The 66,770-nt window shown below is 34.0% G+C and overlaps 2 protein-coding genes across 12 annotated transcripts; both read right to left on the bottom strand.

The window, feature by feature from the left end:
- Positions 1 to 10,369: 10,369 nt before the first annotated feature.
- Positions 10,370 to 13,946, bottom strand: Pex19 (peroxin 19). Its single transcript, XM_070297701.1, has 5 exons — positions 13,486 to 13,946; positions 12,996 to 13,193; positions 12,777 to 12,925; positions 12,133 to 12,363; positions 10,370 to 12,065 (listed from the first exon to the last, which is right to left on the bottom strand). Exons 1-5 carry the CDS (start codon positions 13,550 to 13,552, stop codon positions 11,841 to 11,843), a joined length of 870 nt encoding a protein of 289 aa, XP_070153802.1. The 5' UTR covers positions 13,553 to 13,946; the 3' UTR covers positions 10,370 to 11,840.
- A 9,192-nt stretch (positions 13,947 to 23,138) lies between these two features.
- On the bottom strand, positions 23,139 to 54,276 carry Syt20 (synaptotagmin 20). 11 transcript variants are annotated; one of them, XR_011447054.1, is made up of 13 exons: positions 53,211 to 54,070; positions 52,425 to 52,670; positions 51,973 to 52,127; positions 49,118 to 49,225; positions 38,302 to 38,390; positions 38,098 to 38,223; positions 36,334 to 36,531; positions 29,080 to 29,232; positions 28,404 to 28,524; positions 26,098 to 26,270; positions 25,140 to 25,325; positions 24,064 to 24,274; positions 23,139 to 23,980 (listed from the first exon to the last, which is right to left on the bottom strand). XR_011447054.1 is itself a non-coding variant. In XM_070297028.1 (12 exons), the coding sequence occupies exons 3-12, from the start codon at positions 52,112 to 52,114 to the stop codon at positions 24,254 to 24,256; spliced, it is 1,317 nt and encodes a 438-aa protein (XP_070153129.1). In that variant the 5' UTR covers positions 52,115 to 52,127; positions 52,425 to 52,670; positions 53,211 to 54,070; the 3' UTR covers positions 23,987 to 24,253. The 11 variants fall into 11 exon arrangements, 9 of the variants coding, with proteins under 9 accessions (XP_070153129.1, XP_070153133.1, XP_070153134.1 ...); XR_011447053.1 differs by having other exon boundaries at positions 23,140 to 23,968; XM_070297028.1 differs by lacking the exon at positions 23,139 to 23,980 and having other exon boundaries at positions 23,987 to 24,274.
- Between the last annotated feature and the right edge of the window lie 12,494 nt (positions 54,277 to 66,770).

Below are 66,770 nucleotides of genomic sequence, written 5' to 3'. Positions count from 1 at the left end.
TTTTGCTTATTTGTTCACAAAAATTATTCCATTGCACTTTTGCTTGCAGTTTTCAGTATACGATTTTTATCATAGTTTACTAAAAAATATTATTGTAAATTTTAACTTGTGCAGTGATCCAAATAATGTACAATTTCTACGAAAATGTAGATTTTTCGAACAAATCACGAGGTTCATGGAAATTTGCGGAAATTACGTGCTTTCTCGGCATTTTCGTCCGCAACAGACAGTTTGGTTTCGGTTGTTGCTGGTGTTTTTCTTGAATAAAAATAAATAACGATAATGTAAAGAACATTACGATATTTAACAAATGTGCATATAGAAACTGTAATAATGTCAAATCAGAAAACTAAATTGTTTCATCTTTCATAGAAGACTGGTAAAATATGTGGCATTTGAGAAACTTCGATAAATAAAAATACAAAAATCTTGAAAATGTCAAAACTATTTTATAAATAAATAAATTAAATTTTGTGAAAAATAAAGAAATGGTTAAGTTATAAAAATCTTAAATAATTTTTTTTAATAAAATTTAGTTAAAATTTTTTGAAGTACGTGTTAAGTAATAAAATAAAAAATATGTAATGTGCAAAATATTTAAAAAGATTTATTTCACGTTTAAAATTTATGATTTTATTTTATGTTTAAAAAATGTAATTTTTAATGTAATATTTTAAATGTAATAATTTAATATATGTAACATTTTATATCTCTCTCACACACGTATGAGCGGATGCGTGCAGGCGTACTGTGTGATAAAATCTTATATGTATGAAATTATTATATATTAAAAATATATTTTTTAATATAAAACATGTCTTTTTATTTAAAAAAACATGAGTTTTAAATGTAAAATAAATTTTTTAAAGATAAAAAATAATTATTTGTATAATGCATTTATATATATCTAAAAAACATTTTTTAAATGTTAAAATTTACGTCTTTTTCCAATAAATAAAAAGTGATTCAACTCACTATTTTAATGTTTTTAAAAATGTTTTCCAAACTTTTTCAAAAACATTTTTAAAAGTATTTGTTTACTCTTTGCCGTTATTGGAAAGCATGTAGTTTTTTCGGTAGACTGTAGATTAATGTATAAACAAATAATGAAAATTTACTTTATTAAGTAGTTTCCGGTTACTTCAGAAGACAGGATTATGTGCATGCTATATTTAAAAAAAGAGAAGATTTACAAAGTTGCATATTAGAAGAAACTCTCATACCACACATCCTAATAGAATTTCTTACCTTGTCGAAGATAATGTCGAAAATATTGCAAAAAAGTAAAAAAAAGTTAGTAAAAAAATTGTGCAAAAAATGTTAAATCACTCAGATAATCAAGATAGTCCAATAAAAGTCGATATTCATATATATCAATTTTCAAATATATACATTGCAGATGTCACCAAGACAATAAATAAAAAAGTATAAAATTTATAGTGAGTCAAAAGCCACTATAATTGTAATTTTACACAACTTTTTTATTATATATATACATATACATATACACATATATAATGCGCGCGCGCGCGCGCGCGTGTGTGTGTGTGTAGGATTTTTTGTTGTTACCGACAAATACTAATTTATTGATAGAACCAATCGAGACACTCGGGTTAAACTTATACTGATTTTAATATATATATATAAATAAATGACTTTATTGTATAAGATTAAGATGTACTATACAACTATACAATAGTTTCACGAGACATGTCGTCCGCCAAATCGATATCGACTCACTGTCGCTCGCTTTGATTTCGTACATTTCGCACGCTCTTCCACGCACTCTCACATCCTTGCACATGCACATATTTTCGCGTATCACGCACTCACCTTGCACACGCACGCATACAGTCCGTAGAGACGTGTCTGTTATTTTTCGCATCCTATACACAGTATACATGCACGGACGCACGCACGGACGCACGCACGCACATGTGTGTGTGGGAGGCGGGGGGTGTATTTGATATGGCATATTATTAAAGAAGTGTCGCATTTTTCTAGCGCCATTCGATAGAAAATGAAAATCTAAGGAATAATATCTAATACTATTTTTCGATGCGATGAATAATTTCGTGACAATTTATTATTGTAATTAGTCAATCAGCGCGGAGATATATGATGCAATCAGCGACAAATAATTATAAGCATTCAAACCATTTCCTAGTTTTTAATAATGGAGAGCCATACTCTTCATCGTTTCTTTTCATCGATTTTTTTTTTTTTTTTGTAACCGTGCACTGATTGACCGATTATAATAATAAATAGAGGCGAAACTATTTATCGCATTAAAAAATATAGTGTTAAACACTTTTTCTTAGATTATCGTTTTCTATCGAATGGTGCTGAGTAAATGCGACACTTTTTTAATAACATCTTGTATATATGTATATATGTATTAATTTTTTACTTTAAGAATTTTTTTTCTGATGGCACGATTGGCAAATGGTGACCGGTATTTATCATTTTTCACATATAAATCGTATTCAATTGGGTCTAATCGAGACATGTTCAAACAATACTCAATCATTATTTCTTTATTTATTGCAGGATAATATATGTATTTAACAGTTTAATCTAAAATGAATCTAAATATCAATCTTTATTTTAAGGAAATCATGTTTTTATTACGAAGTCATGTCCTAAAAAAGATCGATGGATAACATGAAAAAATTAAAAAAGTATAAATTAAATAAAAAAGTTCTTAAATAAAATTTTTTGTAAGCTTGATTTATAGCAAAGAGGAAAAGTTTTTTAAACATTTTTAAATATTCTTTTAGTGAAACTAATATCTGATTTTGAGAAAAAAAAAGTTTATTTTATATATATATATATTTCATATTTTGCTTTTATTTTTATATCTATATTATAAACAAATCATTGATGTTTTATTAGCAAAGCCGGATATTAGTATTATTTTTTTCGAAATCTACATATATATACGTATATAAATTAAAAATAAAAATATAATATATGTTAAAAATATCTCAGAGATATTCAAAATGGTTTTTTTTTAGGAAATAACATTACAAATATACTTTTTTCTCACATACGATACACCGGTTGCGATTAGTTTGCACGTAGGATTCACTACGTGCAAACTAACCGCCAACGGGAGCGTTCCGTTTGAGCACGTTGATATCAACCATGGTCTCAATCACGGACCACGTTGAGATTGACCACGTTGCGATTGACCATATTGATGTTGACCACGTTTATATTAACCACGGTCCCGATTGACCACAATCTCGATTGATCACGTTGAGATTGACCACGTTGATGTTGACTATGATCCCGATTGACCACGATCCCGATTGACTACGGTCCCGATTGACCACGGTCCCGATTGACCACGTTGAGATTGACCACGCGTCGTTTTTGACCATATTGCGATGGACCATATTGATGTTGACTACGGTCCCGATTGACCATGTTGAGATTGATCACGCGTCGTTTTTGACCATATTGTGATTGCCCATATTGATGTTGACCACGTTTATATTAACCACGGTCCCGATTGACCACAGTCCCGATTGAACACGTTGAGATTGACCACGTTGATATTGACTATGGTCCCGATTGATCACGATCCCGATTGACTACGGTCCCGATTGACCACGGTCCCGATTGACCACGTTGAGATTGACCACGCGTCGCTTTTAACCATGTTGCGATTGACCACGTTGATATTGACCACGTTAATATTGACCACGTTAATATTGACCACGTTAATATTGACCACGTTAATATTGACCACGTTAATATTGACCACGTTAATATTGACCACGTTAATATTGACCACGGTCCCGATTGATCACATTCATACTGATGACGGTCCCGATTGATCACGGATCAATTTATATCGTTATTGGGGCATGTACTTTGCAAGTTGTAAAGCGAGGTCCATCGTACCTGATTGGCGGAGGAGGTGCGGGAGAGGGGCCAAAGGCCTTTGTACCCCCCCGCATGTGTGTGTGTTACATGGTTTTTCAATCAGAACTGTTGTCAATATAAACATGATTAATCGGGATCGTAATCAATATTAACGTGGTCAATAATAACGTGATCAATATCAACGTGGTCAATCTCAACGTGGTCAATCGGGCCCGTGGTCAATATCAACGTGGTTAACCGGGACCGTGGTCAATCAGAACCGTGGTCAATCGGGATTGTGGTCAATGTCAACGTGGTCAATATCAACGTGGTTAATTGCAACGTGGTAAATATTATCGTGGTTAATCGGGACCGTGATCAATATCAACGTGATCAATTAGGTCCATGATTAATTTGAACCGTGGTCAATCGGGACCGTGGTCAATCGGAACCGTGGTAAATATCAACGTAGTCAATCGTAACTGTGGTCAATCAGAACAGTGGTCAATCGGGATTGTAGTCAATATCAACGTGATCAATATCAACGAGGTCAATCGCAACGTGGTCAATCTCAACGTGGTCAATTAGGACCGTAGTCAATATTAACGTGGTCAAACGGGTGCCACTCACCGCCAACATAGGACGCGTTCACTTAACGACCGCAATGCTCGCGAGCATTATCTGTCTTTGTTTAACTTTCGATGAACAACAAAGATGAAATGATACGTGAGCGTTGCCGTCGTGGAACGGGAACGTAGCGGTCAGCCAAACAACAAGCGGAACGCCATTGTCGCTTTTCTGATTATATAGGTCCTTTATTACGAGATAGACAAACGCGTGCCCTCTGTAGAAAAAGAGGTACTATATGGAAGGCCTATATTTGCTCTTTTTCTATCATTTCACTGGTAATTTTTTATATGGATAGAATCACCAATGAGATGGTAGGGAAAGAGACAAAATAGGCCTCCTATGTAGTACCTCTCTACCTACAGCGAGCGTGTTTGTCTATCGCAACGCTCAGTCCATTCTATATGTCTATGCTCGAAAACTATAAAGGCTATTGCACTTTAAAAAGTTTTAGTTGTAATCGTAAGGCAGTAAGCAAATCGATCAATCATAATCAACTATTCTAAAACGTAATAAGAATGTTTGAACTGTGATTGATCGATTTGCTTACGGCCTTATGCTCGTATCAGACTACGTATTGAAAATTGAAGATTGAAGATTAAAGATTGGAATTTGATTAATCAGAATAAAAGGGATTAAAATTTCTTTATCCTAATTGGTCAAATTTTAAATATGAATCTTCAATCTCAATCTTCAATGGTCTGATATAGGCTGTACGATTACAACTAAAATTTTTTTACGTGCTATGGTTTTTATGCCCGTATCAGATTACGCATTGAAGATTGAGATTCAAGATTCAAGATTGAAATTTGACCAATCAGAATAAAGAAATTTTAGTCCTGATTTTTGTTCTGATTAGTTCCAATCTTTAATCTTCAATCTTCCATTTTCAATGCGTAGTTTGATATGGGCTTTAATATTGCTACTTATAAGTATGTATGAACGTATATGAGCATAGCATATAAAAGTGATATTATTACATACAAATAATTAGCAATATAATTTCTGTTTCTTTATTTTCCAAATCAATTGGATTAAACAAAGATATATACAATTTTGAGATACTTCATGACCCCATAGCTTTTAGAGCAGCTACTACCCAGACAGCACAAAACATCCTCAGGATCATCCTGAATATGTCCAGGACGGTTCAGGACATTTGTAGGATGTTTTAAGATATATTATTATAAATATATTTATAAAAATTTAATATGCATACATAATTATTTTTAGTTGTGTCGGCTATTTAATATAATTTAGAAATCTTAAGTATTATAATAAGTATTAATGTCCTATAAATGTCCACTGGATAACCCCTGAATGTCTGTAGGATATATCTGCCCTGTCTATTATATTGGATGTCTTTTGGATTTCCAGAGGACATATACATGTGCAATTAATTGTTAACATTAATTTCGTTTAATATTAATAATTGAATTTGATGCGCACATTTTCATATATCCAAAATTATTATTTATTTAATATTTTATGAGAAATGTTAATGTTCGTAACATTCCAAAAACTTTACAAACAATAGTATTCAATCGCTAGTTCGTTTGTTTACCGCTATGCGACACGCGAACTCGTATTTGAGATTTGGTCATGAGAATTACCCAGTAAGCAATTTGATAACAAATTGTTGCCAAATTGGCATCAAATTCGCTCAAAACTTGGTAACAAATCCAGTGCCATCTGTGTCCGCATTAAGCTTGTGTTTTGGTGACAAAGCTTGTTGACATAACCTGACAGCAAATTGATGGCAAAAACCGAGCAAAGCTTGACATGATTTGACGTCAAATTGATGGCAAAAATCGACCAAGATCTGCGCAAGACAATCTGATAGCAGATTGTCAGCAAAAACCGAACAAATTCTGCAGCTTTTGGCCATTCATATAAAAGTATATATTTAAATAGATTTAAAGCCTTAACCCTAAGTAACAAAATGATGATAAGTTTTGGTCATAAAATGACCATTAGATAATTAGACATTATATAAAATCATATATTAATATGTTAAAACATATAGGTAAATTCAAATAACTTAATTTATAAAATTAAAGATCTTTTTGGATAGAAATTGTTTGAATAAGTGAAAATCGAACAATTATCTGTCCGATTTACCAAAAATCAATTCAATATCTGAATTTCCTGTATAAGAATTATGTCAAAAATTGAATTGATAGAAATATATATATATTATAATATTATTAGCATTTTGTAGGCTTTATATACACTCATGACAAGAATTTGAATACGGGTATAGATAATGAATAACGCGCCGCATAGCGATAAGCTACTGAACTATTTTATAATACTTTGTAATAAGCTGCAGATTTTGTTCGGTTTTTGCTGCCAATTTGCCATCAGATTGCGCACTCCAGATCCTGCTCAGTTTTTGCCGACAATCTGATGTCAGTCATGTCAGCAAGCTTTGCTCGGTTTCTGCCGCCAATTTGCTGTGTAGTTATGTTAGCAAGCTTTGCTTGATTCTTGCCGGCAATCTGCCAGCTTAATCGGTAATAACAACTCTTGTACCAAATTTGTAGCCTTTTTGCTGACAATAATTTGTAGCAAGCACTTGGCAATATCTGTTAGAACAGATCTGGCTGACTGGGTATATAAAGCTTGCAAAGAGCAACTGACAGGAAATTACAAATGTAATTATTTTCTATCAGTTCAATTTCTGATGCAATCCCAATATAGGGAATTCAGATATTGGATTGTTTAGAAAATATTACACAACTCAAACCCGGGAGCCAAACCTAAAATATTCATGTATAGCACGAAAGCCTCAAATATTAAAGAACGGTGAACTATTTTTAATATTAGATTTTTAATATTGGCAGTAAATAACAAAACATAATTTTAATTTATATTAAAATTTTTAAATTTACTCCTTGAAACATACGAAAAATATCCCTAACATATCCTATAAAAATCCTTAGGATGTTCCACAGGATCTCCCTGGATTCTCCAGAGGTTAATATACGGCTATCATTTACTCTTCCTCAGGACATCCAGAGGAGATCTGAGGATTACAATGGGATGTCCTGAGGATATCCTATATGTATGTCCTGGATGCCCTTTGGACGTCCTAAGGACATCCTTGTGCTGTTTGGGAAATTTTAAAATTTGCTCCTTGAAACATACGAAAAATATCCCTAACATATCCTATAAAAATCCTTAGGATGTTCCACAGGATCTCCCTGGATTCTCCAGAGGTTAATATACGGCTATCATTTACTCTTCCTCAGGACATCTAGAGGAGATCTGAGTATTACAATGGGATATCCTGAGGATATCCTACATGTATGTCCTGGATGCTCTTTGGACGTCCTAAGGACATCCTTGTGCTGTCTGGGTTCGTTCCCATAAAGCTCGACGTTGCGAATCTCTGGGAAATATTTTCATGGTATAATCTTTTTTTGCAGAATTATTGCAAAAAGGTGCAGCACAACCACCTATTCTGCACAATTATTCTTCAAAAATGTTCAAAATTACTTCGGATCACAGTTCTGACACTTTTCATGAGCAACAGCGGCAGTACTGTCATGCGCATGCGTTCGTGTTTAAAGTAAGACAGCGTATATATCTATTTCTCTCGCAGAATTTTGCCAAAACTGTCAAGTTAGCCAGATTCTGTTAAGGCCCGTCTACATAGGACGCAATACGCAACACGCCAGATGCAGCTTGCAGGCCGGTATTCATAATCAGTTCTTATATTTAAGACCGCCTTAAGTAATATCTTAAGATGCTAATACGGCTCTGTGATTGGTTTAGGACATATTAAGATTGTGCTTAAGACGATCTTAAATATAAAAACTAACTATGAATACCGGCCTGCGAGCTACGTCTGGCGTGTTGCGTCTTATGTAGACGGGCCTTTACAGAGACTCTAGTAGTGACGAAGGCACGCGCAGGCGCAGAATCAGCGCATATGGTTTTATAATCGTAGTAGCCTAATAATTAACTATCAAACATTGTAATTAAACTACCAATCTCCACCAAGCGATTGTCTTTTAATTAAGACCAATTTGAACAAAATTGGTTGGTAAATAATATATTTATTCGGTTAACTTTACAGCTTCCAGTTAGCCATCCCCACTATCCAACCACACATGGTTTTTTTACTTTTTAGATAAATTATGGACCACAAAACGTTGTAAATAAAGAATTTGTGACCATCTAACGATTCTGCATCGAATAAGCCCTGATTTAATCGATTAGACTAAAAATTAAAAATATTCGGCTAATTTTACACCAATATTTTAATTATTTAATTTAAAAAAACCGATTGACCACCAAACGTTTTAATTAGGCTACCAATCATCACCAAACGACCACCAAACGATTAGATAATTTTAATTATTAAAAAGTTAAAGTGATCCGGCTAACTTTACGGAGCTAGTAACCGCAGTAGCAATATGGCTACCATTTATGACGTCATTGGTCTAGTTTTCACCGAAGTATTAATTCGCATCTAGTACGGCATAGAATCAAATTTAAGTCGATGCACGACTGACTGTGTTCATTTCACTCCCACTTCGATCAACGAAGCTTTATCGGAGTAGCACCAAATTGACATGAAATTTTGTCGTTGGAAACGGTTGAAAGTAGATGGTGCCAACTTTTACTTTTCATTATTTCGTAACCATCAATATATAATATATATATTGATATATAATCTATGTATCGATGTTCGTAACAGTTACCGTTTGTTTGTATTAATTATCAAAATAGAAAATTAACAAGAAAATTGTCAAGGGTTATGTTTATTTATATTCACAAGCAAAAGTTAAGTTGGCTCTACTGAAATATCAATCTTTCTCGCTTCTATTCTACTTTCAGTGGAAACAGTACGTTAAATTCGATGCGCACCGAAACAGAATCGGATTGACGACTTCGGTGGAAATTAGACCATTGATGGAACTAGATGCTGTCGCAGCACACTGCGTGCTAATAGCGGAACAATTTTTCAACACTACCAGTACTGGCAGTGTATATCGGAACACATCCTCGATTTCATGTTCCATGCTCCATCCAATCCATATGTTGATGAACAAGAGAGAGGCACCTATGATTTTCTTTCTCACTTTCTCCGGACATGTTTTTTTTCGAGAATAATAGTCATTCCTTTTCTATTTATATATGTTCTAAGCCAATCACAATTATTTCATCTTTCGGAGGATTTTTTTTAAAACTAGCCAGACTTTATTTTGAAAACGTCCTAAAGTCATCTGAATAAAATCCTTTTGTAACTTGTATAAGATTATATCCAAATAGCAAAATGACCAATTAGAGGTCCTATATCATTTCACAAGATCCAATAAACAGCAACAAATTTTTATTCTTTATATATTATATTGAACAATATTAAATTAATTACATAACTAAAAGTAAAATGAAACAATAAAGGTTCTTATAATATCATACGAAAATAAAAGAAGGAAAGGCAATCAAGAGCCAGCGCGGTAATTTGTGCGCAAATTTTATAATCAACATATTATATTAACATAAAAAGCGCTTTTTATTATTAAATCTATCGCTACTTTGTTATGTTAATATAATTCGATTATAATAAAATTTACGCACACAAATTACCGCGCTGGGTCTTAATTGTCTTCCCTCACTTTCGTATAATTATATAATATTAAATATACATAACAATTATAAATATTATTATATAATACATTAAAATATATTATTATATATTAATGTTATATTGGATTGAACAGAAAGATCATTTCGTTTTTTGCTAACAAATGAAGACCGATAAAACGACACGAACTTTCTGTTCAACATATTATTCAATATATTATTAATTTAATAATAATTAATTAATCATTATACTTCTCCTATACTTAGCAAATAACTTTTAATTAAAATTTTATTACATACATTATAAAGTATAATTAAAGTTCATTGCAAATTGCATATAATTAAACTTCTATTGTAAACGTCATCTTTAAATTATAAAAAAAATGATTCGATATTGCTCCAATCAAAAGCAGATTATGTAATATATCTTGTGTATATACAGGGTGTTTCATCTTAATCGCCCCAGGCAAATATCTCGAAAAATATGAAAGATATGGAAAACATTTCATACAAAAGTTGCATGGTTTTGAGGGGGCTACATGATAAAAATATGGACTTGACCTTGAATGACTTTTTTAAGGTGAGGTCAATGTAGTCAGTTTTTTTAAATGGAATCCCTTATTTTTTATTACATATTCTTGTAGCTTATCTCGAGAGTTTTTCAAAACACTATAATAAAGTTTTTTTTCATTAAGTACTTTTTGAGTTATTTTATATTTTAATCTGACATATTTTGATATAAAAAATAAAATATTTCGTAAAATATTCAGTTCTCGATAATCTTACCGTGATACTTTTATGTACAGAATAATGAAACAAATCAATTAGTATAAAAGAATAATTCTTTTTAAGAAAAAGTATGTACTTATTTACAATGTATTTTTTTAAACAATTATCTTTTTTTTTATCAATTGATTTGTCTCATTATTCTGTACATAAAAATATTACGGTAAGATTATCGAGAACTAAATATTTTACGAAATATTTTAATTTTTATATCAAAATATGTCAGATTAAAATACAAAATAACTCAGAAAGTACTTAATAAAAAAATATTTTATTATAGTGTTTTGAAAAGCTCTCGAGATAAGCTACAATATGAATAAAAAATGGGGGGTTCCATTTAAGAAAACATCGACTACATTGACCTCATCTTAAAAAGGTCTCTCAAGGTCAAGTTCATATTTTTATCATGTGGTCCCCTCCAAAACCATACAACTTTTGTTTTTCCATATCTTTCATATTTTTCGAGATATTTGCCTGGGGCGATTAAGATAAAACACCCTATATATATACAGTGTCCGGTAATTTTTGACACACCCGAAATGTGAAGGTAGAATGGGTCAAACTGAAAAAGAAAGTCCTATATCATTTTTTTAAAACGGTTAATAAAGGAGTTATTATTGAGTAAAGTCTGGCCAATCAGCACCGATCTTTAGCTGCACGTCGGTAGGCCGCGCGCCTGGTAGTATGCGGCGGCATATATTTCACGGCGCGTGACTCACCGACGTACGCCCGGCTAAATGTTGGCGCTGATTGGCCACACTTTACTCAATAATAGCTTCTTTATTAAGCATTATCAAAAAAATGGTTCAGGACTTTTCGACTCAGTTTGAACCAATTTACCTTCGGGTGTGTCAAAAATTACCGGACATCCTGTATATATATATCTGTCTATTAATAAACTTTACTGGATTATAAAATAAAAATCAGTGAAAAAATATTTGACACATTTAAAGAAATTACATAACACTACAGTCTTGTTGAGAATCTATTCCAGATGGTAATGGAAGAATGGGATTTCCTTCAGAATCAAATTGAAAGAGTGAACATTGTTCACCAACAAGATCTTCTGGTGCTTGACCATAATTTTGCATTTCTGTCATAAGTTTCAGTATAGATTCAAATCGAAGTTTTTTAATATCTTCTGTATCACCTTTGTTTTCCTTTTCCAATTCAATACATACCTTATATAAGACATAAATATGTTAATCATAAAAAGACTCAGAATGCATGGTTTTATTATTAACATACCTTTTGCATCAATTCTGATTGTTTTGTATATCTCTGTAAATCGGAAGAATTCATAGTTGTTTTGTGTTCTTCTAGCCATGCTGGATACTTATCTGATAATTCTTTCAATGATGGATAAAGAATTTCTTTTGACAAAAGATGTTCCATCATTCCTTGCATAAATGGTAACATGTCACCAGTGTCGCTATCAAGAGATGTTCGTCCTAGCATAGCTGCTAAGTCAGTATCATTCTAAAAAGTATTTTATATCTTCTTTAATTATAATTTAATTCTTTTAAAAAGATGAACTGAAAGTAATATCATAATATTACAAGTTGACATATATATTATTATTATTGCTATTTCTATTATCATGCAAAATAAAAATAATATAGGTAAATAACAGTTACAAATAATATATAAATACCATTGCTGAGATGTTATCATTCTTTAGAATTAACACAATCTGATTAATATACATTATTAATATATAGAGCATCACTATTGACTATATTCCATTTGGAATATTTATTCCAATCGCAATGCTTATAATCATTATCTATATTTAGTTAACTTTCAGCGAATAAAAAGGATCAAATAATTCCATGAGCATTCTCATTTGATCACCAAGTGGAACATAGCCTATATTATAAGAATCAAAATACCTGCAAATTTTCCGAATTTGTAGTCAGGTCCTTTAAAACTTGTGAAATAGCTGTTTGAAAATCTGCACTAATATTGTCTTTTTCATCTGTTGCATCATTGGTCGACGTTTCTCCAAGTTTTTGCAAAGCAGCTTCTAATTCATTATCACCTAATAATACATTCTAGTAGTAATATATATATATATTGTTTGTATATTTTTCTTTGTATATTAAATTTACCATTTTGTAATAAGTTTTGCAAATTTTTTTCAAATTGATCAGCCGTTTGTTTAAGAAAATCTTCTGTCCATTTTTCTGCACATGTTTCAGATGTTTCACATTTACCGATTTGATTTTGCAAATCCAATGTATTTGGACCTATCGCAGTGTCCTTTTCAATATTTGGCATAGCCTCCTTGCCAAAATCTTTTAAAGCACCTAAGAAACACCAAGATTTAAACTGTAAGATATGCAATTATAATATATTGTCAAATTTCAAAATTTGCTAGCTCATACGATACACAATGTAACTAAATATTTTATTTTTTTAATACGAAGGATATTAAAAAATCTAAATTTTATGTATATATATATATATATATATATATATATATATATATATATATATAACTTATATAACTATAAATTATAATTTTTTTTATTGATTATAAAATTAGTGTGTGCATAAAATGGTTTGATTTTTTCTGAATAAAATATAATAACTACTTACTATCCAACAAAACATTTAATTCTTTATCATCCGCCTCATTATTTGATTGTTTAATATTGTCAGTCATACTAGTATGAATATAAATGTAATATTTAGACCAACTTCACACAATTCTCTTGGATCGGCAGTCAGCAACAGTGACAGGCAAAGGCAAAACTCCAAATTAACATTGGAGACCTCGCGCGGTGACGATGCAAAACTCTGGCTTCATGGTTATTGGCAGAGAGAAGGCTGAGAGAGGCAATGCCGGCGATTTTCGTCGGATGCTTTTTCTAGGCCGTAGAGCAGCGCCGTGCATCCACTTTTAGGAATTGGAAACACTTACCCACATCCACTTTTCGGTACTGTCGGTCAAATCTCCATATAGTTCATGTCCGTGCTACATCCACTTTTCGATACTGTCGGTCATTTGGTTCATATCCGTGCTACATCCACTTTTCGATACTGTCGGTCATTTGGTTCATATCCGTGCTACATCCACTTTTCGATCTTTTCGATCTTTTCGATAGTGGTAGTACACTGATTGCTTGACAAAGAGAGATGTTGGCGCCACCTTTGTCTCTCTTTCATCGCGCATGTGTGTATAGTATTCGCGAAAGAACTACAACGATACGTCGAGCACACGGATACGATCATTGAGAGATAAATCTAAATAAGAAACGACAATCGTGTGCTGTCCTTGTTCCTCTAAAGGTGGGTATACACTTAGCGAACGAACACCGAACGAACAGCGAATGCAAACGTTCGTTATTATCATTTAGCAGATATATACGCCAAAGCAAATGCGAACAGAACGTTCGATTCGCATTCGGCTCGATTCCCTCATGAAGCAGTACATCAAAGACAATTGCGAGAAAAACGTTCAAAACGTTTCGCATTCGCTGTTCGTTCGGTGTTCGTTCGCTAAGTGTATACCCACCTTAACGTATTGCTTTACGGTCGAGATACAACCTGAAAATGCTTTCTGGCCTCTCGTAACAGAAAACAGTAATGCAATAAGACTAACGGACGCCTATTTTTTTGAGAATTTTATACTTGTATATAAACATATGTACATATATATATTTAAATTATAGTTAAAATTATACGTACAATTAAATATTGTATGTTGATTAATAATAATAGTAGAAAATAATAGGTAATAGAGTAAACAAATATACAAGATGTAAGACAAGGGTGTTTGTTAGACTTGGTAACTTGTTGCTTCGTTACTATAATATCGATGATACTTCGTATATCATATCAACGGGATAGAGAAATAGCACGATTGTCAATCCTTGTTTGACATTATTTTGTTAATGCAATTTACAAAAAAAAACAAATAAAAAGTTATTTATTTATTAATTATAATATAATAATAAATAATAAATAGCATTAAAAATATATTGATATTAATATATATTTTTGTACAATAATATAAAACCAGATATAACAAAATAAATTATTTTATAGAAATATAAAACATGATTAGTAATAGAAAAAGTAAACAATAACTTAACTTAACATAAACAATAACTTATTCTGAAATAAAATTGTATACAGGGTGATTCAAAACAACCTTCTGTCTTCCCAGTCAGCCAGGTCTGTTCTAACAGATATTGCCAAGTGCTTGCTACAAATTATTGTCAGCAAAAAGGCTACAAATTTGGTACAAGAGTTGTTATTACCGATTAAGCTGGCAGATTGCCGGCAAGAATCAAGCAAAGCTTGCTAACATAACTACACAGCAAATTGGCGGCAGAAACCGAGCAAAGCTTGCTGACATGACTGACATCAGATTGTCGGCAAAAACTGAGCAGGATCTAGAGTGCGCAATCTGATGGCAAATTGGCAGCAAAAACCGAACAAAATCTGCAGCTTATTACAAAGTATTATAAAATAGTTCAGTCGCTTATCGCTATGCGGCGCGTTATTCATTATCTATACCCGTATTCAAATTCTTGTCATGAGTGTATATAAAGCCTACAAAATGCTAATAATATTATAATATATATATTTCTATCAGTTCAATTTTTGACACAATTCTTATACAGGAAATTCAGATATTGAATTGACTTTTTGCAAATCGGACAGATAATTGTTCGATTTTCACTTATTCAAACAATTTCTGTCCAAAAAGATCTTTAATTTTATAAATTAAGTTATTTGAATTTACCTATATGTTTTAACATATTAATATATGATTTTATATAATGTCTAATTATCTAATGGTCATTTTATGACCAAAACTTATCATCATTTTATTACTTAGGGTTAAGGCTTTAAATCTATTTAAATATATATTTTTATATGAATGGCCAAAAGCTGCAGAATTTGTTCAGTTTTTGCTGACAATCTGCTATCAGATTGTCTTGCGCAGATCTTGCTCGATTTTTGCCATCAATTTGACGTCAAATCATGTCAAGCTCTGCTCGGTTTTTGCCGTCAATTTGCTGTCAGGTTATGTTAACAAGCTTTGTCACCAAAACACAAGCTTAATGCGGACACAGATGGCACTGGATTTGTTACCAAGTTTTGAGCGAATTTGATGCCAATTTGGCAACAATTTGTTATCAAATTGCTTACTGGGTTTACAATGTCATATACTTGACACTATTCTAAGACGATTTGTCCTTTGCCAAAATTTTTGCCGAGGCTTAGTTTTTAAATTATAAGCCAAAATAGTTAACGAATTACGGGCCGCGTACGCGAGGCAGGCAGGGACGGCGCAACTCACCGTCCGATGCTGGTGATTACGTGAGGCGCTCGCTGCGATCAACTGTTTGCTACATATGGTGGAGTGTATGTGTGAGAGAGAACGTATACGCGTACATACACATACACAGTTACATACACATTCTCTCTCTCTCTCTCTCTCTCTCTCTCCCTCTCTCTCTCCCTCTCCCTTTCTCTCTCTCTCTCTGTCTCTTTTACACCCATCGCATGTAGCAAACAGCTGATCGCACACACACACTCTCTTTCTCTCTCCTCTGTCTTTCTCTTTTACATCCATCGCGTATAGCAAACAGCTGATCGCACACACGAACTTTCTTTCTCTCTCTCTCTCTCTGTCTTTCTCTTTTACAGCCATCGCGTGTAGCAAACAGCTGATCGCACACACGCTCTCTCTCTCTCTCTCTCTCTCTCTCTCTCTCTCTCACTCACTCACTCTTACCTTGTATGTAGAGATTCGTTGCCCTCATACGGCTCAATAAGTAATATTTCCATGTGATACAACGAGTAACTAGCAAACTTTTTTTCACTCATAAATTGTATTACTTATCGAACTTTTACGAATTAATCCACGCACTTTATCGATAAACTGAATTTATTAAAAAAGATGTTATTATACGTCATTATATTTTCATATTTTATAAGTAGAATAATACCCTGTATAAGATTTTAATATAAACTGTAATATAAATTTATAATTAAATTCTTTATATGAATATATAAAATGTAATATTGTATATCATATATTATATTTTTATATATTTCTATATATTATATTTTTAATTTATATACGTATATATATGTAGATTTCGAAAAAAATAATACTAATATTCGGCTATTTGCTATTAAAATACCAACAACTTTTTTATGATACAGATATAAAAATAAAAGCGAAATATGATATATACATATATATACCATATATATATATATATATATGATATATACATATATATACCATATATATATATATATATATATATATATATATATATATATATATATATATGGTTGGTTGGTATACATACAGAGTGTTTCAAAACAACCTTCCATCCTTAAAATGACGTATTCCTGATACGATTCTATGACGATTTTTCCTTTACCAAAATTTGAATTGAAGCGCAATTTTTAGTTATAAGCAAAAATAGTTAGCAAATCACGCATCGAGTACAGAAGACAGGTAGAAGCGACGCAACGCGCCGTAGCTGACCGTCCAACGCGTGACTACCATCGCATGAGTCGCTAACCATTTTATCTTATAATATGAAATTATGCTTTATATAAAATTTTGGTAAAGAAGAAAATGTCTTAAAATTACGTCAGGAATACGTATTTCTTAAACTAACGTCACTTTAGCGCAAGTTGTTCCGGATCGCCGCTCGTCGGATGCTGCGATCAGCTGATTGCTACACGCGATGTGTGTATGGTGGAGTGTGTGCGTAAAAAGAAAGAAGAGAGAGAGAGAGAGAGAGAGAGAGAGAGAGAGAGAGAGAGAGAGAGAGAGAGAGAGAGAGAGAGAGAGAGAGAGAGAGAGAGGTTGAGGAAGGGAAGGAAGGAATGAGAGAGAAACGTTTATACACACGCACGCACGTACGCATACATTTTTTTTCTCGCTCTCTTTCTCTCTTTTACACAACACTTATACACTCTCTCATTCGGTCACTCATTCGGTCACTCATTCACGCACTCACTCACTCACCTGCTCACTCACAGGGTAGCGAATCTTCATACTACGTATTATCGTTAACTGCTGCATGATTATTATTTAGCGACGGACCGCGGAGACTGCGCGACCACATTGTTACGTTGCCTAGCGATGCGAGAAACGCGACATGTACCGTGCAGATTGCAACGTGCGTGTGGCACGTGGCGCGTGATTGACGCGAGATAAGACGAACGATCTTCTAAAACCTTCGCATTACGAATGCGGTAGAAAACATGAAACGTATAATGACGTACTTAAAAAAATTACTTATTTATCATAATTAATAATTATTTCTACATTATTATTATTTTAAAAAGCATGTATTATACGTTATTACGTTTTTGAAATTATTGCATTCACGATGCGAAAGTTTCAGTCAATCGCAAGATCGCAAGAATAATGTAATTAATAAATTATACTTGGGAAATTTATTTTTATTCTGCTCAAATCAGATGTTCCAACGTTAAAATATATTGGTCGTATGTATTGGTGTATTGTATGATTAAAACGTATGAGAGCTTGCATTAGGATCGATGGCGGGCAGTTCCAGCATCTTGTTGTGCCTCTAGCCGCTAAGGAAGAGGTCTTTCGGGATTTGTACGCCCAAAGGATTAGGATCCACGCTCGAAATAAGACACTCCCGGACGTTAGGTATAATTTAGTATATTTTGCAAGATTTAATATACTTTTACTTATTCGCGATTATAATAGTCGGACGCGATACGATACTTCGATACTATATTGAGTGAGCGAATAGTCTGCGAGTAGCCTCGCGAGGTGCATCTCGCGCTTATTATATATCTTAATTAATTAGGTCGTTGATTAGGGAGAAGTGTGGTGTCCCTGACCGAAGCATGTCTCGTGCTCCGCTTGTCAGTCTCGTCAACTGCTTATTCAGCTTCCGAGAACTTGACCGTGACTTCCTTCTCTTTAGTCACATATCTCATTTTATTTTATTAATATTTTTTTATTACTTTACTCTTTCTTAATTATTTTTCCTTGATCTCTTTTCTAATTTTAATGCTTTGCTTTACTCAGCTCTTTCTTACCCTTTTCTGTGTCACTTTATTGTTTTATCCTTTAATATATTAAGAAATTGGTCGGGTTACGACAATCTGCTCTAAAATTTTTTTTTACTTAATCCGCTCTTTTCAGAGGAACCAATACATTTTAATGTTGGAACATCTGATTTCAGCAGAATAAAAATAAATTTTCCCAAGTATAATTTATTAATTACATTATTCTTGCGATCTTGCGATTGACTGAAACTTTCGCATCGTGAATGCAATAATTTCGAAAACGTAATAACGTATAATACATGCGTTTTAAAATAATTATTTAGAAATAGTTATTAATTATGATAAATAAGTAATTTTTTTAAGTACGTCATTATACGTTTCATGTTTTCTACCGTATTCGTAATGCGAAAGTTTTAGAAGATCGTTCGTCTTATCACGCGTCACACGCACGTCGCAACTTGCACGGTACATGTCGCGTTTCTCGCATCGCTAGGCAACGTAACAATGTGATCGCGCAATCTCCGCGGTCGGTCGCTAAATAATAATCGTGCAGCAGTTAACGATAATACGTAGTATGAAGATTCGCTACGCTGTGAGTGAGCAGGTGAGTGAGTGAGTGCGTGAATGAGTGACCGAATGAGAGAGTGTATATATAAAGTTAGTCAGCAATCTTACTACCGAAGCCTTTTTGAACGTGTTCAAGTGATTCATTTTTAGAAGGGGTCGATCCAATGACATCTACTCAGATAATGGTCTGAATTTCATAAGTGCAGGTCGTCAACTCAGTGAAATATATGATATTCTAAATGATGACAAGTCGAGACGAAAAATCATGGATGTAACATCGCACGAAAGCATAAATCGGCATTTTATTCCACCACATGCTCCATATATGGGTGGGTTTTGGGAGGCAGCGTAAAGGCCGCCAAGTTTCATATTAAGCGTATTATTGGCGAAGCTTCTTTATGATACGATGAATTTGTAACTTTGCTTGCACAAATAGAAGCCATTCTTAATTCAAGACCAATCATACCATTGTTCTAGTGATCCTAATGATCTTTCTGCTCTCACTCCTGGACATTTTTTGATAGGGTCCTATTACGTTGTACCCAGAACAAAGGACCCCTCACAAACTTTATGGAAAACCGGTTTCGGTGGATTTGGCTGAAACTTTGGAAATTTGTAGTTTACGTGATCCTGATGAAAAGTTCTCATTGCACCAACTTGATTCATTGAGCCGTTTGAGCTCTAGGGACCGTCGAAATCACCACGGGGAGGTTGCGCGATCGGAATTGCACATCATGTGACTCTGAAAAGAGCCGTTTGTATGAATGTGTGTGTGTGTCAGAAAAGATAAGGATCCTAGGATTCGTCACTCTCGTAGTATTTAACGACTCCAAATCCTCTTTTCTGTGCGTGTGCGTATGCGTGTGCGTGTGTGTAGAACAATGAAGTAATGTTCAAACGTCAATAACATCTGGTACATTATCAAGATTTTCTTGCGGTGGTCTATTTGCTGCATCGCAGATAATATGAAGGAGCCTCGATGAAGGGTACCGAATGTGTTGTTCATGGCGTGCATATCCAATGAACCATAAAACACTCGCAATATGTGCACATGTACCCAAAATTCGAGCACCGGATTTGCAAGTGCAGTAACCTTGGATGGGTGGGTCGCTCTGAACATTCATCTCATCATCCATATCATGATTGTCTGTCGGGATCTTACTATTGGCATCTACCAAATCCATTTGGCACCATCGTATATACAGGACAAGCTACAAAGAGAGGAGTCGGAAGAATTCCAGCTTGAAATGTTAAGGGACGTACAGAGGATACCACTACCTGGTTTAATAAGAATTAGAGTGTACTCTCGATTTAGTAATGCAGCGAAATACCAATTATGGATATCATACCGACCGACAGACGATCATGATATGGATGATGAGATGAATGTTCAGAGCGACCCACCCATCGAAGGTTACTACTGCACTTGCAAATCCGGTGCTCGAATTTTGGGTACATGTGCACATATTGCGAGTGTTTTATGGTTCATTGGATATGCACACCATGAACAACACATTCGGTACCCTTCATCGAGGCTCTTTCATACTATCTGCAATGCAGCAAATAGGCCACCACAAGAAAATCCTGATAATGTACCAGATGTTATTGACGTTTGAACATTACTTCATTGTTCTACACGCACACGCACACGCATACGCACACGCACAGAAAAGAGGATTTGGAGTCGTTAAATACCACGAGAGTGACGAATCCTAGGATCCTTATCTTTTCTGACACACACACATTCATACAAACGGCTCTTTTCAGAGTCACATGATGTGCAATTCCGATTGCGCAACCTCCCCGTGGTGATTTCGACGGTCCCTAGAGCTCAAACGGCTCAATGAATCAAATTGGTGCAATGAGAACTTTTCATCAGGATCATGTAAACTACAAATTTCCAAAGTTTCAGCCAAATCCACCGAAACCGGTTTTCCATAAGGTTTGTGCGGGGTCCTTTAGAACAAGCAAACGCGAATGGATTATCGATGTGGCAGCGCATTGAACAATTACGTCAGCACTTTTGGCGGCGATGGACCAAAGAATATTTGCATAATTGTCAACAACGTAGTAAATGGAATACCATGGAATCTCCTATTAGCGTAGGACAATTTCTAATCGTAGAAGAGGATAATTTGCCACTATTAGTTTGGTCTTTGGGTCGTATAGAAGAAATCTATCCAAAAGACGACAATGTTACACGAACAGTTTAATGCGAACTACTAAAGGTAGTTACAAGCGTCCTGTTACAATTGTATTTTGCCTATAGATTAATCTTACTTTGTTTCATTCATATTCATATAATAGATAAGTTTGCGTTTAATGGATAAGTTTGCGTTCAAATCAGTATTAGGTTAAGATTAATTATAAGACTTATTTGTGATTTTTCGTTCGTCTTTTATTTTTAGTTTTGAAAGCATAAGCTTCCAAGGCGGGCTGGTATATGCACGTTTAATCGTATTGCGCACGGATTACTATAGCAGCGTACAGAAGATCTACCGATTTTCTGTTGTCAACGGCGCTGTTGTCAATTCGTGCGTTTCCGTGTATGTCCGCGTGAGCTTACTCTCGTCGCTTCGAGTCGTCGAACAGACGCGGTCGGACATACATAACGTGTTTCGTTACAAAGTCTTTTTTGTATTGAAACGGCTCTGTTCCTTTTTTTAATAAAATAGCATCAGCATACGCAAATAGTATGAAGCTTATTCAAACACCTACGCACTATATAACAATATCGTGCGCGCATGTATTGAATCGCGCGTTGATGGAAATTAGCGCAACAAATTATATTTTTTATATATTGCTAAATAATTCTTAAATTATTTAACTTAGGCATATATGTCTTAGGGGTTTTTTTATCGCCATTTATATATTGAAATTTTAAATAGCTTTGCTTTCAAATTTTTTTGTTAAAATTGAGAGAAGAGATGATTTTGTATTTATTAATTTTATTTTATTTTCTGATGAAGAGTAAAGCGGGTTTTATATTGTTATTCTGGTCTTAAAAATTTTGTTCCCGGTTGTTCTGGTTGAGAATACGATAGTTTTAAACCGGGAAGCATGGAACAAGGTTTTTACCTAAGAAAATCGAAAAGTAAAATTTTCCGATGAAGAATAAAGTGGGCCTTATATTGTTGTTCTGATCTTAAAAATTCTGTTTTGAATTGTTCTACGCAGTTATATATATGTTATAAATCGACAATTATGTAAGTTGTTTTGTTTATGAAAAAATGTCCAAAAATGTTTTTTTCTTAAATTTTTGTTTTTTCAATATCTCTTAAAGTTTTTGATCAATCAAACTAATACTTTGGAACAATGTTTAGAATAACTAGAACAACTTAGAGCAACCTTGAAAAGTTCTATTTTCGAAAAATGGGGTGCCAGGTCAAAAAATTGTTTTTTTTAATTTACCGCGAAAATTTTTATAATATAAATTTGATGTTCTGGAACAATTTAGAACAAGTCTAGAACAACCTCGAACAATCTGTAGAATTTTAAAATTTCAAAAATGGGGTGCTAACTTTACGCAAGTCTAACTTCCGCAATTTTTGAGATATCTAATCTAAAACTAAACTTATTTACACGGATAGAGTATCATTAAAAGATGATTGGTATTGAATTTGGTGAGAATCGATGAAAAGGTTCATTTTTTATAAAATTTTTAATTTTTTGAGAAATACTTGTACACGTTGTAACTTTCGCAAATTTTGAAATATTATGTTAAATTTTTTTACATGGATAGAGTATTATTAAAGGGTGGTTGAATTTGATGAGTATCGGTGAAAGGGTTCATTTTTTATAAAATTTTGAATTTTTTGAGAAATGTCTGTATACGCTGTAACTTTCGGAAAATTTGAGGGTAAATGTTTACATTAACTTATACCTTACGGATCGTTTTTATTTTCATATATGGTATATTATAGAGGGCACATTCCTAAGTAATACGCAGTTTGAATTTTTTAAATGCTTTTTTTGTTATAAAATAAGAAAAATAAAGTTTATTTAAGTTGTATTTGTGTAAAGCAGACGTGGGGTGTTCAAAGGTCAAGTGAAGCTCATCGATGTTTTCTTAAATGGACCCCCCCCCCCCACCTGGAAAGAGGCGGTCTTAACCGCCGGGGGATCTGCAGGCCAAAATGGACGGGGGTCCATGAAAGCCATTGCACGCGCACTTCCTGAGCTGGAGGGGGAAAGGCGGCTGTGACCCCGCCTCGCCCCTTAGGTACTCTTTTGGGAGGATCCCTCAGACCTTCCCCGGGACGGTTTTGAAAGGTTCTTCTGACCCCTCACGGAATGGTTTCTGGGGGATTTCTTCAGACCTCTCCCCCCCGAAACAGAGCCCGGAATCCGGGCGTAGCGGGGGAGGGCGACTGGTGACGCTGATGTGTAAACATTTTCCAGGCGCCCGCCCAACTGCCGAGGTAGGTCACTATGGGATTTTAGCCGGTAAGAATTCGGCTCCCCCCAGAGCCGGAGATATCTATGAAGATTTCTCCATGTAAAAAAAAAAATGGAACCCCTCTTTTTTTATTGCATATTCTTGTAGCCTTTGACAAGACGTTTTCAAAACACTACCTATTTTTGTTTTTGGCGCAAGTCATATTTCCAAGATATGAAGCTTCAAAGTTGACATACCGCGGGCATTCGCATTACCCAAGGTGTACCGCGTGGAAGTTGCACGGTCAGATTTACGCCTCTTGTGTGTGTGTCTGACCTTCAATAGGTCACTCAAGGTCAAGTCCATAATTTTTATCATGTGTCCTCCTCAATATTCTACAACTTTTGTCTGAAACATTTTTCCATATTTTTAAAACCGTTTCCGAGATCCAGGGATGGGGTCAGACATTAGAGATATCCTGTATATAAAAAAATGCTATTTGAAAATCACTATTGTATAAAGTAAAATTCTTTTAAATATCAATAAAATTAATATTAATATTAATAATTATTAATTTATTTTTTTTCCTTTAATCGCAAATAAAAACTTAAAGTTTAATTTACAAACAATTTTAAGAAATTAGGCTCTCGAGTGATATCAGAAATTTCAAATAATTGCAAGCTAGTAAAAGCTAGAACGCGGATAGTAGTACATTAGTTTCATAGAAAAATAAATTTTCTATGAAACTGATTATGTGTACAGGGCACGAAATTTACTTGGTTATATACCAAGATTTTCTAAAATTAATCTCAATTCGACTCGGATTCGATTCTCGATTCAGCGACTTTATCCCAATATTTTCTCGCCTTCGTCTCTTCAAGGGGATAATAAGGTTAATATAAATCTCGAATTGAGATTAATTTTATAAAATCTTGGTATAGCACCGAGTAAATTTTGTGCTCTGTGCACATAATCAGTTTTATAGAAAACTTATTTTTCTATGAAACTGATGCACTACCATCCGCGTTCTGGCTCTTATTAGCCCGCGATTATTTGAAATTTGTTAATTTACAAAGTCATCTTTGGTCGCGTGGATGCATACATTTTTTCTCTGTTTCTTTTAAAATAGAATTAAATTAATAATAAATAATATATAAAGCAAGTGCACATTTGTGCACGTAAAAGTCGCTGAAAAATAACAACGTTTTCTATACATATATATACATATGTAATAATATAACGATGGCTTTTATTATTTCAGAGTGTGCCATACGCTGACAAGTTTCCTTGGATTTTGAAGCACCGCGAACCAATGCAACCTTTCCGTTGAACCTCTCACTCCTTTTCCAAGTGCTACTTTACCAATGGAGGTATTGGGAGAGTTTCTGAATGAGCTGACAGAATCCTCGCTATCGCTCGCATGATCGACAATATTGGTAGGTAATCCTTCCGGTAAAATCTAGAATTTTTGGAAAGCGAGATACAATTCTCGTATTATGATATAATACTCACAAAAATATTCTTATTCTATTCAAAACAGCAAATCATTTTAAAATTTGTGAATTTTGTTGATTTTTAAGAAGCCGTACCTCTGTTTCGGGGGTCGGTGGATAATTTTTCTGAATGCATATTAAAGCGTGAAACCAACTTTATATAAAATGACTAGCGTGACATATTCCGCTCCATCAAACTGTCTGTTTTGAGAAGATCAAAAGTAGATCATGCAAAAATTCTAAAAATTTCATGATTTTTCACGAAAAAAACAGAAATGGGGTGAAGAATGTCACTAAGACTTTGAGGCCAGAAACTTTTCCTATAAAGTGAAACCAGAAACATTGCTCTACCTCAAGAAACTCATTGCCAGTTATTTCTGCATTTTGTAAAATTTTGAATAAATACTGCCGATATTCTCATTATTTGTAAGAGGAGATTGTTCGATCGGAGTTTGATCATCACATTCGTGATGTATGTATCAGTGTGAAGTGTATATGAGAGATAAACTGCTTGAGACAATTTGCCAAAGAAGCGTCAACACTTTATTTTGAATTAATAGCGTGCACGCTATTAAAAAATCGACAAAATTTACAAGTCTTAAGATAATTTCTTAATTATTTTGATAAGTAATTTATGTAACATTTATACATGTACACGCATGCATACACAAAATAATAAATATATTTCTTTACTTAAATTTGAAATAATTGTTGGAAACTTTTATATGTAATTTTTACCTTGTTGCAAAGCACAATTAGAAATTGGACCGTATCAAGTTGAGTGATTGGCAGATCAAACGTCAAAGTCTCGTTAAATTCAGGCTGTACTACAGCGTTCAAGCATTTAGTTTTCTTTTTTCTTATCTTTTTACTTGTCTTTCCGTTCAACATTAATACTTTAATGTACGGATCTACAATAGACATCAATTTGTTAAAAATATTTTTTTTTGCGTAGCAAGATATACATATACAGGGTGTATCTGAAATAATGCACTAAACTTTAGGAGCATATTCTAGAGATCAAAATAAGACTTTTTTTTCTTATGAACATGGGTCCGCAAATGAATCCCTCTCTGAGCTTGGCAAATTAATGTTTTCATAATATACGTTTTTATTTTTTCATGTTAGTGGCTTTACTTCATAATTTACTGGGCTATACCAAATTTCAATCTTCTGCCATTTTTTTCTGAAATACAGCTAATTTGATAATTTTTTCCCCAAACTTTAGGGGTCTCGGAGGAGGGTTCATTTGCGGACCCATGTTCATAGGAAATAGTCTTATTTTGACTTCTAGAATATGCTTCTAAAGTTTAGTGCATCATTTCAGATACACCCTGTATAGATTAATGTTAATAGTAGAGGAAAATTTCCTAAACGGCATCATTTTCAAACGAAGATATTATCCATATATTTCAAATATCATTAAAAAATTTATTTAAAATATCATTAATATATATTTTAAATATGCAGTTATAGAGAAAAGGATATTTTCTTCTCTTTCTCTAGAAAATATAACGGAAAATTTATACTAACTTCTAAAAATAAGTATAAAAAAAAGAAATCGTAAGTAATCGATGCCATTTAGTCAAAAAATCTCCTTTATCGCATTATAGATTGCCAAAATCACATATTGCATACTGAAAAAAATATTTTGTCAGATTTAAAAAATAAAATTATGTTTATGAACTGTGTTTGATGGATGTTTACTAAAATAGATAGTATATCATAATTTAATTTTAGAAATATTATAGGCTTTTATCAGGCTATTTTTTTAATCGCTTTATATAAATTACAGCACTCAGATTTATCTTTTAAAATTCTAGCATATGATTTTTGTGTTCATTGTTTCCATAACATTCACCGTATTATTTTCCACTATACATTTTCGACATAAGTTACAATCTCATTCATAAATGCAATATTTACATTTAACAACAATGTAAGAATAAAACCCAGTAAACACAAAGTAACAGTAATATAACATCAATATTATAATTTCCCACTCAACAATGTAACGGCGATATAACATGTCTTGTACGTAACAGTTACATTGTTGAGTGGGAAATTAATATAACATTAATGTTATGTTATTGTTACTTTGTGTTTACTGGGAAGTGTCATTTTTTAAAGATTTGTTAATAGGTAATATTCTTTTTTCTTGTTTTTTCTTTATTTCATATGGCTATTCTTTTGTAATACTGAAAAAACTGAAATTTTACAATCATATAAAGTATAATCGTACCGGTGCGATTTAAGCAATAGCGTGGTGTGATTTTGGAAATTCCGCAATTCTTAATTTTTCAATCTTCTTAGCCTACACACACGAACTAATAAATTAATGGACTAACATATTAAATATTTTATAGAAGTATGTAATGTTGTTATAAATAAATAGAGTTAAAATAGTAAATCTTATTAATGTAGGTTTTTTGTTTTTCTACAGAAACATGGAAAAAATAGCTTTAAAAACGCGATTTTTTCTAAACTTATATATATTTAACGATAACAAATGATTTGAAACTAGAATTGAAGCATTATGAATGTGATTTAAATCACAATCTAAATTATATTTAGATAGATTCGAACAAGATCAATATCTATATTATAATTAATCCATTTTTTAGATGGGGTTTAAATATATATAGTAAATGCATTTATAAGTGATGGCGCTATCTGGAAGTCGATGCCAATTTTTTAGGCGCACCATAGACATATAGGATAGACCGGCTTCTGCCGTGAGAAACATGTCCTGCGTGTGAAAACATATGAAGGATGACGATCTCTACAATACTATTCCTGTCTTTGCTTAGGTAAGAATAGTAGAGATAAAAGCGAATGAGGGAAATACATGTGCATGAAAAAAGGCACTTGCTCGCTTTGTCTTCACTACAGTCTTCATCTTCCCCTACAATCCCCACAACGCATAAAAAAAAAGAATGCTGGTTCTGTCTTTCATATGCTTCCACGCTGCTACTCACGACAAGGGCCGGTTTATCTTATATGTCTATTAGGCGCATTCGCAACTTTTCTTTTTGCTAACTTACTAAATTTATTTAAATTGGATATCACTGGTGTAAATTTGATGTTACGCAATTTCATAATATTAATAGTCAGTCTCTGTGCGGTGGGCAGATAGCTTATGGCTAATAAAATATCGCCAAACTCCTAAAAAAAATATATAATAGTTATGCATTATATACAGGCGCAAGAATACTATTGCATAAAAAATTATGTATATGTATATGTATGTTTATGTATATGTATAATATAATAAGTACATACACGAGGACAGGAACGCCTTAATATATGAATCTAGGCACATGTCGGAGCATATACAGGGTGTCCTAAAACAACTGTATTTCCTCTTAATGGCAAATTCCTTAGAACATTTCAAGACAAAAATTCTAATATGAAAATGTCGAGGCTATAATAGTTTTTAAACGGGAAGCGCGCAAAATCTCAACCCCGCCATTCGTAAAATATAATTGCTTTCTATTTAAAAACTATTATAGCCTCGACATTTTTGTATTAGGATTTTCCTCTTGAAATGTTTTAAGGAATCTGCCATTAGGAAGTGCGATAGTTTTAGGATATCCTATATAAGAAATGCATGTGTTCCGATATATGCATAAATTCAAGTGTTAAGGCATTCCTGTGCGCGTATTCCCGTATGTATGTACACACACACGTTGTATATCATAATATATCATAATATATCACCTGATAAGAGGGTTTCATTCTATTATTGAATAAATGAATCTCTGGACTGTAAAAGATCTGTTTCATGTCTTTTAGCAATACTTTAAGCGAAGACAATTCCGTATGATTTGCGTATCTGTCGTGATCATATGCAGTGATATCTAAAATCCATTCCTATAAAACAAAATAATCGTTCAAAGATCGGCTCAAAACAATTCACTTTCTTATTCTCACAGCAAACAATTCTATTTGTCGCAAAAGTATCATTTGCATATCAAAATTATCCATTTACATGTTGATATACGTTTCAAATTTAATATCCCACACATACATATCTAACAAATACGCTGTATTATACCTTTGCAAAATGTCAATTTACATATCAAAATATTACATTAATAGACCAAGAAATACAACTTTTTTCTGATGTAAGCTGAAATGTATAATATATACAAGGTTGGGCACCTTAACTTTTTTTAACTAACAATAAGTTAAGTTTAAAGTTAATGGTTCAAAAATTAAATAAGTTTACGTTAAAAGTTAGTGAAACAAAAATTAACTCAATTAAAATTAAGTTAAAAAATTATTAACTTATTAAAAAGTTAAAAGTTAATTGTGCAAAACTATATATTTTTTACATAACTAATCTTTTAATATATTTTTACATAACTAATCTTTTAGTACATTTTAAATTAATCTTTTTAAATTTAGATAATGAAAAGGTAATATTTTATAAAAGATATAATATATTTTTTTTGTATAATAATTAATAATACACATTATTTAAATATCCTATAGTTGTAATAGAGATATTATAGTGCTTAAAAACAAAACAGTTAATAAGGACTTCGGTTAAGACAATCCTGTTTAATTTGAACTGCTTTACCTGCACACGTGCATTTTATCTTTATCTTTAATCAGTAGATACTTTAACAATAAATTTAAACAATTGCACCCCCCATTGTTACCCGGCACATTGACCAGCCGGAAGTCTGTCTTGATATGTCTGAACATCAGTTGGGCAAGGGCAAAGGCCCTTTTTAAATCTATTAGAAATTAAACAACTGTGTACGGACTTTGTTACAGCTCACATCAAAAATCGAGCGGCGCCGAGCGCTCCCGACTAACGCTGAGCAACACCCGCCGAAACACCGTATTGTTCCTCCCACCGTAGGAAAAAGACGCGAATACATTAATTACCGGGTATAAAAAGACCGCCGAATCACACATCGATACCAGAGCCCGAATCCGCTTGAACAGTACGCACAAGAAATATCTAAAACCGGTCCTCTTTCGCAAAAAGAAATGAATCGCGAGGTTGACGAGTTCGCAGCCTCCGCCGAGCATTCTCGACATCTGCTCCGACTGCGAATCCTTTTCATTTGACCGAATCGAACGAGAGCGAAATGTTCGCCGTTCTCCTCGAGAGTTCTCAAGCTTACAGTCCATCATCCGATCGCTCCGGCCAACCGAACTGTGGGACAGCGAGTTAGCTGCCCACCGAGCATTCTCGGTTCCCACCAGCCATCCTTCAAATCCGCGTAGGGCGCAACAGGGCGGAGAGTCCTCCGCGCCGGTCGGGATTTCCCGATTTCCGAACACAATCCCCGAACATCTGGAAATACGCTCCGTGTCATTATATATCAATGCTCGGATTTAGTTACACATTTCAGCCCGATTCCGTGGCTCACGCCTATTGCCCCCCACTCACCGCTCGTGCGTTAGCGACGAGACGCCAGACACGCGTAACTAAAGAGCGCGACGCTTTGTCTCAGGAGCGTTCATATGTAAGAATGCCCAAATATAATAAATAAGACAATATTTTTTTAAATGCACCGCGAAAATTATCAAAATTCTAAAAGTTTTTCTTCAATATTTTATATTTCATAAAATATTGAAGAAAAACTTTTAATTATAGAGAAGTATTGTCTTATTATTATATTTGGGCATTTTTATATACGGACGCTCCTGAGACAAAGCGTCGCGGTCCTTAGTTACGCATATCTAGCGACCCGTCGCTAACGTACAAGCGGTGAGTGGGGGGGCAATAGGCGTGAGCCACGGAATCGGACCGAATGTGCAACTAAATCCGAGCACTGTTATATATCGACACCCATTACGCGTCACTGTAAATCACGGCATCGCCGTCCGCGCATTTAACAACCAGCGCCGAATAATCGTCGCGCTATTATACTTATATCCTATGCATGCTATTATAATCACGACCTCGCTATCCGTGCATTTAGCGCTGCGCGCCGAATAACCGTCGTGTACTTATATCCTGCGCGGTTTATAATATTTGCGGAAGCATTTGCTCGCATTTATCGCCACGCGCTGAACAGCCGCCCGCCTTAACTATTTTCGCGCTCTAACATCTGCGGCGCTCCCGCTTTGCGGAACTTAAATATTGTGCACTGACCATTGCCGACAGAGGTAAATAAAAAACCACTTAAAACCACGCATCTTTCGTCGAAAGAAAAACTTAGCAACATTGCAGTTGCGCATGACATTGACGCATCCGACATACTCGACGATATTCGCATCCGAATGAGCCAGTACGTGAATGCGAGGAATTTGCGGCACAAATCCACGATGCACACAACCATCCCCGCGTATCACCGCCCGCACCCGCCGACGGAAATCACGACTTTCCTCGTCCCCCGCGGCCCACATGCTAAACCAACTCAGAAAATGGGAACACCTTTTCGACGGCCGCGATCCGGTCGCGTTCTTAGAGCGCGTCGACGACCTCCGGGAGCGTGTATGTTCATGCTTTTATGGCTGATGGATACGATTCTGGACTGACCAAACCGTTAGATAAAAAAAAAGCGCTAAGCGCCTCTGCTCTTGCCCGGTTGATGTTCGCCGAGCAGCAAACTTCCGGCTAGTCAACATGCCGAGTAACTATGGGGATGCATCGTTACCTCACCTCTCCTCGTACTTGTGCCTGAATTTTGAGGCACATTACTTTAGTCTGCGGCGATAGCGCAATTTGCCGGCGCTGTCAAAGCGTCCGATGTCTATCAGTCCCATCGTGTGCAGACCTTGTATCTCTTGGACACGTGTACGGCAAAGTGCGGGATCGGCGCGTTATATTCCGGTTCCAGTTCTATCATTACTGGCGGTGGTAAGGCGGGATCAGGATTTCGGGCATATGTGGAGCAGATCTTGTATTCCCCGGTGTCAATTTCTGGCACGTTGCCATGCTGTTGGTCGTTGGTGATATCGGCCCTCGTTTTATTGCTGATGGGGGCGGTAGTCAGCATCGTCGGCGACAAGTGGTTAGCAGCGGCGGTGGTATTGCCAGCATTCCCATTTTTCGTAGGTGGGCTCGATCGGACCATTGTATTACCATAATCACTTTCGGCGGTCGAGGTAATGGCGGTGCTCTTATGATTGGCTGTGCTTTTTGGATCGTCCTGGGTGGACCGTAGGCTGGTTCAAATTCTCCGAGAATTTTGTTAATTTCTTCGAGGATGTCTTTTTCCACACTCATCCTGAAGGCTTGACGGCGAGTTGAGAAATTTTTGATAAATCGGCGGTACTACGACGTCAGACCCAGGAACTATCGGACTTGTTTTACTGAGCGGGGTTTCGCCCAGTTTGTGACCGCGCTGACTTTTTCAGGGTCGGTGTGGATGCCGGCACTATCCGCGACGTGGCCGAGATATTTTAGTTGGCCGACACAGAATTGGTATTTATCAGGATTTAAGTGGAGACAGGCCTTGTGGAGGCGGTGGAATACTTCGGCGAGCAGGTCGAGGTATTAGTCGAAAGTGCGACTAATTACTATTATATCTAAATATACGAAAACGTTTGGTTCAAGCGCGGGATCGATGACAGTATCAAGCAAGCGTTGGAATGTTGCTGGGGCAGAGTGTATCATTCAGAACTGCATTAACCTTTTCTCCGATACGGTGAAGGCTGTGATCGGTCGGTTTCTGGCACGAGTGATATCTGCCAGTAACCACTTTTTGGATCAAGTGTATTGAGGTAGCCGGTGCCTCGTAACTTATCCAAAGTGGCTATGACTTGTGGCAAGCGTCCTTCTCAATGATCTCGTTGACTTTTCAAAAATCGATGCTTTCTAGCCTTCTTCCAGACGACTACGATAAGGGAACTCCACGCGCTTCTGGATGGCTCGATTATTCCTGCTTTCTCTATTTGTTTGACCGCATCAATAATCGCCTGCATGGCCGGATTGCGTGCTCTATAACGTTGTTTAATCGGTGTAGTACGATTCAAGAGAATATAATGCTCAATCAATGGTGTTGGATCGGTAACTTGTTGAAATTGGTTGAGCTCACGGTTTAGAGACGCGCTCAATCATTTTTCTTCTTCCCGGATGCGGGTGGCTTTTCCGCCGGCAAGCTGTCGCGGCGATAAGATGCGAGTGCATTAGTCTATCCTAGTCGAGTACGGCTTTCCGTAATGATGGTAGGATCAAGAAGGCGTTGTAGTAAGTACGCCTGTGCAAGCGGATCGGTAGTCTGACGAGCATTAGGGTGGAAGTGGCCATTTGCATTTGGCTATTTTCCTTGATGGGTTCGATGTCGAGTTGCCGAATCAAATCGACGGTTTTCGCGTTTATAAATGTGACTTCTGAGCCGGAGCCGTAATGCTTTTACGGAATGCCCGTGGATCATCAGCATGAGATGCGGCCGAGGCGTGTATCTTATGCGGCCCTGGGCGTGGTTCGGCCGCAGTGGTCCAGGCGCGGTTGGCGTTTTCCGGCGAAAGGTGTTCTTGGTGAGGATCCCGTCCTTGCCACATTGCAAAAAAACCGTTGGAGTGGGCGCTTGCAGTCAAACCGGATGTACCTTCGCTATTTACCGCAGCGTAAGCAGCACTTCTCCCGATTATATGTGACTGTTATGGTTGATGGTGTCACGGTGTTCTTGCTGTGGCCATGTCGCCCCTGCTCGATTCCCTCGAATTCCGCGGCGTTTACTACGAGTTCGTTATGATTCTGGGCGTCCCGGCGTTTCATGTATATTTTATATCGCATGTTCGCTTAACTTCGCGTGAATCGTTGTTCGCGAGTGAATCCCCCGGCTTAACGCACGAGCGTCATCATGTTGTCGGCGAAGGAGTGAATTTTTCGTTTTCGCGTTGCCGGATCGGATATTTTTGAATATTTGCCGTTATAATTCTTCGAGATATCGCGGCGGGAGATATCTTAAGTGGAAGACATTGCGAAAGTCTTCCCACGTCCCCCAATTGTCGCGGTTATTATGCGTCCAAGCTACGGCGTTTCCGCGTAATAATTCGGACAAACCTTTCAGAAGCTGCTTGCTGGAGTATCCGTACTGCACGCAAAGGTCGACGCGTTTTAAGAACTCAACCAAATCGCGGCTGTTGAAGGGGCGTTCCCCGTTATGATCTTTGTCGGTGGATGCGGGCGGCGATACAGTATCGATTCATGGGAGTGGTCGCGGATTGCGTGCGTCGTGAGTTTGTACTGCGAATTCCTTGGAGTGCGCGTTGACGTATTGGCTTATTTGGAAGCGGATATCGAGTGGGCCAGATGGACTTACCAAGCCGTTGGATTAAAAAGACATTTGTATGTCTTGCAGACAGATCCCTATTCGGGCGGCAATTGTAACGGGCCGCTTCACGAGCAGTGCGCAAATAACGCAATCGGGATCAGGATTCGTGAACGGTTGAGGCACGACGAAAGACGCGTGGTTTTAAGTGGTCTTTTATTTGCTCTGCCGGCAATGGTCAGTATACAACATTTAAGTCCTGCGAAGCGGGAGCGTGGCAGATGATACGGCGCGAAAATGGTTAAGGCGCGGCGGCTGTTCGACGCGTGGGGCTAAATGCGCGGGTGGATGCTTCCGCATATTATAAAGCGCGCAGGATATAAATATAAAGGTGCGGCGGTTATTTGGTGCGCGGCGTTAAATACGCGGACGGCGAAGCCGTGATAATAAAGGCCCTTATATAATGCTAGGTGATAGCCATAGCGATAGGCGATAGTGATAGCGATAACATATTGTAGTAATAGAAATAGAAATAGAAAATTCCAACACTAGGGAATGCATATATATGCCAAAATGCATAATGTTATTCTCTGCAGAGAATTCTCTTCTAATAGCATGCGCAGGATATAAATATAACGACGCAGGTTGTTAAATGCGCGGACAGCGATGCCGTGATTTACAATGTCACGTAATGGGCGTTGATGTATAATGACACGGCACGTATTTCCAGATGTTCGGGCATTGTGTCCGAAAATCGGGAAATTTCGACTGGGGCGGAGAACTCTCCGTTTCATGCATGGACCTGGAGAATAGTCGGCGAAGCCGAGAAAGTTCGGTGGGGGACTCGTTGTCCACAGTCCGGCTAGCCGGCGCAATCGAATAATAGATTGTAAGATCGAGAATATTTCAAGGAGAACGGCAAACATTCCGTTCTCATTCAATTCGGTCTGATGAAAAGGATCCGCAGTCGAAGCGGATGTCAAAAATGTTCGGCGAAGGCTGCGAAGTCGTCAACCTCGCGATTCGTTTCCTTTTGTAAAAAAGGATCGGTTTCGGATATTTCTTGTGGGTACTGCTCAACCGCAATCAGGTACCAGTCTGATATCGATGTGTAATTTGGCGGTCTTTTTATACCCGGTAATTAAAGGTTGCGGCATTTCCCTATGGTGGGAGAAACAACGTGGCGTTTCGACAGAAGTCGCCCGGCGTTGGTCGGGAGCGCCCGACGCCGCTCGGTTTTCGGCGTGGGTTATAACTGCGGCCATATAACGGCTGTACACTGACCTTTCCCGGCTGGTGTTCGCCAGGCTGCAGATTTTCGGCTGGTTAACGTGCTGGATAACGATGGAAGGTGCATCATTACACAATTTACAAATATTAAATTTTAATAAAAGTGTCATTTCAAAAATATGGTCTGTTATTTTTTTGGTTATATCATATACTAGATCATTTGCTCTAAACATACGCTTTACGTGCGCTAAGAATAGTATTGTTGTGTTGTATTTTATGAACGTACGTTTTAATGGTACTGGATTACTGTCTTATGTTATTATAATTATTAGTAAACAAATAATTTTTGATTATCAAAAACACAAAATTTAAATTTGTATAAAAAAAAGTTAATGTTAATGTATTTAAAAGTATCTAGTTTAAATTAAAAGTTAACACATTTAAAATTAACTGAGTTAAATTAAAAGTTATTAACTTTTCAACTTCTTAACTTAATTTTTAACTTTTTAACTAGTTACTATCTAACTCTGAATATATCGTATGATAAATAATAATTTACCTTGGCTTCTTGTGGCTTTACGTTTGCAATAGCGAAAGCTTCCTTGTAAATTGGATTAGCAGTCTGTTTGATGCCCCTTGTTCTGAAACTGTGCAATTTTTGTTGCTTCCTATGACTCCATGATTGTTTCACAATATTCAATGCTACATAAGGTTCTAATGTACCGTTATATTGCTTTGAAGGAAGGCCGCTCAGTGACTGGAAAACACAGAATAAGCCATCTTCCATTTTCTTTAAGTGATTTCATTTTGTGCACGATATATTCAATTATTTTAATGAGTCGGCCGCAAGATCACCAGCGTAATTTTTAACAGTTGTGAAAAACTGCTATATGGACTTATGACACAGTATTACATTAATTTAATCTGCACAAAATAATGTTATTATAAATTATTGAAAATAAAAATTTAACTGATAAAATATTTTTATAAATTTTTATTTTCAATAATTTATAATAATATTATTTTATTGATCAAATTGATATAACACTGTTTTATAAATCCATATAATAGTTTTTGACAATTGGCACGTGTACTTGGAGCCCTTTTTTTAAAAAGGTAAGTTTTTAGGGATTATATCATTCTTTTTTTACTATATATTATTTTAATAACATGTAAAGCAAATAAATTTCTAATAAGCTTAATCAATAGCTTGAGTCTGTAATATAATATAAAAAATATTTTAAAAGTTAAAACAAAATAAAAATATTTTAAAAGTTAAAACAAAATAAAATTAGCAATTGTAGCTAAGATGCAAATGGATCAATCAATAATATTGTAAAAGTAAAAATAAAAAAGAAGATATCAGATTCATTATATTTATTTCCCGATTCATCCAATTTATGTTCTAAAATTTAAAAAAAAAATCATTAATTTACATCGAATATAATAATAAATAATAAATTTTTATTATTAATTGTCGATAAACTCGATCATAAAATCATAATGTAACCTAATTTTGTCCAAAATGATATCGATTAGAAGAAATCACTTCTCTTCCTTGCACTATTCCGTGATACTCTTATAATATGATTTATAACCGAATATTTCTTATCTATACTTTACTTTAATCACTTTATCATTTTTCTTTTTGTTGCATTATTCTGCGATACTCTTATACAATACATCTTGCCGTTGCGGCGCCCGATTTTCGCGTGATTTAATGCGAGATACTACCGCCTCTCTTGATATTCTTCCTTGCACTATTCCGCGATACTCGTATAAATATCTCTACTATTTTATGATAAAATAATGCACTCTTGCATTGCAAACTTTATTTATTAACCTATACTTGTCAAAAGAAGTTACGAATGCGAGCAGTTAATATCACGAAGCGTCATTAGCGCATTCTTATGATAAATGCTCCAACTAACAATTTTCACGCATGTACATTAGGGATTTGGGCGGTGATGACGACGGAGACATATCTTAATATAATATTTATACATTTCGACTTTGCATTATATTACCTCCGTTCACGATACATGTAGAAAAAAATAAAGACACTTTCATGATATAATTCAAACCCAAGCTATCAATTAAGCCTATTAAAAATACAATCGGTTCAGCCGTTATTGAGGTCCGCTAATCTAAGGTACTTGCAATTGTCCGACTCGCGTATAGTAGATACTTGGAGTGCCTCACGGTTTTGCATGAACTTGACGTGAGCCACTACCGTGTCTCTTAATATTTATTTTATTGTTTACTAAAAATTTTCTTGCGTGACTTGTTTGTATATAGAATATTGACTTATGTTAAAACGCACTTCGATACCGATAATAAGCGTCCCGATGATATTATTGCAGGGTAGGTATTGCAAGCTCATTGTTAATTCGGTCGGAAATTCTTTTACCTTTTTGTCATTCTTCTGCTTATCTATCTGAATCAAATTCTGCAATTTTCAAAGAAAAATTAATATCTAACACGATGGTGCTTGTAATGATGGAATGTAACTTCTTCATATAATTACCAACATGGAGAAATACTCTATGTTCTCGCATTGAGCACTGGCAGAATTAAACGAATCTCTATGAGATTCCGCATTCTCGCTGATAGTACCTGCATAACACGATATTTCTCTTTATTATTTTGTTACAATTTCTCAATCGATAGATGTTGATCAAATTAATTAATCTTAAGATATTTTTGCTGCATTTGATCTCATAAATTTAAATTTTATCAGAGAAATATACTATAAACGAGATGATTTTATAATATCTAATAGTGAAAAAAAATACTTTATAGAAAATATTGATATTTGTTCTCTTGCTTATACAGGGTGGGGCATTTATATTGAGACACCTAAATATCTAAAAAATAAAGCAAGATAGAAAGAAATGTTTCAGACAAAAGTTGTTCGGTTCTAAGAGGATCATAAGATGGTGCCATTAGTTTGACCTTGGGTGGAGGCACTTCGGAGATTTCAATGTCAATCTTGTTCTTTTAAATGGAAACACCTCAATTTTTTTTACATAAATCGATTCCTTGCAATATTCTGCATAAGAAGTTATAGGAGTATGATGGTCAAAAGTTTAATAGTTTACGAGATATTTTATACTTTATTTTATTACTTTACTTCGACATAATTTTATACAAATTATGAAATATCTCATAAAATTATTTTGCAATAATGTTACCTTAATATTTTAAGCTCAAAAAATGAGAGACGTCAATTGGTGTAAAGAAAATAATACAATTAATTTTAAGAAATAAATTTTATTTTATTAAATGCTCAAAATGATGATCATCAACGTCAATACACTTTTGAATACATTTAATGAGAGATTGATGAACGTTTAACAAAGTCATTCTATCAATATCGCGACAAGCATTTTTAATACGTTCTTTCATATTTTCTGGCATAGTTGGTACATCTTGATATACGATTCCTTTAAGAAACCCCTACAAAAAAAATCTAAAGATGTTAAATCTGGTGAACGGACAGCCCAATGAACCGTTTTTCCTCATCCTATCAACTTATTATTATAATCTCTGTCTAATATTTCTCGAGCTTGACGTGAAAAGTGCGCTGGACAACCATCTTGCTGAAACCACATACGCATTCTTAGTTTGTAAGGTAGTTTATCAAGTAGTAATGGTAGTTCTTGATCTAAAAAATCTCTGTACTTTTGTCCATTCAACGTCTCATCAAAGAAGTAAAGTCCAATTAATGTATCACCAATAATTCCGCACCATACGTTAACCCTCCATAGTCGCTGATGTTCAACTTCTCGTAACCATCTTGGATTTTTCACAGCCCAGTAATGCATGTTATGTCGATTGACTTCTCCACAATTTATGAAAGTTGATTTATCAGAAAATAAGACAGAAAGGAAAAAATTGTTATTTCTTTCTATTTTTCGTTGCGCCCAACGACAAAACGTCACTCGATTTTAAAAATCAGTATTACTTAGCTGTTGATGTAATGAGATGTGATACGGGTGGAATTTATTATGTTTAAGTATTCGCAAAACACTTCTTCGAGATATTCCAGTATTGCGAGAAATACTACGAGAAGATATTTATGGATTCCTAGCTACTACTGCTAATACGATAGTTTCATTATTTTTACCAGAGACAGTTCTTGATCGTTTTCTTTCTTTTTCACGAACATCTCCATTTTTTGGAAATTGTTTCACAACACGATAAAATGAACAACGTGACGGAATATTTCTCTCAGGATATCGTAATGCGTATAAATTTTGTGCTTCATAGATGTTTCTTCAAGATTCACCATAAATAAAAATCATATTAATATTTCTTCCAAAGTTAATCTTTCCATTTTAACTAAATAAATTGTTCTTACTTAAATAGTACACTGTACACAAGAACGAAATGACTAGCATAATACTTCCGTACTACATTATTTGCTTCTCAATAAGCAATTAAATAACTTTTATGTCAATGACTTTGAAGACGCGTGTTGTATTATTATGTCAATAATTCCTTACCAAACGTATAAATATAATAATATTATTATTGTGTATGTTTGGTAAAGTATTATTGGCAATACATTCATTGAGTCGTACTAGACCAGAAAATATGAAAAAAACATTATAAATGCTTGTCGCGTAAAGTATAAAATATCTCGTAAACTATTAAATTTTTGGCCATCATATTCCTATAACTTTTTATGCAGAATATTGCAAGGAATCGATTTATATAAAAAAATTGGGATATTTCCATTTAAAAAAACAAGATTGACATTGAAATCTCCGAAGCGTCTCCACTCAAGGTCAAACTAATGGCACCATCTTATGACCCCCTTAGAACTGAACAACTTTTGTCTGAAATATTTCTTTCTATCTTGCTTTATTTTTTAGATATTTAGGTGTCTCAATATAAATACCCCATCCATAATACATTTCCCTAAAAGATGTCTAAAAGACGATTTAAACATGTTTTGGATATCTTTAAGATTGTTTTAAGGTAAATATGCATAAAATGAGCAACTTCATGGATGGCCTTGACCTTGACATATGTTGCCAAGATTTTCGTCCTGAGTGACCTTGACCTTAAAAAAAATGGCGGTCACGATCCGTACAAAAGTTATGAAGCATTAATATAAGCATAAGCAGAAGCATAAATTTTAGTTTTAAATCAGAAATAGGTTTGGGTTAGGTTATATCTTCCGGAAGTATAGAGCCCCCCTCGTAGGGAGGGCGCAACCCACTGTGTCCACGCATATACTTTACAATGCGAAGCGAGGTCCACCCTACAATTGTTGTGTGGATGGGAAAGTGAACGCAGTGGGTTCCCCCTCCCCCCGCCCTATAGGGGAGCCCCACTTCCGGAAGATATAACTTAACCCAAACCTGTTTCTGATTTAAAGTTAAAATTTGGTTTGGTAGGGGGGGGGGGAATCCACTGTGTCCACGCATAAACTTCACAACGCGAAGCGAGGTTCATCCCACAATTGTTGTGTGGATGGGAAAGTGTATGCATGAACGCAGTGGGTTCCGTCCACCTTACGGGGGGAGGCTTCATTTTTGGAAGATATAACCTAATCCAAATCTATTTCTGATTTAAAGCTAAAATTTGGTTTGGGTTAAGTTATATCTTCCAGAAGTGGAGCCCCCGTAGGAGCGGCGGAACCCACTGTGTCTACGCATATATTTTACAATGCAAAGCGAGGATTACCCCATAATTGTTGTGTGGATGGGGAAGTGTATGCCTGAACGCAGTAGGTTCCGCCCTCTCCCCTACGGGGGGGGGGGGGCACACTTCTGGAAGATATAACCTAACCCAAACTTATTTCTGATTTAAAACTAAAATTTGGTTTGGGTTAAGTTAGTCCACTTCTCCCTCTCCAACGTATTCACTTTGCAATGACTATACAAACAACAATTTAATACTAATAGTTATCACGAATGTGTGTGTGTGTGTGTGTGTGTTATTGGTTATAATCAAGTATAATAAATGGGTAATTATGCTTATGCTTATATTAATGCTTCATAAATTTTGAACGGATAGTGACCGCCACTTTTTTCAAGGTCAAGGTCACTCAGGACAATGACCTTGACAACATATGTCAAGGTCAAAGTCATCCGTGAGGTTGCCCACTTTATGCCTAATTAGCTTCTTTTAACACAAAATAAAAATTGAACAAAATTTATGAAATGTAATATATTTTTCGTGTAAATGATTAAGTTAGAATGATTTTAATAATAATTTATTAAAATAATGTAAACATATTAATTTAAAAATGTATTTTTATGTCAGATATTCCAAAATAGCGTTTACTGTAATAGATTATTACTTACAAATACATAACTAATCTATCAAATAGTATTCGTCAGTGATGTACAATTGCTGCTTTTATAATTTTTGATATAGGGTGCATTTCGTTATGCAGTGCGAGTACTGCAATTATGACATCATGTAAGTGTACTGCTAATAGCATTCCGTTTTAATTGTACTTTGAAGCTATTGCAAAGTTGTAAAACGGAACGCACTCACAATACGTTTTCAGCAGTTCGCATCCAATGTAAACTATGCATAACCTATCCATTATTTTGCTCATTTTTTTGTCAAAAATAAATGGAATAATAAATGTTATATATTAAAAATATATGTTAAAAATTATATATTCTTAAAATAATTTTATATGTCAAATATAATAAATGAAAATGTTGGATGGGGTAATCTCAATTTGAATTAAAGCGCGAATATAAGCAGTATTATCTCATCCAACAATAGAGGGCACAAATCAAAATATATATGGGTCATGATTGTGCGAAACAAGATGGGTTTTCCAAATTAAAGAAGATGGCAAATATAAAGCAAGACTTGTTGCAAGAGGATGCGAACAAGGAAAGAATATAGATTATGAGAAATTGTACAGTCCCGTGGTAAATAGTGCTGCATTAAGAATGCTATTTGCATGGGCGGCACATAACAACTGGAATTTTATAAAATTTGACGTAAAACTGCCTTTCTCTATGGAGAATTAGAAGAGGAAATATTCATGCATCTACCAGAAGGATATAAGGAAAGGAAAAACAAGATTTGTAAACTAAAAAAGGCTTTATATGGTCTTAAACAAGCATCAAACAGCTGGAATAAAAAATTCACGGAAACACTAAAAAAATATGGTTTAAAACAATTGTTCACAGAGAAATGCATCTTCGAGAGAGAAGATAATTCAGCACTCTTAGCAATCCATGTAGATGATGGGATACTATTTGGGAAAAACGCACAAGATTTAAGAAACTTACTCCTGAAACTAAAAAATGTATTTGATATAACATTTAATAACAATCCAAGCTCTTTTTTAGGTTTAGAGATAGAAAAGTGGCAAGAAGGCATCAAACTCAATCAAAATAACTACTCGGAGAAAGTACTAGAAACATATGGGATGAGCAATGCAAAATCAGTGGACACACCGATATTAGCTAACACAGAAGTAAACAGTGGAGGAAGCGGGACGAAATCTTTCCCTTTTAGAGAAGCCGTGGGAAGCCTACTCTATCTCACAGCCTAAACCAGACCAGACCTGAGTTATGCAGTAACGTATAACAGTAGAAATACACAGAATCCTTCAGATATAGACATAATTAATATTAAGAGAGTTCTAAGATATTTACAGGGAACTAACATACAATAATAAAGGAAATGTACAAACACTTAGAGCGTTTTGCGATGCGGACTATGCAGGTGACGTAGAGACTAGAAAAAGTACATCAGGGTATATAATAGAATTTTGCGGAGGTCCTATAAGTTGGGCATCACGTAAACAACCTATTATAGCATTGTCAAGCACAGAAGCAGAATTCATTTCGGCCGCTGATTGTTGTAAAGAATTATTATTTTTAAAAAGCATATTGGAAGAATTAATTGGTAAAACTGTAAATGTTGAAATGTGTATCGATAATCAAAGTGCTATCAAGCTTATTAAAACTGGAATATTTAATCAAAGGTCGAAACATATAGACGTGCGATTTCACTTTATAAGCGAAAAGGTTAAGGAAAATAATATCAACATTGTATATTGTAATACTAGCGATCAAATTGCCGATATTTTTACAAAGCCGCTATGTACAATAAAATTTAGAAAATTCAGAGATATGATAGTGCAGTAGGATCACATTAATAATTGTAAAACTGTATTTATAAGTTAATTTTGTTTATTAAAGAAAACATTGAGATTAAAGGGAAATGTTGGATGGGGTAATCTCAATTTGAATTAAAGCGCGAATATAAGCAGTATTATCTCATCCAACAATAGAGGGCACAAATCAAAATATATATGGGTCATGATTGTGCGAAACAAGACAGACGTGTGTGCGCAGTCAGTCTTGTAATAACAGAGCGATCCTTTTCATATTTTGTGACGAGTCCAAGTCTTTCTAATATTTCTTTTCGAATATTACAACATTAGAACATTTGTATTAAAATATAGTAAACGTATATTTCATTAAAACTAATAATTGTGTACTCTTCACTGCTGGTAAAACCTCAACAGAAAACAATTATTCTATTTAGATATATTAGTTTTTATTAATTATATATACAGGATGAGTCATTTTAATCAATATACGTAAATATCTCAAAACCTGTAAGTGAAGAAAACTTTTTAGACAAAAGTTGTTTGGTTCTGAGGGGGAAAGGAGATAGGAATATTAGTTAGAACTTGGATGGCATTGTTAAAGTCATATCAAGGTCACATTGAATTATTTAAATTGGAACCTCTATTTTTTACTGCATATTCTTATAGCCCTTGTCGAGACCTTTTCAAAACTCTATAGTAAAGTATGTTTTCATTAAGTACTTTTTTAGTATTTTATATTTTAATCTGACATATTTTGATATAAAAAATAAAATATCTCGTAAAATATTTAGTTTTCGATAATCTTACGGTAATACTTTTATATACAGAATAATGAGACAAATCAATTGGTATAATAAAAATAATTGTTTTTAAGAAAAAGTATGTAATTATTTACAATGTATTTTTTAAACAATTATTTGTTTTTTTACACTAATTGACTTATCTCATTATTCTGTACATAAAAATATTACGGCAAGATTATCGAAAACTATCTAATTGTTACAAACAATGTTCGAAATTATTGTTTGTAATAAGAACTGAACTCTTTCGCATTGTTTTTCTTATTGTAATTTTGGTATGACCTTGACTATATGTAGCCATTTTATTCATCAAGAGACGGACTACGATTGCACATATATACAAGGTGTCCCATAATTCGCGGATCATCCGTCATATGCAGGTAGAGCAGATGAAATCGAGAAGAAAAATCCTTTACCATTTCTTTCTGTAACACTTAATAAAAGAGTTATTATTGAGTAAAGTTTGACCAATCAGCGCGGATCTTTAGCCAGGCGCACTGATAGTGTGCGCCGCTGCACACTTCACAGCGCGCGGCTCACTGACGTGTGCCCGGCTAAAGGTTGGCGCTGATTAGCCAAACTTTATTCAATAATAACTCTTTTATTAAGTGTTATAGAAAATAAAGGTAAAGGACTTTTCTTCTCGGTTTTATCTGCTCTACCTGCACATGACGGGTGATCCGCGATTTATGGGACACCCTGTATACTATATATATATATACAGGGTGTCCCATCAAAAGTGGCCATCTTCTTTTACGTTTTAAATTTTAAACTAAAGAGACCATAATAAATATATATAAAATTAAATAGTTCAAACTGAACTCTATTGTGAGCATAATGGTTGCTTCCAAAAGCTATCTGTATTAACGAATGCAGAGATATGCATAATTTTTTTATAATAATGTGAATTTTTTGACACGAAAAAAGTTGTAGCGCTGTTTCAAATAAATATAACAATGTATGATATAATATAAATATTTTACATATTATACGAGTTTTATCGACTTGAAATATCGCAAGCGACATCTATCTTTTCACTTTCTGCCTTGCGTTATAACCAACTTCTGTCTCGAGCATTAGAGATGAAATATGTCATATTGTTATTTGATTATAATATTCAACCCGAAGTTGGCCATATCGCAGGGCCGAAAATGAAAAGGTAAATGTCGTCCGCGATATTTCAAGTTGATAAAACTCATATAATATGTAAAAAAATAATATGTAAAATATTATATCATACATCATTGGGTAAATATTTAGATTAACGTACCCACCTCCAATGACTTTGACTTTGACATATGTTGTCAAGGTCACTGTCCTGAGTAACATCCAAGAGGTTTTAGCCATCGCTCGTTGTTTATTAAAAAGTTATTAATAAAATAAGTTTAACGAATGGAACGTAATTCTCTGATATCGTGGCATAATAAATTTTCATAAATTTTAGTTTTAAATCAGAAATAGGTTTGGATTAAATTATATTTTCGGGAAGTGGAGCCCCCCCGCCCCATAGGGTGGGCGGAACCTATTGCGTCCATGCATATACTTTATAGCGCATATATTTTCGGCTTGTTTCAAGCCAAAAGACGGGGAGGAGAGGGGAGTGTGGGATAGACCTTGCTTTGTGTCGTAAGTCAAAAACCCATGTGGAACAGAACAATTACAAATTTCGTTTTGGACCGAAGCAACTATTTTCTGTTTTAACAAAAAGACTCTTCAATATAATATATCAACGATTTAGTCCTTTAAATAACTTTTTTTTGTTTATACATGTACTATTTCCACATTTGAATATTTAAAATTATTGCTATATTTTTCAAACTTTTTTGTTAATAACTTTTTAACGTATAACGGGCGACGGCTAAAACCTCTTGGATGTTACTGAGGACAGTGATCTTGACAACATATGTCAAGGTCAAAGTCATTGGACGTAGATACGTTAATCTATATTTACCCATTATTGTATTCGTTTCCAACAGCGCTACAACTTTTTTCATGTCAAAAAATTCACATTATTATAAAAAAATAGCAATTATTTATTATAACGGATCCTGCTCCAATGATGTTGACCTTGATATCAAGGATCTATGTTATCAAGGACATAATCCTGAATAACTTTTCCTTATAACTTAATCGGCGGTCTTTTATAATTTTTGAGATATTTAAAGTTGAAGTTAGATTCGAAACGAAAATTTGATTTAGATTATATAACGTAACTTGAATCAAATTTTAGTTTTATATCAGAAATAGGTTTGGGTTAGGTTATATGTTAAAGTGAAGCCCCCCCCGTATGAGGGAGGGGGGGGGGGCGGAGTCCACAGTGTTCACGCATATACTTTACAACGCAAAGCGATATTCACCTCACGATTGTTGTGTGAATGGGAAAGTGTACCTCTCCGTTCGTTAACACAGATAGCTTTTGGAAGTAACTATGCTGACAATAGAGTTCAGTTTGAACTATTTAATTTGATACATATTTACGGTTTATTTCTTTTAGTTTAAAAGATAAAAGAGGATGACCACTTTTGGTGAGACACCCTGTATATATCGAGTATCCCAAAGCATCCTAGACAACGCTCGTGAGCGAGTAAAGCACAGTAAACAGAACCATAGATGCAAGTTTTGCGTTTTGTGCCCGCTGCCTGCGCGTGTAGAAGGGATACGCACACAAACGTGAACCGTGTACATGTAATGCACAGAGTTCTGCATTACACGTACACGGTTCATGCTTATGTGCGTATCCCCTTTACACGCGCTAGCAGCGGGCACAAAACGCAAAATTTGTATCACTGAACTGAACAGAGAACGCGATGAAAGTCAGGGTACACGCGAGGCCAAACTTTTTGTTGCCGTGCGACACTGCGAAGCCCGCTGCTGGCAGGCCTACGTCCCACGGTCTAGCCACGCGAAACGCATGCTCATTCGCCAATCCTTTTTAATTAATATTTCAATAATTATTGCGAGAATTGCAAAATGGTAAAGGACATTTCTGTTGAGTTTACTGTGCTCTACCCACTTACGAATGTTGTCTAAGGTGCTTTGGGACACCCTGTATATAAGTATATACATACATACGTATCTATTAAATAATATGTAACAGTATTATCAGTTTTTTAAACAGTTTTTTCTTTTAACAGTCTTTTAAATTTCTCTAAAATCTATAAATAAAACAAAATAATATCCGTAAACATAAAAATTCTAAAATTAAAAAAAATTAACTAATAGTTAAGTAGAAAATAAATTATTTTTTAATTAGCTTTTGTAACAAATTTTTGAGGTTCTCAAGTTTTGAAGGCTATCTTGATTATTGCAAATGTTTCACCTCGTCCGCTGCAGAGTAGTCGCGCAACTATACTCTATTCAAAGAGAGAATAATATCGGACGAAAACTCGTCCGTTTCGCGCAAGCCTCCACTTTCAGAATGCCTAAAAAGCCCCCATTACATCGCCGTATCGCTCATACAGTTTGCCAGTGCTAGCAACGAGTAACAAGTCACCCCGACCATTTGACATATTGACAGTTGTAATTATTTTCTCAAAATAACCCTCGAACGGTTTGGTGCAGCGTCAACGAGTATTTTTAGTGTTTTTCTGCTAAAAAAGTATTTACAAAGTGCGATGGAAGAATTTAATATTGTAGTGCCACTAATGTCATCTCCTGTAAAGAAAAATAAACGAGGCCAGGTAAACAATAATGAATAAAAATTATTAATCTATTTGTAGTATATCGGAGGCTGTAGTTTTAAAGTTTAAAGTGTCCTTTTTAGTATGAGTTCACTGCGAGAAACATATATTCAAATTTAATAAATTAAATAAAGCTATATTGATATGTGGTATTGACTATGTTGCCATGTTCTCCCTACTTTGCCCACCTATACGCAGACCGATATTACTCTCTCTTTGAATAGAGTTTAGAGACCCTCTAATAAGAGTTCCGAAATAATGTCCCTGATTTTGATTGGTGCCGCTATGTTTTGTCAAACTGATATACATATAATCGATATAACATGATTATGTACGACATTATGGTAGTATCTGTAACATGAACATAAGTAGAAACAGATGTTTGACAAAGCATGGCGTCATCGACCTAACTTACAAGACGTTATTTTGGGACTCTTATTAGACTTTTATTAGACTCTTATTAGACTCTTATTAGAGGATCTCTAGTCGCAATAGGAAGTAACGTCAAAATTAGTGACGTCATAAATTTGTAACAGTACTGTCGTAGTATACTGCTGTCCATATTGGAACGCCGGAATTGACAGAATTGCCAATACTCGCAGTGTATAACGGAACGCACCCATTATAACAATTTTTTACAAAATGACAAAATAGTTAGTAATAAACAAGCAGAATAAAAAAGTAAATTAGAAAAACATGGAATCAATATAAGAAATCTTCCTAATGTTTAAATCAAACGCAATAAAAGTTTCATACCATTGTTGTCATTTTCGTACAAACTACCCAATCTCCAAGATCTATAGCTAATTTCATTTAGCTTCAAATTTGTGTTAGCTCGTAAATGAACATTCTTCTCTTCTTTACCTATAGAAAATCACTTTAAGAATATTGTTTTTCTCTGCATTTATATTGCATTATTATTATTAAATTTTATTATTATTAGATTGCGCAACAATTTAGGAAATATTATCACGCTTTTCTCTCACGGTGTATGGATTTCTACTTTCTTGATACATGAATTACGCGATCTATTATGGTATATTTTGACATTTATATATCATACATTTAGATACCTGAATATTCTTATTATATATAATATGTTTCAGAAATACGTGGCCAAACTTTAAGAGCATATTCTATAAGGATGAACAGAAGTTACGTAAACATGGGTCCGGAAACGTTTCCTTTCCAAGTTATAAACATTTTTTATTTACATCGGACAACATGGCTCGCATCGACGTTTCACGAATTGTCCTTCTATTCACTTTCTATTAAAAGTAGAAAAGAAGTTTTATTTATGGGGACATCTCAAAAGTCTCATTTATGATACTCCTGTTGCTACTGCGGAAATACTCCGAAATCGTATTATTGCTTTGTATGTGGCAAAATACGAAGGGAATTTTTGAACGTTTTCGACAATTCATGCAACATCGATGCGAGGCATGCATGCGGAAGGAAATCATTTCTAGCAATTTCTATAATAAAATGTTCTTATAGTTTCAAATGTTCTTAAAGTCTGTTATAAATAAAAAATGTTTATAACTTAGAAAGAAAGCGTTTTTGGATCCATGTTTATATGACTTTTTTTATCCTTGTAGTGAGTAGAATATGCTCTTAAAGTTTGGCCACCTATTTTTGAAATATCCTGTATATACAGGGTGGATCATTTTAATCAATCCACGCGAATATCTCGAAAATTAATAAATAAAAAAGTTTCAGACAAAAGTTGCATGGTTTCAAGGAGGCCGCATGATAAAAAATATGGACTTGACCTTGAGTGATCTTTTCAAGGTGATGTCAAAGTGATTGATGTTTTCTTAAATCGAACCCCCATTTTTCATTGCATATTCTTGTAGTTTATTTCGAGAGCTTTTCAAAACACTATAATAAAGTTATATTTTTTAATAAATTATATATTGTTTAATATTTTTTCATTAAGTATTTTTTGAGTTATTTTATATCTTAATCTGACATATTTTGATATAAAAAATAAAATATCTTGTAATATATTTAGTTTTTGATAATTTTACCGTAATACTTTCATGTACAGAATAATGAGACAAATCAATTAGTACAAACAAAATAATTGTTTTTAAGAAAAAGTATGTAATTATTTACAATGTATTTTTTAAAACAATTTTTTTTTTTTTTTTTTTTTTTTTACACTAATCGATTTATCTCATTATTCTGTACATAAAAGTATTACAGTAAGATTACCGAAAACTAAATGTTTTACGAGATGTTTAATTTTTTATATCAAAATATGTCAGATTAAAATATAAAATAACTCAAAAAGTACTTAATGAAAAAATACTTTATTATAGTGTTTTGGAAAACTTTCGAGGTAAGCTATAAGAATATGTAATGAAAAATAGGGAGTTCCATTTAAAAAATTCAAAGTGATTTTTATATGATCTTGACGGTGCTATTCAAGGTCATAACTAATATTATTATATAATGCGCCATTTAGAGCTCTACAACTGTTGCATGAAACATTTTTCACGAAAATGCGTTGTTTCCTCAAAAAACTGCTGGTACGGGCGCTCTGTTACATCCTGTATAATATTAATCGGGCGTTTTCCGCAACATTATCGGAAGATTATTGTGCATTTGTGCATTGTGCAATTATATAACGCTACGGAAGAAGCAAACTCATTTATGGTATTCAAGTGTATAGCGTGTCTGATAATAATTGCCCTACCCATAATATGCAGGTAGAGCGGGTTAAACCGTGTAAGTCCTTTACCATTTTGCGATTTTTGTAATAATTACTGAGGAATTAATTAAAAAAGATCGATCAATTTGCGCAAGTATAAGCGCGCAGCGAGAAGAAACAATCCAAAGGTATGCTCTTGCTAGACAAGGCCGCGACAAAGTTTTGAGAGGAGCGTTCTACAAATGACAGTTACGTACATAAGCAGTGCATAACAATGGATTCTAGCAATCACATATCAATACCGCTTATATCAGGCCCTCCTTTCTCACCGCGCGGTAATACTCGCGCGAATTAGCCGATCTTTTTTATTTAATTTCTCATTAATTATTATGAAAATCGTAAAACGGTAGAAGACTTTTCTACTCGGTTTAACTCGCTGTACTTGCATATTTCAGGTGAGGCGATTATTATCAGACACCTTGTATATGTTATACGATGTTATGCAAAAGCGTAATTTGCGCGTATTCGTTGAGTTATTATATATAAATTTATAACGAGCAATTGTTATAAAAAATTATAATAAATATTTGTTTTTAAATATATAAATGTGATAATTGATGCTGTGATTTAAAATATTTATTGCTGAGATATTTAAAAAATATAATCATTTTACGATATTACATATGTATGAAGCATGTATATAAAGAAGCATAACATTCGTATACATGGCTGGAAAACAGAATGTGAAATCAATACGTTGCGCAGAAATCGATGTCAAGTACTTTTTACTAACAATAACATTACAACTATGCTTAGTAGCATGCAAATTAACGAAATTAATTTGCTTTTATTTTTAATTCTCATCTCTCTTATTAAGCTCAGAAATTGGTTGCTCTCAAATAACTAATCACGTATATTTAATACGCAAAAAAAGTAAAAAAGTTCATGATCTTACTTTGTTTTTTAAAATATTCATAACCGATGCAACCAGGTGTGAGGAAACAAGCGAATAGGAGCAGTGCGATCAAGATGATTCCTACTCCTATCACGATTATAATTAGCAGGCCCCACGGGCCAAAAAAATCTTCGTACAACATTCACTGGAATACACTGGAATTTGAATTTAAAATTATTTATACCGATAGTATAAACATGCGTATAAACACATAACAACAATATGACGAAACACAAAGGCAATTAATAAGAGCGAGCAGAACTCGCATGATATAGAAATATGCATATATTTCTTGCATTTATTTAAATTATTTTATAATAAAGTAGTATTTGTTATATACTTGTAATCATAATTTTTTTTTACTTCGATATCTTGAAAAAGTATAAGCTGATATTATATAAGAGAGCGGGAACGTTTGACTCTGTTTCATAATGAAAACATCGGTTACTCACATTCAAAGATCTATGTCTTATATGTTCCTTGCGCACATCTGCCAATTGTGGTTTCTTCCGATATAAGAACGTGAAAAATAAACCGTATTACCGTACATATATCGGCGGAGAAGAAACACTTGTGTCACCAATAATTCGTTGTCACGTCCAAAGGAAAGTGAGCAAAACAGATAACGCGCAACGATAAGGGAGCACCATTAAAACGTATTAGAATAGCTATTCGTTTTTCTTTTCCGTTGAACAATTCTGATTTAAAAATATTAGAGCATATTTTGGCACATTAATTAAAAGGAAGTATTTTTAATTGTTTCCGAGAAAAAAAAGAAATACATTATATTTCCTTGATAATTAATTTTTGCATCAAAATCTGTCTAAACGCTAAATATTATGTGACACGAAATAAGCTTGTTTATAAATATAAAAGTGATTATTACACGTTAGTTTTTTACATTATCATAGATTGCTGAGTATTACGGATTTACTGCGTAGATCAGCATTACGAAGGTAATGTGTATATATAGAGGAATAATAAGTTTTTTTTTATACACGGAGAGACGAAGTCGCAATGTGAGGATTGAAAGCGATAACATCTATAGTTACGAAACTAACTGTGTTGAAAAATATACTTAATAAAATAGATATAAATGTTCACACATCTGTTTCTTTCATATTATATATGCATGGATGATAATTTCGAAGCAATATCGGCATGTCGGCATATTTGAAATATTTAACGACATGATTCGCGATATTTATCACATTCGCTTTTTAGGAAATCTTACGAACCTTTCGTCGCGGATTGCATCGTTGGCCTTGCATGTATACATAGGGTGTCTCACAACCTCCTTACAATATTTTAATAGCTTATTCTAGAGCTAAAATGGAGTATAAAATTGTAACATAGAAATAGAATCGAGTTATGATTTTTGAGTTAATTTTTGATTTTGATTTAATAATTTTTGAGTTCTAATTGATCAAAATTTGCCAACGCATAAAACTCGCGGGTTTAAACCCGCAACTACATTTACACATATGTCGATCTGTTATCTGTTATTGATTTTTACAAGAGGTAATAAATAAATTGATTTCCACAAATATTCCTCTGTGATTAAACAAAAACAAACCTTATTTTTTAAATGTGTAAAAATATTAGGTTTATAATTTTTTTTAAATGTAACAATTAATCAACTATTTAAATTGTTATTTAAGAAAATATCTATTATATTTTGCGTATAACATTTATAACTCATTAATATTAGCTGACCGCTATACGTAGTATCCACGCACTTTAGAAACAATAAAATCAGCTGTGCAATAAAAATCAATAACAAATGATAAATCTGTACACGTGTAAATATAGTTATGGATCTGAACGTACAAGTTCTATACGATATCATTAGCAAATTTTGATTGCTTATAACTTAAAAATATTACAAACTATTGCAGTCTCGATATTTTTGTATTAGAATTTTTTATTCTATTTTACTTCTAGAATACACTATTAAAATATTGTATAAAAGTTGTGAGACACCCTGTATATAACATTAATATTTCTAGGTTTTCTTGTATTGAATAATGGTAATTCATTCTAATTCTCGATTGATGTCACTTATGCGATTACGACGATTATTTCGAATTCAATTATCAATTACTCTTTCGCACCCATTGCGTATATCGATCTGCTATTTATTCTATCACATTGTAACCCAAAATGATTTTGAAACAAATTTACGCTTTGAATTTGCACTCACAAATACGAAATCGCGTTTATTCTCAATCTCCGAACCGATTAACTGATTTAACGTTCTACTTTTCTTCTCAAGCGTATATACTACATTCTCATACGTGATCGTTCGCGTCTCTGGCTTGGCGAACAAATGTATGTATGACAACGGCACCCCCTCCTCGTCCTCCCAGCAAGCTTCTGATTATCTTGCCGGTAGTTTGCGAATAGATGAGTAATGCATTGGCGGCTTCAATCAGGGACCTATACCTGCTTTCTTAATACCAAAAATGTAATAAATTACTGGATTTTTCTTATAGCAATCTTTATAGCAATCATCAATTTATTTTAATAAAGAATTTTTGTTTATTTATATTTCATTTACCTCTTCAGTTAAAAGTTTTTCATGTACAGGGTATCCGACAAGCGACCAAACGAAAGGTAGAAGTAGATTGGGTCAAACGGAGTCGAAAAGTCCTGAATCATTTTTTTTTATAATGCTTAATAAATTAGTTATTATCGAGTACGGTCTGGCCAATCAGCGCCGACCTTTAGCCGGGCGCACATCGATAAGCCGCGCCGATACATCGCCGCACACTACTAGATGCGTGGCTCATATATATATACATACATACAAGGTGTCCCCAATTTAAATGGCAAAACTTCAAGAGCGTGTAGGGGATCAAAAAACTAAGACAAGAAGTCCTTTAGAGGTTTGCTCGGTTTTGCTCCATTTCAGAGAAAATCGCAAAAATTCAATCTCTCATTGTCAGTTTTTCTCTTGAGTTGATTGGCACCGAATAAACTTTCTGCTTCAAGGTTCCTTACATATATATATATATATACTTGATGCTATTCTTTATGGTGCCAATCAATTCAAGAGAGCAATTAAGAGATCGAATCATAGATGCAATGCACCAAATATCACTAGAACAATGTCTAGCTGCAATTAATGAGGTCAGTGCTAGAATGCTTACATTGCTGCAAGAGGGCAACATTTTAAACAATATCTGCATTAAAAAGATGATAACATAAATAAAATGTAAACAAATAAGTAAAAAAACGAAAACTTGTTTTGTTTCTTTTTTTGTGATTTTCTCCAAAATGGAGCAAAAACGAGCAAACCTCTAAAGGACTTTCTGTCTTAGCTTTTCGGTCCCCTACACGCTCTTGAAGTTTTGCCATTTAAATTGAGGACACCCTGTATATACATGATCGGACAATTAAATTTCGCGATTCGCTTCGTATTTCCGAACGTTTGATCCGTTTGTGTTGTCATTTTAGAGAGTTATTCATAACTCAATACTCAACACATAGTGCAAGTTTAAAATTATTTGGTTCAATAGTTAATGAGATACAGTTACGCAAACTTGTGTTACATAATTTTGTTTAAAAATCAGTGTAATGGAAGGATTATTAGCGCAATCTTCTGTGAAAAGTTTTAACGTACAAAATTTGATCGTGTACATATATACAATACAAAAGTAATAGAAAAGGACAGATAGTCTAAGAAAGACGACATTTCTTAAATAGATATTTGTAAATATTGGAATTTTGCATTGTTATCTTAATTTTTCTTTTATGAGGCACATAGAGCAAAACTAAAAAGATTTTTCTGATATATTTGAGATTCAAGCTATTGATTAAGAAACCGATTAATCATTACTGAGATCTAATAATCTAAAATACTCGCGATTGAACGTCTCAGGATATAAATGTATGATCGGCCTTCCTGCTTAATGTTGCGCGTGATACTATCATATGTCTCTTGATATAGGAGACAGCCAAAGTCATATAAGAGTCACTGTGATTTTTCCATATAGGTTTATAGTTTCTTAAACTGACACATATGGTAGATACATAGATATCCAGTGTGTGCGTGCGTGCGTGTGTGCGTGCGATATGTGTATATTTGTGTATATGTAGAATATTCCATTTAACTTGAGTACCTTGAATATCTCATTTGTTTTTGATGAGATACAAAAAATTTTAGAGAAAAACCATATTTGTTTGGAAGGAGTAAATATTATGATAAGCACAAATTTTTTTTAAAAGTTATATTTCTCGAAATTTTGAGATCATTTATATTAAAAAAAATAGTATTATATGTTTTTATCATCCTATTGTAATAGTTGAGATCAAAACCAATCCAATCATCTATGATAGTATAGTGAAACCTCGAAATAGTGTATTGTATTGGGATCTGGATCGCTATAACGAGATATCCTCCTCTCGTCCAATTCAGGGCCGTAGCGGCCGTATAAGACTTACACGTCTTTTTAAGGCTGCATTCGGAAACATCATCCGTATACATACGAATGTCGTTCTATCTTTGTTCAATTTTTAATAAATAACAAAAATAGAACGATGCTTGTGTGAACACGGATGATGTTTCCGAACGCAGCCTAAATATACCGTCAAAAGAGGATATGGCGCGCCCACAGATCTATGTGTTACTGCGCAGTTAAGTATGTTCTAGAGGTACCGGTCCAGTCAAAAGTTATGAAAATATTAAAAACACCGGTATTAATTCTCCAGAGATCCAAAGAAAAAAAAATGTATATAAATAGTTACGGCAAGTCTAATAGAATGTAAAAAACGTAAAAAAATATAAAAAATAAAAAATAAAAGAAAATAAAAAAATTAAGGATGAACTTGCCCTGAATTCAATTTAACAAAGTGAAATTTGTGAAAAATTATAAAATAAAGTAATTACGAGCAATAATTTCACTAATTTTTTGCAATTTCTTTAAAACTATCGTTTAAATCGTATAAATCGTTTAAAATCTTGTTGTCATATTTTTGTTTGTTGATAATCTACTTGTGTGTAAAATATCATTATATTGGTAGCATTCTTTTTACACTTTTCTCTGTAACGCCATAATGTTACGTGTAAAAATTTGGATATTCAGAAATTGATAACTTTTTATTTAAATTATGAATCAATCTGAAATTTGGCCTTGAACTTTGAAAGAGAATACAAAATATGACATTAAATTTTCATCAACTTCGTAGCATTTTAACAAACCATCCAGAATATCCTTAAATCGTTATCCCCAGTCGGGAGTAGCTTACATTAACACGTATGAGAGGAATGATGTTCGCTATTTTGGTTTACATATTAATATGAAATCAGAAGATGATGAAAATATCGAAAATGTGCATACGATAATAATATGTAATAGAGAAGCCAAATATATATAATCTAAATAGTAACATCAATCTGGAAACATATGATCTAGAAATGGCTATAACAGGAGACCATGCATAACATTTTCATCAATACATGAAATAATGCAAATTGAAAAATCGAAGTAAATGACTGTGATAGTTTAAACTGTTCAAAGTTACGATGTATAAAGAATTTACCAACCGAAATAACAATTCATCGAAATAAATTCACACCGTAAAAATCGCATATTACTACAGAAACTCCATAAGAGAAATATTAAAATAATATATCTCTCTGCAACAGCTTTTAACAAATTTAAAAAAGAAGGTACAGTATTACAAATATATGCATGAAATGTTTTGTGTTCTTTATCCTAAAATAGTTTTTTTATTGGTTCTTTTATATAACTATACTTTCATCACTTTGTGTGTATTTGTGTATTGCATGTTATAGGTAAATATAAATAATAACTCTCTAAAATTGCTATGTAAACATTTTAATGGTTTATCTTTTGCAATATTAAAAAATCGATTAATAAATAATAAAAAAAAATCTAGAAAGGACCATAAACCTATGGATGTAATAAAACGTCTCGCTTTAACAATGCATTATCATTCTCCTAGAGCATACGATTACTATAGTTAATCTTTTTTCTTCTACCAGGTATATAAATATGAAACCGGAATTTGCCCATAGATGACCCTAGCTGTCAATGTAGTTACCGTCAAACCGCGTCATTGGCGCCATTTTCTTGTTTTGACATCTGATAAAGATTTTCAACTTACAATACAAGTTTCATACAACAGCATAGTTTTTAATAGCGTTGAACATGTCGAATTTTGTGCCTGGAAACTACGATTTGCGGACAGCATTGATTTTCTGTTACCATTTGAAGAAAACTGCTGCAGAATCGCATCGAATGCTTGTCGAAGCTTACGGTGAGCATGCTCTTGGTAAATCACAGTGCTTTGAGTGGTTTAAAAAATTCAAAAGTGGCGATTTTGACGTGAGAAACGAAGAACGTGGAAGACCACCGAAAAAGTTTGAAGAGCTGCTAAAACCTGGCGAAATCGTTAATATTGAACGCTACTGACAACAAATGATCGATTTGAATCAAGCTTTGCGTGAAAAACGACCAGAATATCAAAAAAGGCAACACAAAGTGATTTTGCTTCATGATAATGCACACTCACACACAGCAAAACCGGTCAAGGAAATGATTGAGGCGTTTAGTTGGGAAATACTTTCGCATGCGGCTTACTCACCAGACTTGGCTCCATCCGATTATTACTTATTTGCATCGATGGGACACGCACTTGCTGAGCAGCACTTCACTTCTTACAAAAATGTACGAAAATGGCTCGATGACTGGTTTGCCTCAAAGGAGCAACAGTTTTTTTGGCATGGCATCCACAAATTGTCAGAGAGATGGGAAAAATGTATAGCTAGCAATGGGCAATACTTCGAATAAAATATTTTTTATCATTTTCATACAATAAACGTGTATTTTCTATACAAAAATTCTGGTTTCATATTTATATACCTGGTAAATTATACATATTTACATTTAATATTTTATTTAAAAATTATATTTGTTTATCTATATTTACATAATAATAATATTAACAGTAATCATTATTATGAATTTTTTTATTATGATGCTTTATATGAGAATTTATTAAAACTTTTGCAATTGTATTGTCTTAATAATATATTAAGATAATAATATTGATTTGTGGTAAACGTTTTGGCAACAAACATATATTATTAAGAATATAAATATTATTTATTTTTACATATTTCAGAAATATATTTCATCTGTTTCATCTTTCATCTGTGAAAAATTGAACATCATCAGTTAACGCACAACCAGGCTTTCAAACAGATGTGCATTCTTCGTCTTAAGCAAATTGAGTCTTGAAGATTGTGATGGCAATTTAATATTTGATAGCATGGCTATTTGTAAGCAAGTTATATTGAATACAGATTCTCAAAAATGTATTGACTACTGTGATTACGGTAAAGAATTACATTTAGAAGAATCTGATACTATAACAACAGAGATATCAGTTTTTATGCTAGTTGGATTTAAAGGGAAATGGAAGTGGCCAATTGGTTACTTTTAATAAATAAAATAATAGCAACTGTGCAGGCAAAATTAATAAAAACGGCAATTAGTTTAGCAAACAAAGCGAGTTTAAAAATTTGGAGCATGCGATGATGCAATAATGAATATTTTTATATTAAAAAAATTAAATTGCAACTTACATGCAAGTAGATTTAGTGATATTAAAAATTATTTTAAACATCCAGATAGAGATTACAACATCTATGCTATCTTAAATCCGTGCCATATGTTAAAGCTTGCACGAAATGGACTTGCCGATTCAAAAATAATAATAAGTGACAAGGGTAATATAGAATGGAATTTAATTGAGAATTTATATATAAGTTACAAAAGAAAACATCATTAAAATTGAAGAACAAACTTAGCTTATCTTGCATAATGATAACAAAATAAAATAAAAGTCAAATATGCTGCGCGTACATTTAGTTCATTTGTTGCAAATGCTATAATATTTTGAAAAAATAAAAAGATACAAGAATTTGAAGATTGTGAGACAACCGAATTTATCACTATTATTGATAAGATAATAGGCTATTCGATTTTTTAATCTTAAAAATTCTTGTATTTTGCTTTTGGGAAAGAATTTAAAAAATCTATATGTTTAAAGAATATTTCAATATTCACACAATAGAATTATTGCAGATAAAACAGATTATTTGTTTACATTAAAAGATAGGAATGGATATTTTTTACATAAAAGAAAACGAAAAACTTTTATTACATAAATGTAAATAAGGCTCTCAAATTAGAAATCTATTAAAGGGATATATTGGCAATAAGAGCCAGGCGCAGTTATAAAGGCGCAAAAAAGTATATTAAAGAAACTCACGTTACATAAATAAACGCAAAGCGGACGTTTCGGCTTATCTTTTAGCCATCTTCAGCGCAACACACACACACACACACACACACACACACACACACATTAAATTAAAATAAAAATAAAAATTAACTGGAAGATAGATTACTTAGTAAATTCATAAACATTCGCAATACATTAAATTAAAATCGTTTTAAAGAAATCGCGCCGATTATTTACAGGCTTTATCAGGAATTTATTGTTCCGGCATGCTTGTACGCTGACTGGATTCAACTTACGACCTACTAATCGAGTAGCTGACCATCCCAGCGACACCAGTAATGCGATTGAATTTTCATGAAGATGTGAGAGATCCCCGTTATGCGTTTTCAACAATTTGCTGATGAATGTTTGAATTTGCGAGGTGGTCTATCTTCGATAATTTTAATTTAATGTATTGCGAATGTTTATGGATTTACGAAGTAATCTATCTTCCGGTTAATTTTTATTTTAATTTAATGTGTTGCGCTGAAGATGGCTAAAAGATTAGCCGAAACGTCCGCTTTGCGTTTATTTATGTAACGTGAGTTTCTTTAATATACTTTTTTGCGTCTTTATAACTGCGCCTGGCTCTTATTGCCAATATATCCCTTTAATAGGTTTTTTATTACATAGTTCAAAAAAAAAAAAAAAAAACACCGAAACGAGATTAGCCCAGTCAATAGATTAGTTTGCAAAAGGTCAAGGAAAGTTTATACTTGATAATTTTGTTTATTTTGGAGTCCTAATGAAATCCCTAAAGAACCCCGCACTAATCATATGGAAAATCTGTCCCGGTCAAATCAATTGGTTTTTACATATGTTGTAGCTTATGACCTACTGAACAAAAGATGATGGGCTGGTGTCGTGCATATCTAAATACCACAATACGCTGGTTACATGTGCACATGTACCCACAGTCCGTGCGCCTGACTTACAGGTGCAGTAATAACCAAAAATCGCCTCCCTCTCATCATCTATATTATCTGCATCTCTTATGTTGTAAACTATAAATATTTGATGTTTTGTAGCATTACGGAATCGTGAATCGAGCGCTCTACACATAACTCTACGCTCATAACCAGAGATGGTAAATCGTGTATATTAGTTCTCAAGAAGTTTTAGTAGAAAAAAGGTTTATCAAAAATATTTTGAAAACGTCTCGAATTTAACTACACGAATATAATAAAAAATAGGCATTTTTGTGGAAGATTTTTGTTTACGGAGCTTTTCAAGGTCATTCAAAATTCACAAATAATGTCACCAACTAACAGATTTTGTAAAACCGTACTATGTTTGTTTTAAACATTTTTCAAAAAAATCAATACCTTCCGAGATTTGACTATTCGGCAGCTCGAATTTTTCATGTTTGACTGGTTATAACTCGATAACTGTCCATTATTGAGCTTTGTGCCCATTACATCTTTTGTTCAGTAGGTCATAAGCTACAACATATGTAAAAACCAATTGATTTGACCGGGACTGATTTTCCATATGATTAATGCGGGGTTCTTTGCGACCTCGGCAAACTGCTGTTCGTGCCGTCATCTTGAGAAAATGGCGCCGAAAATCGGTTTTTGCGAATATCCATCTCATTTCCACTGCAATTTAGAGCAAAATATCCATTATAAAGTTTGTAGAGCACAAAATTACCTACAACTTTTGTATTCAATACTTTTTTTTCAAATAAATAATTTACGAGTTATAGCAGAGGAAAGCGGAGAGTTTTTTTGCAATTTGTAAAAAATGCTGGATTTTCCCTAGAAATTTGAGAGATTATTGATTATTATCGTTATTATATTACTATTATATCATTATATATGTACATACATTAAGTGTAAACATGGTATGGCAATTCAAAAAATCCAGAGAAATGGGGATTGTTGTGTTGGTTATGGTTAATAAGATGATTAAATATGAGATGTATTGAGAAGTTAGCTTAGACTTAAGCCATTGACGATTTACCAAATAACTTCCAATTATTATCTAAATTTAAGAGTTTTTTCGGTCGCTGAATTTGAATCTAATGTCAAGATTGTCAAATTCAAAATGGTGGGCTTATGGCGGTTTAGATCGCAATCTAAACATTTTTTAAGTTTTGACATCTGCCATATTGAGTCCACCATTTTGAATTTGATAATTTTGACAATGGATTTGTATTCAGCGATCTAAAAAATTCTTAAGTTTAAAATAATATACAATAGATACCTAAAGGTTCCACAGGAAAAATATAATTACAGAAAAAATAGGCTAAGGAACCAGTACGGTAAAAAAGTGCAAAATTTAGTTATTAAACTTAAAACATCATTCGCAGACGTTTTGGTCCTTTTTTTGGACCCTCCTCAACGCGAAAATATAAATAAATAAATAATCAGAACGGTCTATCATAACGGTTTATAACGCACAGAAATCGCTTTAAATATGTATAAAATATAATAAAATCCAAAGTATGTCAATTATGTTAAAATACGGAAGTCAAAAAATTAAAATAATAAATAATAAAAATAAAATTAGACTGTGTATACGTCATCCGCAGACTGTGCTTTCTCCATTGCTCATAAACAGTAGAGATGTAGGTAAATATGCATATTAGGTTACACCTCACCGATGACTTTGAACCTAACCTTGACATATGTTGTCGAGGACATGATCCTGAGTAACTTTGCTTATAACTTAACCGGCGGTCTCTTATAGTTTCTCAGATATTTAAAGTTATGATTTCACAATTTTAATGATTTTTCTATTATAAAACAAAGAAAAATAAAGGCTGTTTACATTGTATTTACGTAGATCAGACGTGAAGAAAGTGTTTTTTTACATTTCCAGAGACGAAGCTCTTTGGGTCTTTTTACTTTCCACGTAAAGCGAGGTTCAACCCAAACCTATGTGTCTAGTTTTTTTATAGTAGAGCCCACTGCGTCCACGCATATACTTTCCCATCCACACAACAATTGTGGGGTGGACTTCGCTTTGTTTTGTAAAGTATATGCGTGCATACAGTGGGTTTCGCCCCCCCCCCCCTTCTCCTCTACAGGCGGGCTCCACTTCCGGAAGATATAACCTAACCTAAACCTATTTCTTTGGTTTGGGTTATGTTGTATAATTCAAACCAAATTTTCAGAAATAAGTTTGGGTTAGGTTATATCTTCTGGAAGTGAAGCACCCCTGTAAGGGGATGCGGAACCCACTCGTTCACACATATACTTTCTTATCCATGCAACAATTGTGGGGCGGACTTTGCCTCTCCTATTCTGCACAATTACCAAAAAGGGTTAGGTTATATCTTCTGTCTCTATATTATTACTTAAATGTTAACTTTAAATATTTCAAAAACTATAAGAGACCGCCAGTAAAGTTATAAGGAAAAGTTACTCAGGGTCATGTCCTTGACAACATATGTCAAGGTCAAAGTCATCGGTGAGGTGTAACCTAATATGCATATTTACCGAGATGTAATCCGAATCAGTCAAGACCAGTATTTCCATAACGTATGTTGTGATAAAGAGTATGCATATTTGAACATCAAAAATTTTTTTATAAATAGAGATATGTACATATCTGACAGAGACATTTCAAATTAAAGTCTTACATAGAGATAGATTAATCCGATACTTGTTGAATGTCACATTATCACAATTGTCAAACGTTTAAAGATTAACATAATAAAGAATAAAACGCATGTGTACAAATTTAAAGATATGGAACATAATGTGTAATTTTTGCATAGTAGACGATATATGACCGGTACAAAGTTTAAAACCATTATAAAGAGCGAACAAATACAAATATATATAATGTCTGTGTTACGTCTAGGGCAATGTGTACAAATATTGAAGAACTGCAAGTTACACTTTCAGGAGCCTGTTTATCGCGTTGACGTATGCCTTATGTAAGCATTCTGTATCGGTTTGCAAATTTAAACTGTTATAATATCTTTTAATGAAAACTATTTCGGATATAAGACGCTTATTATAATATGGTTCTGAATCTAATAATTTAACATCATTCCATTTGAAATCATCATGTTTAAACTGTAATCTATGATCCGTAATAACAGAATGAAACGATGTGTTTCGTCGTATGTGATTACGATGTTCATTAATTCTTGTTTGTAATTGCCTGCTCGTTTGGCCAACATACGACGCATCGCGGTTATTACATTCTATTTTATAAACAATATTACTGCAAATTGGTTTAGGTATAAGATCTTTTTGTGCTTTAATAAAGCAATGTAGTTTATTTAAGCTAAAGTAAGATAGTCTAACGTCAAAAAAGATCTTTTATTATATTCTTAAATCGTTCAGAGATGGATGGAACATATGGAATCGTGAAAAATCTTTTCCTCTTGCATCCTCCGTCTTATCACATAAGTTATGGTTGTTTTTGTTATAATTAATAAATTAATATTTAAGACTATCTTGAAGAGTCGTAAATATAAAATCTAATGGATAGTTATTATCAAGTAAAATATTAATAATAAAGTTTAAATTTTTTTGATGAAACCGGGGATGAGGAAAAACAAAAATGCTCTGTCCACAAGGCCTATACTAGTACCTCTTTTTGGCATAAAGAATGCTGCGACAGAAAGTTAAGATATCTTCCAAAAACTGTTAGCTTGTGAAACCAATCAAAAGACAAACGGTTATTATTTAGAATTAAAATGACATTCAAAAAATCAAGCTTGTTATCATCTCCTACTTCCATTGTAAATTGCAATCTCGAATGAAAAGAATTAAAAATATTTAGAATGTGTTCAAATGCAGAAGGAGATGCGGTCAAAACAATGTCGTCCACGTATCTCAAATAAAAAGTAGGAATGAAATTTAATGATGTTAGAGCTTTCTCCTCCAGATCTTAAAGAACGATATCTGCTATAATCGGAGACAACGATGAACCCATAGGAGTACCAAAAATCTGCTGATAAATGGTGCCGTTAAATATAAAAAACGTAGAGTCCAGAACAAACCTAACTGCTAAAATAAATTCAGTCTGAGGAACAGAGCAATTGGCGGATATAAAGTCCCATCTCTTACAAACACTGTCGATCGCGAGTTCAACAGGAATATTAGTAAAGAGTGAAACAGCATCCAGAGAGATTAAAGTATAATTCTCTTCAATCAATATGTGGGAAAGTTTGTCAGTTGAAAGCTGTTAAGAGCTCTTAAGTTTAAATAATAATTGAAAGTTATTTGATAAAACGTAAAATATTAACCATAACCGACATCAAAATCTGATTTCCGAGCCACACATAGCAAAATGGAGAAAAATTTATTCTCGGCTCTCGCCTCTCAGTAATATGCGAATAACACGCGGTCGGTCTCAGATCGGATACAAATCGTGCCGAAATTCACGGATTTGCGAATGCGTCTACACATGCGTACGCCACATGCGTTTATATTAAAATAATTTCGTCATCAAGCCAAATTACGACAACTCTGCTTGTCGGAAAATCGAAGATCGCGCCGTTAAAATCTCTAAGAGTATGTACCACGGCTCGAATTATCCGCACGACTTGTCGAGTTTGCTCGCGGATCGAACGGTTACAAAGATCTCTTATGTTATTGCTGGACAGATTCCACGATCGTCCTCGCGTGAATAAGTCAACCTCTGATGAAAAACTTTTGTCGCCAACCGCGTTAACGACATTCAGACTCGTCTTCCGGACGTCGAATGGCAGCATGTGTCAACGGAAGACAACCCCGTGGATTGCACTTCACGCGGAATATATGGCGAAGAAATTGTCAATCGTAATCTATGGTGGCATGGCCCTCCATGGCTATTTTTTGATTCTAATAAGTGGCCGTGTAGCGATGCGCTTCTTCCCAGGGAAATTACTCTCGAAGAAAAAATTAGCTCGCTGCAATACTCTCATGTCAACCTAATGTTACGTGGGACCTCGCTTCAAGATATTCATCATGGCCAAAATTAATTCGCGTCACCGCATATATTATTAAATCCGTAAGTAACTGTCGTAATCGCTCGTGTCGTGACAAGTTCATCATCGTTTTCGCCTGTGGTTCAATTTTCCGCACAAACAGTGCTTCACTTTCGGCGTTAGATTACAATCTCGCTAGAACTTTCTGGATTAAAATAATTCAAGCTACATTATTTCCGTTGGAAATAAACACTCTCTCGAAAAATCAGAGCCTCTCGTCGAGAAGCTCAATTCTCTCTCTTCGACCGTTCTTTAATCGGAACGGAACTCTGCGCATGGGTGGACAGATTAACAAAGCTCCGTTGCCAATGCCAGGTCGATATCCTATCCTTCTTTCTTCTCATGCTCTCGTCACATTGATCGTGCATCATGCTCATTTACGAGCATTGCATGCTGGATCGCAACTCACGTTAAATACTTTGCGTTGCGACTTCTGGATAATTCGCACTCGCAATATCGTAAAATCTGTTATTCATAAATACGTCACGTGCGTTCGCGAGCGAGCCGCGATTTCTACTCAAATAAAGAGGGATCTCCTCGAACGACGAGT

Source organism: Polyergus mexicanus, unplaced genomic scaffold (genome assembly GCF_030449975.1).
Source record: "Polyergus mexicanus isolate NDT 795.1 unplaced genomic scaffold, iyPolMexi1.0 SCAF_6, whole genome shotgun sequence".
Classification (NCBI taxonomy): domain Eukaryota; kingdom Metazoa; phylum Arthropoda; class Insecta; order Hymenoptera; family Formicidae; genus Polyergus; species Polyergus mexicanus.
This window is presented reverse-complemented; position numbering and strand designations above follow the sequence as displayed.

What these genes read in the sequence shown, in the direction of transcription:
- Pex19 (XM_070297701.1), bottom strand. Translation starts at nt 13,552, where the DNA reads ATGACTGACAATATTAAACAATCAAATAATGAGGCGGATGATAAAGAA. An exon ending in GCAAAACTTATTACAAAATG is followed by an intron (nt 12,926 to 12,995) that starts GTAAATTTAATA and finishes ATGTATTATTAG; the next exon opens with GTGATAATGAATTAGAAGCT. An exon ending in AATCAGAATTGATGCAAAAG is followed by an intron (nt 12,066 to 12,132) that starts GTATGTTAATAA and finishes GTCTTATATAAG; the next exon opens with GTATGTATTGAATTGGAAAA.
- Syt20 (XM_070297031.1), bottom strand. Translation starts at nt 52,114, where the DNA reads ATGTTGTACGAAGATTTTTTTGGCCCGTGGGGCCTGCTAATTATAATC. An exon ending in GTACGAAAATGACAACAATG is followed by an intron (nt 38,391 to 49,117) that starts GTATGAAACTTT and finishes CGTGTTATGCAG; the next exon opens with GTACTATCAGCGAGAATGCG. An exon ending in TAGAGTATTTCTCCATGTTG is followed by an intron (nt 38,224 to 38,301) that starts GTAATTATATGA and finishes TGAAAATTGCAG; the next exon opens with AATTTGATTCAGATAGATAA.